The sequence below is a fragment of the Maylandia zebra genome, linkage group LG4, assembly GCF_041146795.1.
Source record: "Maylandia zebra isolate NMK-2024a linkage group LG4, Mzebra_GT3a, whole genome shotgun sequence".
Lineage (NCBI taxonomy): Eukaryota > Metazoa > Chordata > Actinopteri > Cichliformes > Cichlidae > Maylandia > Maylandia zebra.
The window spans coordinates 13,113,877-13,185,965 of record NC_135170.1 but is presented as its reverse complement, the minus strand read 5'-3'; the positions used below and the strand labels follow the sequence as shown (position 1 = coordinate 13,185,965).

The following is a 72,089-nucleotide window of genomic DNA, read 5'->3' as shown; positions in this document are numbered from 1 at the left end:
GATCCTTCCTTCCATCCTTCTTTCCTTTGTGACAAAGCTTGTGATCCTTCCTTCCATCCTTCTTTCCTTTGTGACAAAGCTTGTGATCCATCCTTCCATCCTTCTTTCCTTTGTGACAATGCATGTGATCCTTCCTTCCATCCTTCTTTCCTTTGTGACAATGCATGTGATTCTTCCTTCAATCCTTCTTTCCTTTGTTACATTGCATGTCATCCTGCCTTCCATCCTTCTTTCCTTTGTGACAATGCATGTGATCCTTCCTTCCATCCTTCTTTCCTTTGTGACAATGCATGTGATTCTTCCTTCCATCCTTCTTTTCTTTGTGACATTGCATGTCATCCTGCCTTCCATCGTTCTTTCCTTTGTGACAATGCATGTGATCCTGCCTTCCATCCTTCTTTCCTTTGTGACAATGCATGTGATTCTTCCTTCCATCCTTCTTTCCTTTGTGACATTGCATGTCATCCTGCCTTCCATCGTTCTTTCCTTTGTGACAATGCATGTGATCCTTCCTTCCATCCTTCTTTCCTTTGTGACAATGCTTGTGATCCTTCCTTCCATCCTTCTTTCCTTTGTGACAATGCTTGTGATCCTTCCTTCCTTCCATCCTTCTTTCCTTTGTGACACTGCATGTCATCCTGCCTTCCATCGTTCTTTCCTTTGTGACAATGCATGTGATCCTTCCTTCCATCCTTCTTTCCTTTGTGACAATGCTTGTGATCCTTCCTTCCATCCTTCTTTCCTTTGTGACAATGCTTGTGATCCTTCCTTCCATCCTTCTTTCCTTTGTGACAATGCATGTGATTCTTCCTTCCATCCTTCTTTCCTTTGTGACATTGCATGTCATCCTGCCTTCCATCGATCTTTCCTTTGTGACAATGCATGTGATCCTTCCTTCCATCCTTCTTTCCTTTGTGACAACGCATGTGATTCTTCCTTCCATCCTTCTTTCCTTTGTGACATTGCATGTCATCCTGCCTTCCATCGTTCTTTCCTTTGTGACAATGCTTGTGATCCTTCCTTCCTTCCATCCTTCTTTCCTTTGTGACACTGAATATAAATATAAATATATGTACATTAGTGATTAAATAAGAAAATCTTGAAAAGAAATATGACGGGAGGGCAGATGGGATATTGCACAGGAATGAGCAGCAGAAAATTAAAGTATTGCACTTGTGACAAAGCTTGTGATCTTTCCTTCCTTCCATCCTTCTTTCCTTTGTGACAAAGCTTGTGATCCTTCCTTCCATCCTTCTTTCCTTTGTGACAACGCATGTGATTCTTCCTTCCATCCTTCTTTCCTTTGTGACATTGCATGTCATCCTGCCTTCCATCGTTCTTTCCTTTGTGACAATGCATGTGATCCTTCCTTCCATCCTTCTTTCCTTTGTGACAATGCTTGTGATTCTTCCTTCCATCCTTCTTTCCTTTGTGACATTGCATGTCATCCTGCCTTCCATCGTTCTTTCCTTTGTGACAATGCATGTGATCCTTCCTTCCATCCTTCTTTCCTTTGTGACAATGCATGTGATTCTTCCTTCCATCCTTCTTTCCTTTGTGACATTGCATGTCATCCTGCCTTCCATCGTTCTTTCCTTTGTGACAATGCATGTGATCCTTCCTTCCATCCTTCTTTCCTTTGTGACAATGCATGTGATTCTTCCTTCCATCCTTCTTTCCTTTGTGACAATGCTTGTGATCCTTCCTTCCTTCCATCCTTCTTTCCTTTGTGACAATGCATGTGATCCTTCCATCCATCCTTCTTTCCTTTGTGACAATGCATGTGATCCTTCCTTCCACCCTTCTTTCCTTTGTGACAATGCATGTGATCCTTCCTTCCATCCTTCTTTCCTTTGTGACAAAGCTTGTGATCCTTCCTTCCATCCTTCTTTCCTTAGTTTAGTTTTAGTTTTCAGATTTATTTGTCATATACAAGTTAGCACAGGGTCAACATTGCAATTAAATGTGTTTGACGAGCAGCAGTCACTCAGCAGCATGCACAGTAGGAGAAAATATATTAAAATAAAATAAAATAATAAAGAAAATAGAAAAATAGCAAGGAGCAAAATATTAGAGAGACATGGTAAAAGTGAAAAGATGACTGAATATATATGTATCTATAAATATAAATATATGTACATTAGTGATTAAATAAGAAAATCTTGAAAAGAAATATGACGGGAGGGCAGATGGGATATTGCACAGGAATGAGCAGCAGAAAATTAAAGTATTGCACTTGTGACAAAGCTTGTGATCTTTCCTTCCTTCCATCCTTCTTTCCTTTGTGACAAAGCATGTGATCCTTCCTTCCATCCTTCTTTCCTTTGTGACAATGCATGTCATCCTTCCTTCCATCCTTCTTTCCTTTGTGACAAAGCTTGTGATCCTTCCTTCGATCCTTCTTTCCTTTGTGACAATGCATGTCATCCTTCCTTCCATCCTTCTTTCCTTTGTGACAAAGCTTGTGATCCTTCCTTCCATTCTTCTTTCCTTTGTGACAAAGCTTGTGATCCTTCCTTCCATCCTTCTTTCCTTTGTGACAAAGTTTGTGATCCTTCCTTCCATCCTTCTTTCCTTTGTGACAATGCTTGTGATCCTTCCTTCCATCCTTCTTTCCTTTGTGACAATGCTTGTGATCCTTCCTTCCATCCTTCTTTCCTTGGTGACAATGCATGTGATCCTTCCTTCCATCCTTCTTTCCTTTGTTTAGTTTTAGTGAGAAGGGTCTGGCTGCAGCCACTGTGGAGCTCCACAGTAGCCGGAAGCACGTGACCTCCACAGTAGCCGGAAGCACGTGACCTCCACAGTAGCCGTAAACACGCATGGATACCTTGGAAGTCTTGCAAGTTGATCGCAAAGGTTAGTTAAGTCTTTCTTATATAAATTTGCCGTTAGTGATTTCATAATTCTAGGAATCGTCTAGTTTTCTTACAATGATCATGTTGCCACTTTTTTTGCGTTACAACAACATTCCTCCTTATTTTAATGTTTTTTCATCGTGCTCCATGGCAGAGAAACACACAGATATGCTTTTTCCTGGGCCTGGTTTTAGTAAGAGAGCTGGATTAACGGCTTCTGTGGGCGAGAAGAAGCAAAAACCACATTTTGCATTAGAGTATGATTTATTGTTGGCGTCAGAGATGCAAAATAACGAATACTTCAATACTGTACTTAAGTAGAATTTTCTGGTATCTTTACTTTACTGCTGTACTTTTTTGTGCCTACTGTATACTTCTTTATACTTCTACTTCTCACATTTTAGCACGCGTATCTGTACTTTGTAATCCGTACATTTGTAAATCAGCACGCGTGCTTTGGACGCAAGATTACTTCAAAATTTTGTACATAAATTATATTTTAGACCCTGTACTTCTTACTTCGACTTGACTAAAAAGTCGAGCCAGTGCTTTCTAAACAGAGGTATCTAAACTGTAGTAAGGAACGTGTGTACTTGTGACACCTTTGGTTAGCGTCAACACTGCAAATTTCGTCACAAACAGATTTATATATTTATCAATACTTCTATTCGTCATTCTTTTCTGTACAGCTTTTTTATTGCCCAGATTTTAGTTAGCCTCTGTTCAATTGACTGTTATATGTCAATAGAAACATATCTCACAGATTAAAGTGTCTTTTAAAATATTTGGGTTTTTTTTTTCAAGAATTTTCTTCCCAAATCTATTACATGCCAAGTGTAAATTGTTATTTCTGCTAAAACCTTAACTTAAATGTGTATATGGTGTTTATCTGTTTCTCTCTGTGTTTTAGATGCACACATCAATCTGGAATTCAGGCTTAAAGCCAGAATTGCAGGAATGCAACACGTGTTGCAGAGGACTCTTTCACTGCCCTCTGTGCCCCACTTTCAGCCCTACTGTCAGGGCAAAGATTGAGGAGCATCTAAGTGTGCATATAAAAAATGCTTTGCCTTTAAAAGGTATGTTTGTATTAAATATACTTTATAGTTATAAATATGCACTTTTTTAAGCACTTCTGCAGTATCTTTGTTGACTTAAAAGTTGCTGTTGATATTGTACAGTTCAGTGCATTCATCTGCAACAAAAATAGTGTTTTTATAAAATATATTTTTATTTACTTTTCACCACTTTTCTTGACATAACTTTTGTGATCCATACCATTTTGCTTTCATTATTGAGGTTGGCTTGGATGTTTTTGTTAACATGTACAATCTGATTGTTAGACAAATTGATTGCATTCTATACAACTACATTTAAATTACATCTGTTTGTTTGTTTGTTTTTTTCTCTTACAGATAAAATGATATGCCGGTGCAGGCAGCCTTGTAGGACAACAGGACACTTTCACTGCCCTGTCTGTAAGATTACAATCATACGGCGTGGGGATATGGCAAGGCATTTATTGTCTTGTCAGCATTCTTCAATGCCAAGTCAGCCACCATTATCAGGACTGCTCCCCGCTGAACTCTTCGAGGAGACCCGTCTCCCCCCCCCCCAAGGTTTTGTCTTCGGTATCTGAACCATTTTCTGAGTCTTTGTTAGAACATTCATAAGCTCTACCCTCTGTGTTCAATAAAACTGCAGCTGATGGAAAGTCCATGAAAATGACATGCCCTCACTGTGGCCTTACTCTTCGTAGCTCTGGCAAGCTATTTGCACACTGGAGAGAGGAAGCCAAAGCTGTGCTTGAAGGACAACACGTGCCCATTTTCAGACTGAAAAAGCGCAAGTTCCAGGAAGTCAGTCAGGTCAGTATTCACTTTAAACAGTAGTGTAATTACATGGTTAGTGACATTTGAATAACTGTTAAAAAACTGTTCTGCAACAGAGAAATAACTATGTTTTCATCCCCATTTGCCTGACACAGGAGCCAGCAGTTGTTGAAGATCTGCGTCCTGCTGTGCAGTGGGCTGTCCAAAATAAGGCACATGTAACAATGCCCAAATATCTGTCCTTAAATCAAGGGGACCAGCAGAGGGTCTTAAGAGACATGTCAGAGGAAGAAGACACTGGAGCAAGGGACTTGTTCCTCTTTGTTTTTCAGTTTGCAAAGGACATGGAGCTCTTTTTGAAAGCATGTGCTGATGATCAGGGGCTAAGGGTCAGTGCTATGTTTGACATGTAATGGACAAATGAAGGCACTGGCTGTGTTTGTTTAATATGTTGTTGTTGTTGTTGTTGTTGTTGTTTTTGCATAGTACAAAATTCCAATTAAACTTATTTCAAAATGTTGTTCACTTGATTCTGTGTCCATACTTATAATAAATGATTCCAGTGAAACAGCATTAAATGTAAATGTAACAGCATTTTTTTAAACTTGTAATTTCAAAATAAAAAGCTTATTGTTGATATTAACAGTAAAGAATTGTAATCAATAATATTTTTATACATTTTAAACATTAACACTCTGGGCTCTATCCTGGCTATCTGTGGACACTTCACTTATTCTTTTTTTTGACTACTGCACTGCAGTGGACCAAAACAATGACACGGGTTTGATCTTAAGGATCTAATAGTTATGTGTGTTGTGCATGACATTGCCACACAAATATGTATTTGCAAGATAGAGTAGAATAAATTATGACGCATGAAATATTACATAGGCTGCAGTGAATTTCTGTTGATACAGCCAATTGAGCTTTGAGTTTCCCAGTCAAACTTAGCTTTGAAGCACCTGCTAAAAACACTTTTACTCTTTTACATTTCATAACAAGACACCATAGCCAAAATATTAACAAAATATATATTATTAAAAAATTCAAAGCTGCACATACAGCAACAAACACCGTTAGTAAATGTGTCCTGGAGTTTATGCAGGTGCAGAAAGTGCTGCTGCTGTAAGTCAGCCTAACAGCTTACAGATCACTTATTTTTCTGGAAAGATGGTAGGAAGGGCATCACTGCTCATTTCTACAGTCTCCCAGATCTTGGAATACAATCCCTTTGTACCATGAAACCACTTCGCAGTACTAGGAGTCCACTAAAACCTATAAAGAGAGTGATCCTGGAAGAAATGGGGCACACACTAGTGACCTCAACAATTGCAAGACGGCCTTTTCCCCGATGCTCAGATGGGGAAAAAAAGGAAGTTTCATGAAAACATTAGGACTTTATCACCGTTTTACCAGAAAAGTTAATGGTAATATATAACCTAACTGGCTATAAAGAGTAAAACATTTAGATACAATTTTGATTTTGATGAAAAGGACTGGTGCTATTTTAAAGAGTCACGTCGGTAAAAGTAGATAAATGTTTTAAGAAATATACATTTTATAGCATTTTGTGAACATACACAAAAAGTGGCCATTTTTGGCAACAAACAAGCTGAGAGAGAGTTGTATATTTTTGGCTCTCCTTGAACAAAAATAATAGTGCATAATAATCAATGTTGATGTTAATCAATTAGATGTCCCAGACACTACTATTAATAATACAGCGGTGCCTCGTTTATCGCTGGTGTTACGTTCAAAAAATAACCCGCGGTAGGTGAAATCCATAGCCAACTTTATTTTTTACAATTATTACAGATGTTAAGACTGTAAAACCCCTCACTACATGCTTTATACACTTTTCTCAGACAGGAATGAACATTTTCACACTTTTCTCTTTGTTTAAACACTCTTAGAGTTCAAACCTTTGTAGAAACACAAGTCCAGTATTATGGAATGAAACCTAAAGGTGCATTTGAGGGTGCAAAACGTTTCGTCGGCATTGTTGTGTTTGTTTGGGAGAAAACTTCCAAACGTACAGTACAGCACTTCAGAGTTACACTGCTAGCGATCGAAGATTTATGTAAATTCGACAAGCTAAACGCATTCTGTACTGTACAGCGGGAGTCCCCAACCTTTTTTGCACCACAGACCACTTTAATGTCAGACAATATTTTCAGGGAACTACCTTTAAGGTGTCGCGGATAAATACAACAAAAGAATAAAAAAAAGAAACTGTGGTATTTTGTAAATATAATAATAAACGTGACTTGAGCTGTGCGCCAACAACAATGACAGTGACATCCTCCTCTCTGCTTCTTAACGCTCTCTGGTCGCTATGGTAACGCGTAAATAGTTCTTTCAAAATAAGACACACAACTACAACCATACATTTCACACCGGAGGATCAACCCTCGCGGAACGGTACCAAAGGACTCACGGACCGGGACCGGTCCGTGGGCCTATTAGGGACCGCTCCTGTACAGGAGACACTGGACTAGATTGATTGACAATGGTCTACAGCAATCAGAACGCACAACACGATGTACTGTAAAAATAATAATAAATCAGCGAAACAGCAAGTGTCACTTTTGGCCACGAACAATTTAGGGGATGGTGAATTTTTTTTGAACAAACCCAGAGTGTTAAAAACCCCCCACTTAAAACCATTTTATAGTAACAAAAACGCAATTTAGTTTTCGCTGTCAAAGTCGATTTAACCGAAGTTACGTGTTTACGGCTAGTGTGGAGGTCACGTGTTTCCGGTTACTGTGGAGGTCACGTGTTTCCGGTTACTGTGGAGCTCCACAGTGGACAGTGGCTGCAGCCAGGTGCTCTTGGTTTTAGTTTTCAGATTTATTTGTCATATGCAAGTTAGCACATAAATGTGTTTGACGAGCAGCAGTCACTCAGCAGCATGCACAGTAGGAGAAAATATATTAAAATAAAATAAAATAATAAAGAAAATAGAAAAATAGCAAGGAGCAAAATATTAGAGAGACATGGTAAAAGAGAAAAGATGACTGAATATATATGTATCTATAAATATAAATATATGTACATTAGTGATTAAATAAGAAAATCTTGAAAAGAAATATGACGGGAGGGCAGATGGGATATTGCACAGGAATGAGCAGCAGAAAATTAAAGTATTGCACTTGTGACAAAGCTTGTGATCTTTCCTTCCTTCCATCCTTCTTTCCTTTGTGACAAAGCTTGTGAACCTTCCTTCCATCCTTCTTTCCTTTGTGACAATGCATGTGATCCTTCCTTCCATCCTTCTTTCCTTTGTGACAATGCATGTGATCCTTCCTTCCATCCTTCTTTCCTTTGTGACAATGCATGTAATCCTTCCTTCCATCCTTCTTTCCTTTGTGACAATGCTTGTGATCCTTCCTTCCTTCCTTCCATCCTTCTTTCCTTTGTGACAAAGCTTGTGATCCTTCCTTCCATCCTTCTTTCCTTTGTGACAAAGCTTGTGATCCTTCCTTCCATTCTTCTTTCCTTTGTGACAAAGCTTGTGATCCATCCTTCCATCCTTCTTTCCTTTGTGACAATGCATGTGATCCTTCCTTCCATCCTTCTTTCCTTTGTGACAATGCATGTGATTCTTCCTTCCATCCTTCTTTCCTTTGTGACATTGCATGTCATCCTGCCTTCCATCGTTCTTTCCTTTGTGACAATGCATGTGATCCTTCCTTCCATCCTTCTTTCCTTTGTGACAATGCATGTGATTCTTCCTTCCATCCTTCTTTTCTTTGTGACAATGCATGTCATCCTGCCTTCCATCGTTCTTTCCTTTGTGACAATGCATGTGATCCTGCCTTCCATCCTTCTTTCCTTTGTGACAATGCATGTGATCCTTCCTTCCATCGTTCTTTCCTTTGTGACAATGCTTGTGATCCTTCCTTCCATCCTTCTTTCCTTTGTGACAATTCTTGTGATCCTTCCTTCCTTCCATCCTTCTTTCCTTTGTGACAATGCTTGTGATCCTTCCTTCCATCCTTCTTTCCTTTGTGACAATGCTTGTGATCCTTCCTTCCATCCTTCTTTCCTTTGTGACAATGCATGTGATCCTTCCATCCATCCTTCTTTCCTTTGTGACAAAGCTTGTGATCTTTCCTCCCATCCTTCTTTCCTTTGTGACAAAGCTTGTGATCCTTCCTTCCATCCTTCTTTCCTTTGTGACAAAGCTTGTGATCTTTCCTTCCATCCTTCTTTCCTTTGTGACAAAGCTTGTGATCCTTCCTTCCATCCTTCTTTCCTTTGTGACAATGCTTGTGATCCTTCCTTCCATCCTTCTTTCCTTTGTGACAATTCTTGTGATCCTTCCTTCCTTCCATCCTTCTTTCCTTTGTGACAATGCTTGTGATCCTTCCTTCCATCCTTCTTTCCTTTGTGACAATGCTTGTGATCCTTCCTTCCATCCTTCTTTCCTTTGTGACAATGCATGTGATCCTTCCATCCATCCTTCTTTCCTTTGTGACAAAGCTTGTGATCTTTCCTCCCATCCTTCTTTCCTTTGTGACAAAGCTTGTGATCCTTCCTTCCATCCTTCTTTCCTTTGTGACAAAGCTTGTGATCTTTCCTTCCATCCTTCTTTCCTTTGTGACAAAGCTTGTGATCCTTCCTTCCATCCTTCTTTCCTTTGTGACAATGCTTGTGATCTTTCCTTCCATCCTTCTTTCCTTAGTTTAGTTTCAGTTTTCAGATTTATTTGTCATATGCAAGTTAGCACAGGGTCAACATTGCAATTAAATGTGTTTGACGAGCAGCAGTCACTCAGCAGCATGCACAGTAGGAGAAAATATATTCAAATAAAATAAAACAATAAAGAAAATAGAAAAATAGTAAGGAGCAAAATATTAGAGAGACATGGTAAAAGAGAAAAGATGACTGAATATATATGTATCTATAAATATAAATATATGTACATTAGTGATTAAATAAGAAAATCTTGAAAAGAAATATGACGGGAGGGCAGATGGGATATTGCACAGGAATGAGCAGCAGAAAATTAAAGTATTGCACTTGTGACAAAGCTTGTGATCTTTCCTTCCTTCCATCCTTCTTTCCTTTGTGACAAAGCTTGTGATCCTTCCTTCCATCCTTCTTTCCTTTGTGACAATGCATGTGATCCTTCCTTCCATCCTTCTTTCCTTTGTGACAATGCATGTGATTCTTCCTTCCATCCTTCTTTCCTTTGTGACATTGCATGTCATCCTGCCTTCCATCGTTCTTTCCTTTGTGACAATGCATGTGATCCTTCCTTCCATCCTTCTTTCCTTTGTGACAATGCATGTGATTCTTCCTTCCATCCTTCTTTCCTTTGTGACATTGCATGTCATCCTGCCTTCCATCGTTCTTTCCTTTGTGACAATGCATGTGATCCTTCCTTCCATCCTTCTTTCCTTTGTGACAATGCTTGTGATCCTTCCTTCCATCCTTCTTTCCTTTGTGACAATGCTTGTGATCCTTCCTTCCTTCCATCCTTCTTTCCTTTGTGACAATGCTTGTGATCCTTCCTTCCATCCTTCTTTCCTTTGTGACAATGCTTGTGATCCTTCCTTCCATCCTTCTTTCCTTTGTGACAATGCATGTGATCCTTCCATCCATCCTTCTTTCCTTTGTGAAAAAGCTTATGATCTTTCCTTCCATCCTTCTTTCCTTAGTTTAGTTTCAGTTTTCAGATTTATTTGTCATATGCAAGTTAGCAGAGGGTCAACATTGCAATTAAATGTGTTTGACGAGCAGCAGTCACTCAGCAGCATGCACAGTAGGAGAAAATATATTCAAATAAAATAAAACAATAAAGAAAATAGAAAAATAGTAAGGAGCAAAATATTAGAGAGACATGGTAAAAGAGAAAAGATGACTGAATATATATGTATCTATAAATATAAATATATGTACATTAGTGATTAAATAAGAAAATCTTGAAAAGAAATATGACGGGAGGGCTGATGGGATATTGCACAGGAATGAGCAGCAGAAAATTAAAGTATTGCACTTGTGACAAAGCTTGTGATCTTTCCTTCCTTCCATCCTTCTTTCCTTTGTGACAAAGCTTGTGATCCTTCCTTCCATCCTTCTTTCCTTTGTGACAATGCTTGTGATCCTTCCTTCCATCCTTCTTTCCTTTGTGACAATGCTTGTGATCCTTCCTTCCATCCTTCTTTCCTTTGTGACAATGCATGTGATCCTTCCTTCCATCCTTCTTTCCTTTGTGACAATGCATGTGATTCTTCCTTCCATCCTTCTTTCCTTTGTGACATTGCATGTCATCCTGCCTTCCATCGTTCTTTCCTTTGTGACAATGCATGTGATCCTTCCTTCCATCCTTCTTTCCTTTGTGACAATGCTTGTGATCCTTCCTTCCATCCTTCTTTCCTTTGTGACAATGCATGTGATTCTTCCTTCCATCCTTCTTTCCTTTGTGACATTGCATGTGATCCTTCCTTCCATCGTTCTTTCCTTTGTGACAATGCATGTGATCCTTCCTTCCATCCTTCTTTCCTTTGTGACAATGCTTGTGATCCTTCCTTCCATCCTTCTTTCCTTTGTGACAATGCATGTGATCCTTCCTTCCATCCTTCTTTCCTTTGTGACAATGCTTGTGATCCTTCCTTCCATCCTTCTTTCCTTTGTGACAATGCATGTGATCCTTCCTTCCATCCTTCTTTCCTTTGTGACAATGCTTGTGATCCTTCCTTCCATCCTTCTTTCCTTTGTGACAATGCATGTGATTCTTCCTTCCATCCTTCTTTCCTTTGTGACAATGCTTGTGATCCTTCCTTCCTTCCATCCTTCTTTCCTTTGTGACAATGCATGTGATCCTTCCATCCATCCTTCTTTCCTTTGTGACAAAGCTTTTGATCTTTCCTCCCATCCTTCTTTCCTTTGTGACAAAGCTTGTGATCCTTCCTTCCATCCTTCTTTCCTTTGTGACACTGAATATAAATATAAATATATGTACATTAGTGATTAAATAAGAAAATCTTGAAAAGAAATATGACGGGAGGGCAGATGGGATATTGCACAGGAATGAGCAGCAGAAAATTAAAGTATTGCACTTGTGACAAAGCTTGTGATCTTTCCTTCCTTCCATCCTTCTTTCCTTTGTGACAAAGCTTGTGATCCTTCCTTCCATCCTTCTTTCCTTAGTTTAGTTTCAGTTTTCAGATTTATTTGTCATATGCAAGTTAGCACAGGGTCAACATTGCAATTAAATGTGTTTGACGAGCAGCAGTCACTCAGCAGCATGCACAGTAGGAGAAAATATATTAAAATGAAATAAAATAATAAAGAAAATAGAAAAATAGCAAGGAGCAAAATATTAGAGAGACATGGTAAAAGAGAAAAGATGACTGAATATATATGTATCTATAAATATAAATATATGTATATTAGTGATTAAATAAGAAAATCTTGAAAAGAAATATGACGGGAGGGCAGATGGGATATTGCACAGGAATGAGCAGCAGAAAATTAAAGTATTGCACTTGTGACAAAGCTTGTGATCTTTCCTTCCTTCCATCCTTCTTTCCTTTGTGACAAAGCTTGTGATCCTTCCTTCCATCCTTCTTTCCTTTGTGACAATGCATGTGATCCTTCCTTCCATCCTTCTTTCCTTTGTGACAATGCATGTGATTCTTCCTTCCATCCTTCTTTCCTTTGTGACATTGCATGTCATCCTGCCTTCCATCGTTCTTTCCTTTGTGACATTGCATGTCATCCTTCCTTCCATCGTTCTTTCCTTTGTGACAATGCATGTGATCCTTCCTTCCATCCTTCTTTCCTTTGTGACAATGCATGTGATCCTTCCTTCCATCCTTCTTTCCTTTGTGACAATGCATGTGATTCTTCCTTCCATCCTTCTTTCCTTTGTGACATTGCATGTCATCCTGCCTTCCATCGTTCTTTCCTTTGTGACATTGCATGTCATCCTTCCTTCCATCATTCTTTCCTTTGTGACAATGCTTGTGATCCTTCCTTCCATCCTTCTTTCCTTTGTGACAATGCATGTGATTCTTCCTTCCATCCTTCTTTCCTTTGTGACATTGCATGTCATCCTGCCTTCCATCGTTCTTTCCTTTGTGACAATGCATGTGATCCTTCCTTCCATCCTTCTTTCCTTTGTGACAATGCTTGTGATCCTTCCTTCCATCCTTCTTTCCTTTGTGACAATGCATGTGATTCTTCCTTCCATCCTTCTTTCCTTTGTGACATTGCATGTCATCCTGCCTTCCATCGTTCTTTCCTTTGTGACAATGCATGTGATCCTTCCTTCCATCCTTCTTTCCTTTGTGACAATGCTTGTGATCCTTCCTTCCATCCTTCTTTCCTTTGTGACAATGCATGTGATCCTTCCTTCCATCCTTCTTTCCTTTGTGACAATGCTTGTGATCCTTCCTTCCATCCTTCTTTCCTTTGTGACAATGCATGTGATTCTTCCTTCCATCCTTCTTTCCTTTGTGACAATGCTTGTGATCCTTCCTTCCATCCTTCTTTCCTTTGTGACAATGCATGTGATCCTTCCATCCATCCTTCTTTCCTTTGTGACAAAGCTTTTGATCTTTCCTCCCATCCTTCTTTCCTTTGTGACAAAGCTTGTGATCCTTCCTTCCATCCTTCTTTCCTTTGTGACAAAGCTTGTGATCTTTCCTTCCATCCTTCTTTCCTTAGTTTAGTTTCAGTTTTCAGATTTATTTGTCATATGCAAGTTAGCACAGGGTCAACATTGCAATTAAATGTGTTTGACGAGCAGCAGTCACTCAGCAGCATGCACAGTAGGAGAAAATATATTAAAATGAAATAAAATAATAAAGAAAATAGAAAAATAGCAAGGAGCAAAATATTAGAGAGACATGGTAAAAGAGAAAAGATGACTGAATATATATGTATCTATAAATATAAATATATGTACATTAGTGATTAAATAAGAAAATCTTGAAAAGAAATATAACGGGAGGGCAGATGGGATATTGCACAGGAATGAGCAGCAGAAAATTAAAGTATTGCACTTGTGACAAAGCTTGTGATCTTTCCTTCCTTCCATCCTTCTTTCCTTTGTGACAAAGCTTGTGATCCTTCCTTCCATCCTTCTTTCCTTTGTGACAATGCTTGTGATCCTTCCTTCCATCCTTCTTTCCTTTGTGACAATGCATGTGATCCTTCCTTCCATCCTTCTTTCCTTTGTGACAATGCATGTGATCCTTCCTTCCATCCTTCTTTCCTTTGTGACAATGCATGTGATTCTTCCTTCCATCCTTCTTTCCTTTGTGACATTGCATGTCATCCTGCCTTCCATCGTTCTTTCCTTTGTGACAATGCATGTGATCCTTCCTTCCATCCTTCTTTCCTTTGTGACAATGCTTGTGATCCTTCCTTCCATCCTTCTTTCCTTTGTGACAATGCTTGTGATCCTTCCTTCCATCCTTCTTTCCTTTGTGACAATGCATGTGATCCTTCCATCCATCCTTCTTTCCTTTGTGACAATGCTTGTGATCCTTCCTTCCATCCTTCTTTCCTTTGTGACAATGCATGTGATTCTTCCTTCCATCCTTCTTTCCTTTGTGACAATGCATGTGATCCTTCCATCCATCCTTCTTTCCTTTGTGACAATGCTTGTGATCCTTCCTTCCTTCCATCCTTCTTTCCTTTGTGACAATGCTTGTGATCCTTCCTTCCATCCTTCTTTCCTTTGTGACAATGCTTGTGATCCTTCCTTCCATCCTTCTTTCCTTTGTGACAATGCATGTGATCCTTCCATCCATCCTTCTTTCCTTTGTGAAAAAGCTTATGATCTTTCCTTCCATCCTTCTTTCCTTAGTTTAGTTTCAGTTTTCAGATTTATTTGTCATATGCAAGTTAGCAGAGGGTCAACATTGCAATTAAATGTGTTTGACGAGCAGCAGTCACTCAGCAGCATGCACAGTAGGAGAAAATATATTCAAATAAAATAAAACAATAAAGAAAATAGAAAAATAGTAAGGAGCAAAATATTAGAGAGACATGGTAAAAGAGAAAAGATGACTGAATATATATGTATCTATAAATATAAATATATGTATATTAGTGATTAAATAAGAAAATCTTGAAAAGAAATATGACGGGAGGGCAGATGGGATATTGCACAGGAATGAGCAGCAGAAAATTAAAGTATTGCACTTGTGACAAAGCTTGTGATCTTTCCTTCCTTCCATCCTTCTTTCCTTTGTGACAAAGCTTGTGATCCTTCCTTCCATCCTTCTTTCCTTTGTGACAATGCATGTGATCCTTCCTTCCATCCTTCTTTCCTTTGTGACAATGCATGTGATTCTTCCTTCCATCCTTCTTTCCTTTGTGACATTGCATGTCATCCTGCCTTCCATCGTTCTTTCCTTTGTGACATTGCATGTCATCCTTCCTTCCATCGTTCTTTCCTTTGTGACAATGCATGTGATCCTTCCTTCCATCCTTCTTTCCTTTGTGACAATGCTTGTGATCCTTCCTTCCATCCTTCTTTCCTTTGTGACAATGCATGTGATTCTTCCTTCCATCCTTCTTTCCTTTGTGACATTGCATGTCATCCTGCCTTCCATCGTTCTTTCCTTTGTGACAATGCATGTGATCCTTCCTTCCATCCTTCTTTCCTTTGTGACAATGCTTGTGATCCTTCCTTCCATCCTTCTTTCCTTTGTGACAATGCATGTGATTCTTCCTTCCATCCTTCTTTCCTTTGTGACATTGCATGTCATCCTGCCTTCCATCGTTCTTTCCTTTGTGACAATGCATGTGATCCTTCCTTCCATCCTTCTTTCCTTTGTGACAATGCTTGTGATCCTTCCTTCCATCCTTCTTTCCTTTGTGACAATGCTTGTGATCCTTCCTTCCATCCTTCTTTCCTTTGTGACAATGCATGTGATTCTTCCTTCCATCCTTCTTTCCTTTGTGACAATGCTTGTGATCCTTCCTTCCATCCTTCTTTCCTTTGTGACAATGCATGTGATCCTTCCATCCATCCTTCTTTCCTTTGTGACAAAGCTTTTGATCTTTCCTCCCATCCTTCTTTCCTTTGTGACAAAGCTTGTGATCCTTCCTTCCATCCTTCTTTCCTTTGTGACAAAGCTTGTGATCTTTCCTTCCATCCTTCTTTCCTTAGTTTAGTTTCAGTTTTCAGATTTATTTGTCATATGCAAGTTAGCACAGGGTCAACATTGCAATTAAATGTGTTTGACGAGCAGCAGTCACTCAGCAGCATGCACAGTAGGAGAAAATATATTAAAATGAAATAAAATAATAAAGAAAATAGAAAAATAGCAAGGAGCAAAATATTAGAGAGACATGGTAAAAGAGAAAAGATGACTGAATATATATGTATCTATAAATATAAATATATGTATATTAGTGATTAAATAAGAAAATCTTGAAAAGAAATATGACGGGAGGGCAGATGGGATATTGCACAGGAATGAGCAGCAGAAAATTAAAGTATTGCACTTGTGACAAAGCTTGTGATCTTTCCTTCCTTCCATCCTTCTTTCCTTTGTGACAAAGCTTGTGATCCTTCCTTCCATCCTTCTTTCCTTTGTGACAATGCATGTGATCCTTCCTTCCATCCTTCTTTCCTTTGTGACAATGCATGTGATTCTTCCTTCCATCCTTCTTTCCTTTGTGACATTGCATGTCATCCTGCCTTCCATCGTTCTTTCCTTTGTGACAATGCATGTGATCCTTCCTTCCATCCTTCTTTCCTTTGTGACAATGCTTGTGATCCTTCCTTCCATCCTTCTTTCCTTTGTGACAATGCTTGTGATCCTTCCTTCCATCCTTCTTTCCTTTGTGACAATGCATGTGATCCTTCCATCCATCCTTCTTTCCTTTGTGACAATGCATGTGATCCTTCCATCCATCCTTCTTTCCTTTGTGAAAAAGCTTATGATCTTTCCTTCCATCCTTCTTTCCTTAGTTTAGTTTCAGTTTTCAGATTTATTTGTCATATGCAAGTTAGCAGAGGGTCAAAATTGCAATTAAATGTGTTTGACGAGCAGCAGTCACTCAGCAGCATGCACAGTAGGAGAAAATATATTCAAATAAAATAAAACAATAAAGAAAATAGAAAAATAGTAAGGAGCAAAATATTAGAGAGACATGGTAAAAGAGAAAAGATGACTGAATATATATGTATCTATAAATATAAATATATGTACATTAGTGATTAAATAAGAAAATCTTGAAAAGAAATATGACGGGAGGGCTGATGGGATATTGCACAGGAATGAGCAGCAGAAAATTAAAGTATTGCACTTGTGACAAAGCTTGTGATCTTTCCTTCCTTCCATCCTTCTTTCCTTTGTGACAAAGCTTGTGATCCTTCCTTCCATCCTTCTTTCCTTTGTGACAATGCTTGTGATCCTTCCTTCCATCCTTCTTTCCTTTGTGACAATGCTTGTGATCCTTCCTTCCATCCTTCTTTCCTTTGTGACAATGCATGTGATCCTTCCTTCCATCCTTCTTTCCTTTGTGACAATGCATGTGATTCTTCCTTCCATCCTTCTTTCCTTTGTGACATTGCATGTCATCCTGCCTTCCATCGTTCTTTCCTTTGTGACAATGCATGTGATCCTTCCTTCCATCCTTCTTTCCTTTGTGACAATGCTTGTGATCCTTCCTTCCATCCTTCTTTCCTTTGTGACAATGCATGTGATTCTTCCTTCCATCCTTCTTTCCTTTGTGACATTGCATGTCATCCTGCCTTCCATCGTTCTTTCCTTTGTGACAATGCATGTGATCCTTCCTTCCATCCTTCTTTCCTTTGTGACAATGCTTGTGATCCTTCCTTCCATCCTTCTTTCCTTTGTGACAATGCATGTGATCCTTCCTTCCATCCTTCTTTCCTTTGTGACAATGCTTGTGATCCTTCCTTCCATCCTTCTTTCCTTTGTGACAATGCATGTGATTCTTCCTTCCATCCTTCTTTCCTTTGTGACAATGCTTGTGATCCTTCCTTCCTTCCATCCTTCTTTCCTTTGTGACAATGCATGTGATCCTTCCATCCATCCTTCTTTCCTTTGTGACAAAGCTTTTGATCTTTCCTCCCATCCTTCTTTCCTTTGTGACAAAGCTTGTGATCCTTCCTTCCATCCTTCTTTCCTTTGTGACAAAGCTTGTGATCTTTCCTTCCATCCTTCTTTCCTTTGTGACAATGCATGTGATCCTTCCATCCATCCTTCTTTCCTTTGTGACAAAGCTTTTGATCTTTCCTCCCATCCTTCTTTCCTTTGTGACAATGCATGTGATCCTTCCATCCATCCTTCTTTCCTTTGTGACAAAGCTTTTGATCTTTCCTCCCATCCTTCTTTCCTTTGTGACAAAGCTTGTGATCCTTCCTTCCATCCTTCTTTCCTTTGTGACAAAGCTTGTGATCTTTCCTTCCATCCTTCTTTCCTTTGTGACAATGCATGTGATCCTTCCATCCATCCTTCTTTCCTTTGTGACAAAGCTTGTGATCTTTCCTTCCATCCTTCTTTCCTTTGTGACAATGCATGTGATCCTTCCATCCATCCTTCTTTCCTTTGTGACAAAGCTTTTGATCTTTCCTCCCATCCTTCTTTCCTTTGTGACAAAGCTTGTGATCCTTCCTTCCATCCTTCTTTCCTTTGTGACAAAGCTTGTGATCTTTCCTTCCATCCTTCTTTCCTTTGTGACAATGCATGTGATCCTTCCTTCCATCCTTCTTTCCTTTGTGACAATGCTTGTGATCCTTCCTTCCATCCTTCTTTCCTTTGTGACAATGCATGTGATCCTTCCTTCCATCCTTCTTTCCTTTGTGACAATGCTTGTGATCCTTCCTTCCATCCTTCTTTCCTTTGTGACAATGCATGTGATTCTTCCTTCCATCCTTCTTTCCTTTGTGACAATGCTTGTGATCCTTCCTTCCTTCCATCCTTCTTTCCTTTGTGACAATGCATGTGATCCTTCCATCCATCCTTCTTTCCTTTGTGACAAAGCTTTTGATCTTTCCTCCCATCCTTCTTTCCTTTGTGACAAAGCTTGTGATCCTTCCTTCCATCCTTCTTTCCTTTGTGACAAAGCTTGTGATCTTTCCTTCCATCCTTCTTTCCTTTGTGACAATGCTTGTGATCCTTCCTTCCTTCCATCCTTCTTTCCTTTGTGACAATGCATGTGATCCTTCCATCCATCCTTCTTTCCTTTGTGACAAAGCTTTTGATCTTTCCTCCCATCCTTCTTTCCTTTGTGACAAAGCTTGTGATCCTTCCTTCCATCCTTCTTTCCTTTGTGACAAAGCTTGTGATCCTTCCTTCCATCCTTCTTTCCTTTGTGACAAAGCTTATGATCTTTCCTTCCATCCTTCTTTCCTTAGTTTAGTTTCAGTTTTCAGATTTATTTGTCATATGCAAGTTAGCACAGGGTCAACATTGCAATTAAATGTGTTTGACGAGCAGCAGTCACTCAGCAGCATGCACAGTAGGAGAAAATATATTAAAATGAAATAAAATAATAAAGAAAATAGAAAAATAGCAAGGAGCAAAATATTAGAGAGACATGGTAAAAGAGAAAAGATGACTGAATATATATGTATCTATAAATATAAATATATGTATATTAGTGATTAAATAAGAAAATCTTGAAAAGAAATATGACGGGAGGGCAGATGGGATATTGCACAGGAATGAGCAGCAGAAAATTAAAGTATTGCACTTGTGACAAAGCTTGTGATCTTTCCTTCCTTCCATCCTTCTTTCCTTTGTGACAAAGCTTGTGATCCTTCCTTCCATCCTTCTTTCCTTTGTGACAATGCATGTGATCCTTCCTTCCATCCTTCTTTCCTTTGTGACAATGCATGTGATTCTTCCTTCCATCCTTCTTTCCTTTGTGACATTGCATGTCATCCTGCCTTCCATCGTTCTTTCCTTTGTGACAATGCATGTGATCCTTCCTTCCATCCTTCTTTCCTTTGTGACAATGCATGTGATTCTTCCTTCCATCCTTCTTTTCTTTGTGACATTGCATGTCATCCTGCCTTCCATCGTTGTTTCCTTTGTGACAATGCATGTGATCCTGCCTTCCATCCTTCTTTCCTTTGTGACAATGCATGTGATTCTTCCTTCCATCCTTCTTTCCTTTGAGACATTGCATGTCATCCTGCCTTCCATCGTTCTTTCCTTTGTGACAATGCATGTGATCCTTCCTTCCATCCTTCTTTCCTTTGTGACAATGCTTGTGATCCTTCCTTCCATCCTTCTTTCCTTTGTGACAATGCTTGTGATCCTTCCTTCCTTCCATCCTTCTTTCCTTTGTGACAATGCTTGTGATCCTTCCTTCCATCCTTCTTTCCTTTGTGACAATGCTTGTGATCCTTCCTTCCATCCTTCTTTCCTTTGTGACAATGCATGTGATCCTTCCATCCATCCTTCTTTCCTTTGTGACAAAGCTTGTGATCTTTCCTCCCATCCTTCTTTCCTTTGTGACAAAGCTTGTGATCCTTCCTTCCATCCTTCTTTCCTTTGTGAAAAAGCTTATGATCTTTCCTTCCATCCTTCTTTCCTTAGTTTAGTTTCAGTTTTCAGATTTATTTGTCATATGCAAGTTAGCAGAGGGTCAACATTGCAATTAAATGTGTTTGACGAGCAGCAGTCACTCAGCAGCATGCACAGTAGGAGAAAATATATTCAAATAAAATAAAACAATAAAGAAAATAGAAAAATAGTAAGGAGCAAAATATTAGAGAGACATGGTAAAAGAGAAAAGATGACTGAATATATATGTATCTATAAATATAAATATATGTACATTAGTGATTAAATAAGAAAATCTTGAAAAGAAATATGACGGGAGGGCTGATGGGATATTGCACAGGAATGAGCAGCAGAATATTAAAGTATTGCACTTGTGACAAAGCTTGTGATCTTTCCTTCCTTCCATCCTTCTTTCCTTTGTGACAAAGCTTGTGATCCTTCCTTCCATCCTTCTTTCCTTTGTGACAATGCTTGTGATCCTTCCTTCCATCCTTCTTTCCTTTGTGACAATGCATGTGATCCTTCCTTCCATCCTTCTTTCCTTTGTGACAATGCATGTGATTCTTCCTTCCATCCTTCTTTCCTTTGTGACATTGCATGTCATCCTGCCTTCCATCGTTCTTTCCTTTGTGACAATGCATGTGATCCTTCCTTCCATCCTTCTTTCCTTTGTGACAATGCTTGTGATCCTTCCTTCCATCCTTCTTTCCTTTGTGACAATGCATGTGATCCTTCCTTCCATCCTTCTTTCCTTTGTGACAATGCTTGTGATCCTTCCTTCCATCCTTCTTTCCTTTGTGACAATGCATGTGATTCTTCCTTCCATCCTTCTTTCCTTTGTGACAATGCTTGTGATCCTTCCTTCCTTCCATCCTTCTTTCCTTTGTGACAATGCATGTGATTCTTCCTTCCATCCTTCTTTCCTTTGTGACAATGCTTGTGATCCTTCCTTCCTTCCATCCTTCTTTCCTTTGTGACAATGCATGTGATCCTTCCATCCATCCTTCGTTCCTTTGTGACAAAGCTTTTGATCTTTCCTCCCATCCTTCTTTCCTTTGTGACAAAGCTTGTGATCCTTCCTTCCTTCCATCCTTCTTTCCTTTGTGACAAAGCTTGTGATCTTTCCTTCCATCCTTCTTTCCTTAGTTTAGTTTCAGTTTTCAGATTTATTTGTCATATGCAAGTTAGCAGAGGGTCAACATTGCAATTAAATGTGTTTGACGAGCAGCAGTCACTCAGCAGCATGAACAGTAGGAGAAAATATATTAAAATAAAATAAAATAATAAAGAAAATAGAAAAATAGCAAGGAGCAAAATATTAGAGAGACATGGTAAAAGAGAAAAGATGACTGAATATATATGTATCTATAAATATAAATATATGTACATTAGTGATTAAATAAGAAAATCTTGAAAAGAAATATGACGGGAGGGCAGATGGGATATTGCACAGGAATGAGCAGCAGAAAATTAAAGTATTGCACTTGTGACAAAGCTTGTGATCTTTCCTTCCTTCCATCCTTCTTTCCTTTGTGACAAAGCTTGTGATCCTTCCTTCCATCCTTCTTTCCTTTGTGACAATGCATGTGATCCTTCCTTCCATCCTTCTTTCCTTTGTGACAATGCATGTGATCCTTCCTTCCATCCTTCTTTCCTTTGTGACAATGCATGTAATCCTTCCTTCCATCCTTCTTTCCTTTGTGACAATGCTTATGATCCTTCCTTCCATCCTTCTTTCCTTTGTAACAATGCATGTGATCCTTCCTTCCATCCTTCTTTCCTTTGTGACAATGCATGTGATCCTTCCTTCCATCCTTCTTTCCTTTGTGACAATGCATGTGATCCTTCCTTCCACCCTTCTTTCCTTTGTGACAATGCATGTGATCCTTCCTTCCATCCTTCTTTCCTTTGTGACAAAGCTTGTGATCCTTCCTTCCATCCTTCTTTCCTTAGTTTAGTTTTAGTTTTCAGATTTATTTGTCATATGCAAGTTAGCACAGGGTCAACATTGCAATTAAATGTGTTTGACGAGCAGCAGTCACTCAGCAGCATGCACAGTAGGAGAAAATATATTAAAATAAAATCAAACAATAAAGAAAATAGAAAAATAGCAAGGAGCAAAATATTAGAGAGACATGGTAAAAGAGAAAAGATGACTGAATATATATGTATCTATAAATATAAATATATGTACATTAGTGATTAAATAAGAAAATCTTGAAAAGAAATATGACGGGAGGGCAGATGGGATATTGCACAGGAATGAGCAGCAGAAAATTAAAGTATTGCACTTGTGACAAAGCTTGTGATCTTTCCTTCCTTCCATCCTTCTTTCCTTTGTGACAAAGCTTGTGATCCTTCCTTCCTTCCATCCTTCTTTCCCTTGTGACAAAGCTTGTGATCCTTCCTTCCTTCCTTCCATCCTTCTTTCCTTTGTGACATTGCATGTGATCCTTCCTTCCATCCTTCTTTCCTTTGTGACAAAGCTTGTGATCCTTCCTTCCATCCTTCTTTCCTTTGTGACAAAGCTTGTGATCCATCCTTCCATCCTTCTTTCCTTTGTGACAATGCATGTGATCCTTCCTTCCATCCTTCTTTCCTTTGTGACAATGCATGTGATTCTTCCTTCCATCCTTCTTTCCTTTGTGACATTGCATGTCATCCTGCCTTCCATCGTTCTTTCCTTTGTGACAATGCATGTGATCCTTCCTTCCATCCTTCTTTCCTTTGTGACAATGCATGTGATTCTTCCTTCCATCCTTCTTTTCTTTGTGACATTGCATGTCATCCTGCCTTCCATCGTTCTTTCCTTTGTGACAATGCATGTGATCCTTCCTTCCATCCTTCTTTCCTTTGTGACAATGCATGTGATCCTTCCTTCCATCCTTCTTTCCTTTGTGACAATGCTTGTGATCCTTCCTTCCTTCCATCCTTCTTTCCTTTGTGACAATGCTTGTGATCCTTCCTTCCATCCTTCTTTCCTTTGTGACAATGCTTGTGATCCTTCCTTCCATCCTTCTTTCCTTTGTGACAATGTATGTGATCCTTCCATCCATCCTTCTTTCCTTTTTGACAAAGCTTGTGATCTTTCCTCCCATCCTTCTTTCCTTTGTGACAAAGCTTGTGATCCTTCCTTCCATCCTTCTTTCCTTTGTGACAAAGCTTGTGATCTTTCCTTCCATCCTTCTTTCCTTAGTTTAGTTTCAGTTTTCAGATTTATTTGTCATATGCAAGTTAGCACAGGGTCAACATTGCAATTAAATGTGTTTGACGAGCAGCAGTTGTTACACCCCTGAAAACAGGGGGAAAAGAATCACGAGAGTGATTATGACTTGCGTCTCTCATGCAGTAGTTTATTGCAGTGAAAATGAGCAGAAACGTTTCACATTCTGTACTGCTAAATGTCACATGGTGGAAGAAAAACACTAAATAATAAACCGAAATACTAAAGTGCTTACTATACATATACTTGAGCAGGTTTCCTGACAAAATGGCTGACAATCGCAGTGTTTTTAGCTCCTGCCGTTATCTTAATGGCCATTACACAGTACAAAACACAGCTCAAAACCGCCACGTATATGTGCAGAAAACTGCAATGTAATGCTTTTAACGCTTACAAAACAATGAAGGATTACCTCTTAAATATCTTAACAGTGTACACATTGGAAATATATCAACTTTTAAACACTTTTACCTGAAAACAGGGGGAAAAGAATCACGAGAGTGATTATGACTTGCGTCTCTCATGCAGTAGTTTATTGCAGTGAGGAGAACGCGCGAAAGCCCCCTAGTGGAGAATAGAGACACTACTAATCGATCCCAGAAAAGGCTTACTAGCCGATCACTGATGTATAGATTGCAGTTCTCTTAAGTAACATGAAAGCCATTAATATAACATGAAAAATAATAAACTCTTAACCATTTTCTTACCATATTTACATTATTTTCGTCCTTATATCAACTGATATGAATTAGTATTAACTGAACAGTTTTATATGCAATAGTCATTCAACCTGTCACACTCTCCCCCACTCAAAAAATGTCGTCCCGACATTATACCAACAAGATGCTTTTCAGTCTATATTCTCTTGTAGTCAGGACATCAACAGTAGAGTGAACCAATGTCCTTAATTCTGTGGGTTTAACACCTGTTTCACCACAGTCCATCACTGGTGACTGAAGACAAAGTCTATAACCAGTCCATATGTGAGTCTTCACAAAGTCTATTGTCTATGGTTATAATCCACAGATGGGGAAAAGTTCATGTCTTTTTCTTGATGACAGTCTTTAAGTACAGTTCTCAAGTCATCAGTGGAAAAGTGTCAACTTACATTTGCTGGAGTCCATACAAACCAATGGGCTGGGTGCAGTATGACTGCACAGCTGGAAACCATGGAACCAGGCCCGGGTACACAGGAAGCAGTTGCGGTGCTGGCTGAACACTGTAGCAAGATGGGGTGCCCAGTTGGTCATACGTCATCCGTCTTGGCGGGTGTCTCTCTCGCTGTGGCCGCTGAGGTGTCTCCTCCTCAAGTCTCTCGAGTACCACAGGTGGAGGAGGGGCAGGTATGTCACCTGCAGCGGGCTCTGCCTCCTCACAAGTTGTCTCCACGGCAGCTGGGTCAGGCGCCTCCAGATGGTCTCCAGCAAGAGGCTCTGGTGTTGGTGCAAGAGCAGGGACTGAAGCTGCGGGCTGAGACGTTGCTGTGAGAAGTTCTTGTTCTGATGGCTGGGACACAGGTTGAGGTGGTGTGTAATGACAGCGGTATTCATCAACACTGCCCTCATCATCAGAGTCTGGCACAACAGCGACAGGTTTATCAGTCTTTTTCTGTTCATGTCTTGTACGATTATCTTTTTCAGGCACTTTTTCAAAAGGTAAGTGGTCACATGACATAAGCAAGTTTCTGTGAAGCACTCTAGAGCGCCCTCTGCCTCTCTCCGGTCTTACCTCATAGATAGGGAGGTCAGGCCCCATTTGTCTGACTACTGTGTGAACAGTGTCCTCCCAATAGTCTCTCAGTTTCCCTGGGCCTCCTCTAGGTGTCAGGTTTTTGACCAGAACTCTCTCGCCAGGTTGTAACACAGAACTCCTTACTTTTGTGTCATAGTGTCTTTTGCCCTTTTCAGCAGCTTTCTTTGCATTCTCATTTGCTATAGAGTATGCTTGTTCCATGCCCTTTCTCCATTTTTCAACATAGTCTCTGTGGTCACTAAAATCTGTTTCTGAGTACAGTCCAAAGAGCATATCTACTGGTAGCCTGGGTGACCGTCCAAACAGTAGGTAAAATGGGGAGTAGCCAGTGACTTCACAACGTGTGCAATTATATGCATACATTAACTTGTTGATAGATTCCTTCCAGTTTGACTTTTGTGTTTCAGTTAGCGTTCTAAGCATTTGCAACAATGTCCTGTTCATACGTTCAACTTGACCGTTCCCCATTGGGTGATAGGGTGTTGTCCTAGAACCGGCCATGCCACACAGTTTCTTGAGCTGACTGAATAGCTGATTTTCAAATTCACCTCCTTGGTCATGGTGAATGCGACAGGGGAAGCCAAACTTTAGGGCATAGTCATTGAATATCAGGTTTGCAGCAGTTTTGCCTGACTTTGAGGTGGTGGCATAGGCTTGGGCAAAACGTGTGAAGTGGTCAGTTATCACTAGAATATATTCATAACCGCCTTTGCATTTTTCAAGATGGAGAAAGTCTATACACACCAGCTCAAAGGGCTGCGTAGTTACAATGTTTGTTAAAGGAGCTCTTGTTTCATGGCTGGGCTTTTTCTGCTTTACACAGGAACAAACGTTGGTCACATAATGCTCGATGTCTGCCTGCATGTGTGGCCAAAAGAAGCGTTCACGTATCAAAGACACTGTGCGATCAACACCTTGATGGCCCATATTATTGTGCAGCTCTTCAAGTACAGTCTTTTTGAACTGATCTGGCAGGACTAGCTGTTTCCGGGCAGAAGTGAGCCTGTACAAGATGCCATTGTTATCTAGTCTTAACTTGCCCCACTCTCTGAACAAGCATTTTGTCTTAGGGTCAAATGTTCTTAGCTCTTTGGGCAGTGGTTTTGAATCTGTCTGTTTACACTGTAATACAGGGCTTATAACAGGATCAGACTTTTGCGCTTCATTAAGCTGTTCTTTTGGTATGGGTGTGAATGTTGCTTCTGCTGGCTCACCGTCTGCTGTGACTGACATTGCTGCAGCTGAGAGTGTCCATGCGGCAGGTGTGTCTTTCTGTACCTCAATGGCCTGGATAGCAGCTGCAATAGTGTCCGGTGGCACTTCCTCAGAGCAGTCTCTCATCAAGGTTTCGACATCAAGTGGCATTCTTGATAAAGCATCTGCATCACTGTTTTCCTTCCCTGGTTTGTACTTAATGGTGAAGTGAAAATCAGCGAGCTCAGCGACCCATCTTGATGTGGTGGCATTCAGTTTGGCTGTTGACAGAATGTACGTTAGCGGGTTGTTATCGCTGTAGACAGTAAATGTTGGGGCATAGTACAAATAGTCTCTGAATTTGTCAGTGATAGCCCACTTCAATGCTAAAAATTCTAGTTTTCCTGCATGGAAGTGGTAGTTTTTTTCAGCCGCTGTTAGAGTACGGGAGCCATAAGCAATAACTCGCAGCTTACCATCTTGTCTCTGGTACAACACTGCGCCTAGCCCTTTGTGTGAGGCGTCTGTGTGTACGATGAACGGCTGTGTGAAATCTGGGAACCCCAGCACTGGTGGGTGGAGCAAACAGTCTATTAGTTCCTCAAGCGCACGTTGATGCTGGTCAGTCCACACGATTTGTTTTGAGGAGGGCACAACTTGACTGGCTCTCTTTGGTCTTGCCCTTGTCCCTTTTGTGGTGTCTGAGTTCTCTGTGGTTTTGTCAGCTTTTAACAGTTCATACAAACAACCTGCTTTTCTGGAGAAGTCTTTTATGTATTGTCTGTAGTAGGAGAGAAGGCCTAACATTTTTCTGAGCTGACCAACATTTTGTGGTTTTATACCTTTGAGTGCTTTGACTGCTTCAAAATCTGCAGGATCCACTTTACTGCCCTCTGCAGACACTATTCTGCCCAAATAGTGCACCTCAGACTTAAACATGTCACACTTACTTGGCTTAAGCTTTATACCAAAGCCTCTCAATCTCTGGAGCACTTTTCTCACGTCCTCCAAGTGATCTTTGAACGTTTTGCTGTAAACTAATGTGTCATCCAGATAGGGGATGCAGATGTTGTCGCGCAGCCCATCCAGGCACTCTTCCATACAGCGCTGAAATGCTGCAGGGGCATTCATAAGTCCAAAGGGGATGCGAATCCACTCATATAATCCCCAGGGGGTCACAAAAGCAGTGAGTGGACGACTTTCTTCTGACATGAACCCCTGGTGGTACGCTTTCCCCTGATCTAAAAGCGAAAACCAGGAGTTTCCACCCAAACTGTCCATAATGTCCTGGACGCGTGGGATGGGCTGGCGATCAGGATGGGTTTTCCGATTCAGGTCTCTGTAGTCTATGCACAGTCTTAAAGTACCATCTTTTTTTGTAACACAAACAACTGGTGAGGAGTATGACGAGTCTGACTTCCTGACCCAGCCTTGTGCTATTAAATCATGCAGGTAACTTTTCATCTCTTGGTAGAGCGGCCGTGGCACAGACAGGTATGTTCGTTTGACTGGTTCGTTGTCTTTGAGTGATATGGTCATTTTCAGTTTTTCAATACAGCCTATATCATTTTCTGTTTTAGAGAAAGACTGGCATTCCTCTCTGAGCATCTGTTTTGCTAATACTCTCTGCTCTTCACCCAGGTGGCTAAGATCTACAGGTGGGTCCCACTCTTCGCTAGCGCTACACTGGGCTTGTGTATTTGTCTGGTTAACAGTAGCTACAGATGTGGCTTTTTCAAACACCTGGGCAGGTAAAACAGCTGTAATAGTCTGAACCGAGCCAACTAATGTACGGCCTGGAATGACAATTTCATGGTCAGTTGGGTTAGAGACACCTAGTGTTATGACAGGTAAAGTACCCTTCTTAACTTTAACCAAAGTGTCAAAAAACTCAAGATTGTCTGGCCACTGGGGGTTTAAGTCTGGCTCAAATATCATGACCATATCTTGTTTAAATGGCCCTGCTGCTATATGACCCTCAACATGCATGTGGCTTTTTTTTGGTACAGTAATACAGTCTTTCTTTGTCATCACTTTGTACTCGTCAACTGCATCTGCACTAACAGCCTGTATAAAAGCTTTCACCTTGTGTCTTTTGAGGCTGGGAAATGCTTTTCTCACTGTGCTGTACAGTTTAGCTTGGTCAGTCTTATTCACAATGTATTCAATTACATTGTAGCCTATAATAGGGCATGTGAGCTGAAAGCCTTTCATTACCAACATGGGGATGGTCAATTTCTCAGTTTGTTCAGTTCCAGAAACAAGTTGGAAGGTTGTCTCAACCCACCCAAGATATGGCATGTTGGTCCCATTTGCTGCGGTCAGGGTGAGTTCAGATGTGTCCATGATATCTGCTACATCTCTCAGCTCTGTGTGTGGCAGATAGTCCTTTTTCCACTTCTCATCGATGATTGATACCTGTGAGCCTGAGTCCCATAGAGCTTGAAGCCTGTGGCCGTCCAGAAAACACTCAACCAGACATTGCCTGCCCACCAGAGATGTGACTTTGTGAGGGGAATTTACATAAGCTGGCGACAGTGGTACCTGGACAGTCTCATTTTCTTTCTTAGTCTTTAAGCCAGTGCATTGTCTCTTATGTTGTCTCCAGTGTTGTTTCTGGCATGTTCTTGAACAATAAAGTGCGTTTTTACATGCTGAACACTGTCTCATGCCTGACTTTTCTTGTTTACAGTTGGAGCAATGTTGGGACTTGTGGATGATGGGCATGGTTAACACTCGTCCCTCGGTGGTAACCATTGCTGGTTTAAATGTTTCTCTTTATATGGTCTCATACCTCTGCTTCTACATCCAGCCTGAAAGTGTTCTCTACTCCCACAGAGGTAGCAGTGGGTGCAGCGCTCATTGACTCCATTCTGCTGGCAGATGTGGCACCTCCTCTCACGGCGGGCTGGACTACCTGTGTAGTGCTGTACAGGATACTGAGGGGGTGGTGGCCTTTGACGGGGGCCCTGGAAGCTATAATACTGCTGGTCCCTATCATACTGCATAACTGGTGGTGGGGCATATGACTGAGGACCAGCCACCGGCTGCTGTAGAGTCTCTTTAATCTGAGCTATCTCTGCACTGAGACCTTTCAGGGAGGCTACACCTGTCTTAAGCTCCGCTAACTCAGTTAAAAGCTCGGGTGGTATCTTAGCTTTAACTTCTTTCACAGGGTTCTTAGCTGGTGACACATCATCTGACTGCACTGCACTCACACTTGTAGCAGTCTGTGATGCTAAACATCTCTTCTTGTTTTTCCTTTCTGCCTCATTGGCACAAGCCATATTTAACCTCTCTAACAGGAGTTCATCAGGTGTCTTAGAGTCTAACAGGAGTGGCTGCATATCTATCCTGACACTGTCACTCTGGAAGCCTGTGAGTATGGTGTGCAAACACATACGCTGAACTAAAGCTGGGTCGTATTTGAGTCCTGACTCAGATTCTTGGGAAGCAAATAAGACTTTCTGCTTTAGATCTAAAACTCTCATCAGGAAGCTTTGAGCAGTCTCTTTTGGGGTCTGTACCTCAGAGGCAAGTTGTTTATACAGTTCGGTGGCGCTCTTCTCCTGGAAATGGGAGCGCAGTATGCGGCGTAGAGTCGGAAGGGTGAGTTGAGCTTTTCCCTCCAAATAGCTGCGTAGTTGTAGACCTGGCAAGATAGCTCTGATGACAGCATCTACAATGTCAAGCTCTGAGTAACCTCTGCTCAGTCCATTTTCGATCTGGTGAGCAAGACTGGAAAATGTCAGTTTGTCTTTTTGACCTGGTTCGCCAATCTGGCCTGATATTTTGAAATCTTTCTGCCAGTAAGGGCTTGGTCGTTGGGGGGTACTTGACACAGATGAGTTAAGGACAAAGCGATTACCTTGGGAGTGAGAAATAATTGCTGTGTTAACTGCATTAGCTGTCTCTGTTACCAGTGAGGTTGCAGTATTTGGTTGCTCTCTGTGTCCTGAATCACCCTCTTCATTTGCATTTGGTTCAGTCTCAACAATTGTCTCTTTCATTATTTCAGCAATCTTATCATTAAGCAACAACAGTTCTGACATTCCTTCATCCTCAAGTACTGTTATACCTTCTCTCTCAATGTGTATTTGGATGTGTGTTAGCAGTGACAGTCGTGTTTTTCTGCTAACATCTATTTTCTCTGCAATGCCAAGGAACTCGCAGATTGACACTAGTTGGTCTTTGGACAGAGTGTGCATTTCACGCACAACCTCTTCTCGCAGCTCTTCCACCAAAGACATTGTGGCAGTAGGCTGGAAGAATTTTGCATGTATGGGTGACGCTGAGCTGAGTCGCTTTTGCAGCCCCTGATGATCTCTGGCTGGCCTCAGGAAACATGCGCTAAAACACAGCTACCAGTTCGCCTCGACAGCAACACTTTCCTCACTGAAGTCTGCCTGGGTTGTAGTGGGGGGGATTTAGCTGGCTTGGACTACGATGTGCAGATTGTGGACACCGGACATCTAAGCAGCTATCCCAGCGGTGCCTCCCTGGTGGTCTAGTGGTTAGGATTCGGCGCTCTCACCGCCGCGGCCCGGGTTCGATTCCCGGTCAGGGAAACAAAATGTTACACCCCTGAAAACAGGGGGAAAAGAATCACGAGAGTGATTATGACTTGCGTCTCTCATGCAGTAGTTTATTGCAGTGAAAATGAGCAGAAACGTTTCACATTCTGTACTGCTAAATGTCACATGGTGGAAGAAAAACACTAAATAATAAACCGAAATACTAAAGTGCTTACTATACATATACTTGAGCAGGTTTCCTGACAAAATGGCTGACAATCGCAGTGTTTTTAGCTCCTGCCGTTATCTTAATGGCCATTACACAGTACAAAACACAGCTCAAAACCGCCACGTATATGTGCACAAAACTGCAATGTAATGCTTTTAACGCTTACAAAACAATGAAGGATTACCTCTTAAATATCTTAACAGTGTACACATTGGAAATATATCAACTTTTAAACACTTTTACCTGAAAACAGGGGGAAAAGAATCACGAGAGTGATTATGACTTGCGTCTCTCATGCAGTAGTTTATTGCAGTGAGGAGAACGCGCGAAAGCCCCCTAGTGGAGAATAGAGACACTACTAATCGATCCCAGAAAAGGCTTACTAGCCGATCACTGATGTATAGATTGCAGTTCTCTTAAGTAACATGAAAGCCATTAATATAACATGAAAAATAATAAACTCTTAACCATTTTCTTACCATATTTACATTATTTTCGTCCTTATATCAACTGATATGAATTAGTATTAACTGAACAGTTTTATATGCAATAGTCATTCAACCTGTCACACAGTCACTCAGCAGCATGCACAGTAGGAGAAAATATATTAAAATAAAATAAAACAATAAAGAAAATAGAAAAATAGTAAGGAGCAAAATATTAGAGAGACATGGTAAAAGAGAAAAGATGACTGAATATATATGTATCTATAAATATAAATATATGTACATTAGTGATTAAATAAGAAAATCTTGAAAAGAAATATGACGGGAGGGCAGATGGGATATTGCACAGGAATGAGCAGCAGAAAATTAAAGTATTGCACTTGTGACAAAGCTTGTGATCTTTCCTTCCTTCCATCCTTCTTTCCTTTGTGACAAAGCTTGTGATCCTTCCTTCCATCCTTCTTTCCTTTGTGACAAAGCTTGTGATCCATCCTTCCATCCTTCTTTCCTTTGTGACAATGCATGTGATCCTTCCTTCCATCCTTCTTTCCTTTGTGACAAAGCTTGTGATCCTTCCTTCCATCCTTCTTTCCTTTGTGACAAAGCTTGTGATCCATCCTTCCATCCTTCTTTCCTTTGTGACAATGCATGTCATCCTGCCTTCCATCGTTCTTTCCTTTGTGACAATGCATGTGATCCTTCCTTCCATCCTTCTTTCCTTTGTGACAATGCATGTGATTCTTCCTTCCATCCTTCTTTCCTTTGTGACACTGCATGTCATCCTGCCTTCCATCGTTCTTTCCTTTGTGACAATGCATGTGATCCTTCCTTCCATCCTTCTTTCCTTTGTGACAATGCTTGTGATCCTTCCTTCCATCCTTCTTTCCTTTGTGACAATGCTTGTGATCCTTCCTTCCATCCTTCTTTCCTTTGTGACAATGCATGTGATTCTTCCTTCCATCCTTCTTTCCTTTGTGACATTGCATGTCATCCTGCCTTCCATCGTTCTTTCCTTTGTGACAATGCATGTGATCCTTCCTTCCATCCTTCTTTCCTTTGTGACAACGCATGTGATTCTTCCTTCCATCCTTCTTTCCTTTGTGACATTGCATGTCATCCTGCCTTCCATCGTTCTTTCCTTTGTGACAATGCTTGTGATCCTTCCTTCCTTCCATCCTTCTTTCCTTTGTGACACTGAATATAAATATAAATATATGTACATTAGTGATTAAATAAGAAAATCTTGAAAAGAAATATGACGGGAGGGCAGATGGGATATTGCACAGGAATGAGCAGCAGAAAATTAAAGTATTGCACTTGTGACAAAGCTTGTGATCTTTCCTTCCTTCCATCCTTCTTTCCTTTGTGACAAAGCTTGTGATCCTTCCTTCCATCCTTCTTTCCTTTGTGACAATGCATGTGATCCTTCCTTCCATCCTTCTTTCCTTTGTGACAACGCATGTGATTCTTCCTTCTATCCTTCTTTCCTTTGTGACATTGCATGTCATCCTGCCTTCCATCGTTCTTTCCTTTGTGACAAAGCTTGTGATCCTTCCTTCCATCCTTCTTTCCTTTGTGACAATGCATGTGATCCTTCCTTCCATCCTTCTTTCCTTTGTGACATTGCATGTCATCCTGCCTTCCATCGTTCTTTCCTTTGTGACAATGCATGTGATCCTTCCTTCCATCCTTCTTTCCTTTGTGACAACGCATGTGAGTCTTCCTTCCATCCTTCTTTCCTTTGTGACATTGCATGTCATCCTGCCTTCCATCGTTCTTTCCTTTGTGACAATGCATGTGATCCTTCCTTCCATCCTTCTTTCCTTTGTGACAATGCTTGTGATCCTTCCTTCCATCCTTCTTTCCTTTGTGACAAAGCTTGTGATCCATCCTTCCATCCTTCTTTCCTTTGTGACAATGCATGTCATCCTGCCTTCCATCGTTCTTTCCTTTGTGACAATGCATGTGATCCTTCCTTCCATCCTTCTTTCCTTTGTGACAATGCTTGTGATCCCTCCTTCCATCCTTCTTTCCTTTGTGACAAAGCTTGTGATCCTTCCTTCCATCCTTCTTTCCTTTGTGACAATGCTTGTGATCTTTCCTTCCTTACATCCTTCTTTCCTTTGTGACAAAGCTTGTGATCCTTCCTTCCATCCTTCTTTCCTTTGTGACAATGCTTGTGATCCTTCCTTCCATCCTTCTTTCCTTTGTGACAATGCATGTGATCCTTCCTTCCATCCTTCTTTCCTTTGTGACAATGCATGTGATCCTTCCTTCCATCCTTCTTTCCTTTGTGACAATGCATGTGATCCTTCCCTCCTTCTTTCCTTTGTGACAAAGCTTGTGATCCTTCCTTCCATCCTTCTTTCCTTTGTGACAATGCTTGTGATCCTTCCTTCCATCCTTCTTTCCTTTGTAACAATGCATGTGATCCTTCCCTCCTTCTTTCCTTTGTGACAAAGCTTGTGATCCTTCCTTCCATCCTTCTTTCCTTTGTGACAATGCTTGTGATCCTTCCTTCCATCCTTCTTTCCTTTGTAACAATGCATGTGATCCTTCCTTCCATCCTTCTTTCCTTTGTGACAATGCATGTGATCCTTCCTTCCATCCTTCTTTCCTTTGTGACAAAGCTTGTGATCCTTCCTTCCATCCTTCTTTCCTTTGTGACAATGCTTGTGATCTTTCCTTCCATCCTTCTTTCCTTTGTGACAATGCTTGTGATCCTTCCTTCCATCCTTCTTTCCTTTGTGACAATACATGTGATCCTTCCTTCCATCCTTCTTTCCTTTGTGACAAAGCTTGTGATCCTTCCTTCCATCCTTCTTTCCTTTGTGACAATGCTTGTGATCTTTCCTTCCATCCTTCTTTCCTTTGTTTAGTTTTAGTTTTCAGATTTATTTGTCATATGCAAGTTAGCACAGGGTCAACATTGCAATTAAATGTGTTTGACGAGCAGCAGTCACTCAGCAGCATGCACAGTAGGAGAAAATAAATTAAAATAAAATAAAATAATAAAGAAAATAGAAAAATAGCAAGGAGCAAAATATTAGAGAGACATGGTAAAAGAGAAAAGATGACTGAATATATATGTATCTATAAATATAAATATATGTACATTAGTGATTAAATAAGAAAATCTTGAAAAGAAATATGACGGGAGGGCAGATGGGATATTGCACAGGAATGAGCAGCAGAAAATTAAAGTATTGCACTTGTGACAAAGCTTGTGATCTTTCCTTCCTTCCATCCTTCTTTCCTTTGTGACAAAGCTTGTGATCCTTCCTTCCATCCTTCTTTCCTTTGTGACAATGCATGTGATCCTTCCTTCCATCCTTCTTTCCTTTGTGACAATGCATGTGATCCTTCCTTCCATCCTTCTTTCCTTTGTGACAATGCATGTGATCCTTCCTTCCATCCTTCTTTCCTTTGTGACAATGCATGTGATCCTTCCATCCATCCTTCTTTCCTTTGTGACAAAGCTTGTGATCTTTCCTACCATCCTTCTTTCCTTTGTGACAAAGCTTGTGATCCTTCCTTCCATCCTTCTTTCCTTTGTGACAAAGCTTGTGATCCATCCTTCCATCCTTCTTTCCTTTGTGACAATGCATGTGATCCTTCCTTCCATCCTTCTTTCCTTTGTGACAATGCATGTGATCCTTCCTTCCATCCTTCTTTCCTTTGTGACAAAGCTTGTGATCCATCCTTCCATCCTTCTTTCCTTTGTGACAATGCATGTCATCCTGCCTTCCATCGTTCTTTCCTTTGTGACAATGCATGTGATCCTTCCTTCCATCCTTCTTTCCTTTGTGACAATGCTTGTGATCCTTCCTTCCATCCTTCTTTCCTTTGTGACAATGCATGTCATCCTTCCTTCCATCCTTCTTTCCTTTGTGACAATGCATGTGATTCTTCCTTCCATCCTTCTTTCCTTTGTGACATTGCATGTCATCCTGCCTTCCATCGTTCTTTCCTTTGTGACAATGCATGTGATTCTTCCTTCCATCCTTCTTTCCTTTGTGACAATGCTTGTGATCCTTCCTTCCATCCTTCTTTCCTTTGTGACAATGCTTGTGATCCTTCCTTCCATCCTTCTTTCCTTTGTGACAATGCATGTGATTCTTCCTTCCATCCTTCTTTCCTTTGTGACATTGCATATCATCCTGCCTTCCATCGTTCTTTCCTTTGTGACAATGCATGTGATTCTTCCTTCCATCCTTCTTTCCTTTGTGACATTGCATGTCATCCTGCCTTCCATCGTTCTTTCCTTTGTGACAATGCATGTGATCCTTCCTTCCATCCTTCTTTCCTTTGTGACATTGCATGTCATCCTGCCTTCCATCGTTCTTTCCTTTGTGACAATGCATGTGATCCTTCCTTCCATCCTTCTTTCCTTTGTGACAATGCATGTGATTCTTCCTTCCATCCTTCTTTCCTTTGTGACAATGCTTGTGATCCTTCCTTCCTTCCATCCTTCTTTCCTTTGTGACAAAGCTTGTGATCTTTCCTTCCATCCTTCTTTCCTTAGTTTAGTTTCAGTTTTCAGATTTATTTGTCATATGCAAGTTAGCACAGGGTCAACATTGCAATTAAATGTGTTTGACGAGCAGCAGTCACTCAGCAGCATGCACAGTAGGAGAAAATATATTAAAATAAAATAAAACAATAAAGAAAATAGAAAAATAGTAAGGAGCAAAATATTAGAGAGACATGGTAAAAGAGAAAAGATGACTGAATATATATGTATCTATAAATATAAATATATGTACATTAGTGATTAAATAAGAAAATCTTGAAAAGAAATATGACGGGAGGGCAGATGGGATATTGCACAGGAATGAGCAGCAGAAAATTAAAGTATGGCACTTGTGACAAAGCTTGTGATCTTTCCTTCCTTCCATCCTTCTTTCCTTTGTGACAAAGCTTGTGATCTTTCCTTCCTTCCATCCTTCTTTCCTTTGTGACAAAGCTTGTGATCCTTCCTTCCATCCTTCTTTCCTTTGTGACAATGCTTGTGATCCTTCCTTCCATCCTTCTTTCCTTTGTGACAAAGCTTGTGATCCTTCCTTCCATCCTTCTTTCCTTTGTGACAATGCTTGTGATCCTTCCTTCCATCCTTCTTTCCTTTGTGACAAAGCTTGTGATCCTTCCTTCCATCCTTCTTTCCTTTGTGACAATGCTTGTGATCCTTCCTTCCATCCTTCTTTCCTTTGTGACAAAGCTTGTGATCCTTCCTTCCATCCTTCTTTCCTTTGTGACAATGCTTGTGATCCTTCCTTCCATCCTTCTTTCCTTTGTGACAATGCATGTGATCCTTCCTTCGATCCTTCTTTCCTTTGTGACAATGCATGTGATCCTTCCTTCCATCCTTCTTTCCTTTGTGACAATGCATGTGATCCTTCCTTCCATCCTTCTTTCCTTTGTAACAATGCATGTGATCCTTCCCTCCTTCTTTCCTTTGTGACAAAGCTTGTGATCCTTCCTTCCATCCTTCTTTCCTTTGTGACAATGCTTGTGATCCTTCCTTCGATCCTTCTTTCCTTTGTAACAATGCATGTGATCCTTCCCTCCTTCTTTCCTTTGTGACAAAGCTTGTGATCCTTCCTTCCATCCTTCTTTCCTTTGTGACAATGCTTGTGATCCTTCCTTCCATCCTTCTTTCCTTTGTGACAATGCTTGTGATCTTTCCTTCCATCCTTCTTTCCTTTGTGACAATGCATGTGATCCTTCCTTCCATCCTTCTTTCCTTTGTGACAATGCATGTGATCCTTCCATCCATCCTTCTTTCCTTTGTGACAAAGCTTGTGATCCTTCCTTCCATCCTTCTTTCCTTTGTGACAATGCTTGTGATCTTTCCTTCCATCCTTCTTTCCTTTGTTTAGTTTTAGTTTTCAGATTTATTTGTCATATGCAAGTTAGCACAGGGTCAACATTGCAATTAAATGTGTTTGACGAGCAGCAGTCACTCAGCAGCATGCACAGTAGGAGAAAATATATTAAAATAAAATAAAATAATAAAGAAAATAGAAAAATAGCAAGGAGCAAAATATTAGAGAGACATGGTAAAAGAGAAAAGATGACTGAATATATATGTATCTATAAATATAAATATATGTACATTAGTGATTAAATAAGAAAATCTTGAAAAGAAATATGACGGGAGGGCAGATGGGATATTGCACAGGAATGAACAGCAGAAAATTAAAGTATTGCACTTGTGACAAAGCTTGTGATCTTTCCTTCCTTCCATCCTTCTTTCCTTTGTGACAAAGCTTGTGATCCTTCCTTCCATCCTTCTTTCCTTTGTGACAATGCATGTGATTCTTCCTTCCATCCTTCTTTCCTTTGTGACAAAGCTTGTGATCCTTCCTTCCATCCTTCTTTCCTTTGTGACAATGCATGTGATTCTTCCTTCCATCCTTCTTTCCTTTGTGACAATGCTTGTGATCCTTCCTTCCATCCTTCTTTCCTTTGTGACAATGCATGTGATCCTTCCTTCCATCCTTCTTTCCTTTGTGACAATGCATATAATCCTTCCTTCCATCATTCTTTCCTTTGTGAAAATGCATGTGATTCTTCCTTCCATCCTTCTTTCCTTTGTGACAATGCTTGTGATCCTTCCTTCCATCCTTCTTTCCTTTGTGACAAAGCTTGTGATCCTTCCTTCCATCCTTCTTTCCTTTGTGACAAAGCTTGTGATCCTTCCTTCCATCCTTCTTTCCTTTGTGACAAAACTTGTGATCCATCCTTCCATCCTTCTTTCCTTTGTGACAATGCATGTGATCCTTCCTTCCATCCTTCTTTCCTTTGTGACAAAGCTTGTGATCCTTCCTTCCATCCTTCTTTCCTTTGTGACAAAGCTTGTGATCCATCCTTCCATCCTTCTTTCCTTTGTGACAATGCATGTCATCCTGCACTGTAAAAAAAATCTGTCAAATTTACGGTAAAATACCGGCAGCTGTGGTTGCCAGGAATATACCGTGTAAAAAATGTGGAATCTGTAAAAGACAATACGGTATACTGGTTTTGTAACCCTAATTTTTAAGGTAGACAACGTATTATTTTACCAAAATCATGATAGAAAAAAACCAAATATATTTGTCAATTATACAGCAATTTAATGTAAAAAATGCAACTTTCCATAGCTTTTTACAGATATTTGCAGTAAAAAAAAAGTAATAATATAATAATATTTACAGTAATTTGTTGTTAATTTAACAGTAATAGGATAGACCCTATTATTGTAAATAACTGTAAAAATAACAGAAATATGTTAAACCTTATTAAAACCTTCTCTCCTCTTTGGGTCTGTTTGCATCCGTTGTTGCAGCTGCCTGCATCTTCTCCTTGTAACTTGACCCTTTTGCTTCTGTAGCTCTTTCAGGGTTTACTCCTGCTGTTGGAACTTTGCGTCAAGTCTGACGACCTCCTGCTCCAGCAAGCTTCCGCCTGATTTCAAGTCCTGTACGTGAAACTCCACGTCTGACTGATGAGTTCAACTAGCAACCAGCTCCTCCGGAGCCGTGCTCAGTTTCTGTCAAAGACCTCAGAGTCTTTTCCTTCCACGTCAGATCAGAGTCTATTTATGTTGTCCTTACTCTGCTCCACGGCCTTCTGCAGCTCTGCTGTTCGGCTCTTCTCAGAGGTCAGCATTCTTTTGCTCACCCTCCCTTTTCCTCCGGGCTTAATGCGCGTCTCGTCACAGCTCTGTCAGCTGACGCAGCCTGGGAATTTCCCCCGTGTAGTGAAACGGGCTTTAGGTTTAGTGCTCTCCGTCTCTGCTGCATGAGATCGCTTTTGTTTTTGCAGCACTGTTGACATCCTCAAGTTGTTGTTGTGAGTCCAGCTGCTGTGGCCTTCAGGGGTCAAAGGGTCAAAGATAGTCGCGGAGAGGGCAACGATGGTAGAGGGGAGGGTAGGAGTCCAGGTCAGCTTCGGCTTTCAGAAAAAACAAAAACAAAACAAAACAGGCGAACAGGAAAATGATGTTGTGTTGGCTGTGCTGTGTTGGCTGTGTTATCCCGAGAGGGGAGAAACAACGAGATCTCCCTTCCCCCCTTTTTTTTTTTTTTTGTTTTTTCTCACCACATAATCGACTCATAACCCCCCAAGTTGACAGGACAACACAGGTACGTGTTAAAATTCTTAAGATCCTGTTTAGAAACCTAAAAAGGAATTTTCTACCATTCAGTAGTCCTTTGTCTCAAACAATCAACAAAACATGTCCCAATTCGACCCTTTTAACCACTAAATTTGTCGTGTCCTCACTTAATCATCAGACCAGTGTCTTTGTCTTTTGACGTTAAGTTGTTGTCTTGCAACCCAGAGAGTTTATTTGTCAGTAATGTATAAACTATATCATTTAAAAACAGGTGTATGTTAAGTGTCGCTACTTTAACCTTGCATGTACGTGCACATGTATGTAAGCTGTTTCTTCATTGCATGTATGGGTGCGTCTGTATATAGAATAGAATAGAATAGAATAGAATAGAATTCAACTTTATTGTCATTGCACATGCACAGGTACAGGGCAACGAAATGCAGTGTATGGGTTAATTTAACTTTTTCTCAAATGAGGCATTCCTCTAACATGCACATGTGTCTGTTCCTCACACTTCTCATACCTGTCTCTGGTTGTGTGTGGTTTTATTTGTTTCAGTCATTTACCAGGAACATCTTTTCCTTTTTTCCATGTCTTCCGCCAGAGGTTAACACTGGTGAGATTCAGGGACACAGCACCCAGAGCAGTTCTGCGAGAAAAACCTGCCTAAAACTTCATTCTCTCTTTCTTTCCCGGGAGGGGTGGGGACAACTCTGGTGTCCAGCCGTGAATTTTTAGCTAAAGCTTGGCCTGTCTTCTGCTTCCGTACTCAGGTTTCCAGGTTAAGAAAAAACACCTGTATGAAGACACTAAACATACATTTAGTATCTGTATAAACATAACTGCCTAAATTATTGAAGTCTTGAGGAGGGTTGATTTAACTCTTTACTAACTTTAAACCCCACAAGTAAAAATTTCATATGTTCTTGACTGCAAACACAAAAACTGCTTGATGTTATTACTAATCATTTTCCTCCACAACACTCCAAATCCTGTTCTCTCTTGTGTCCAGCAGGGGAATAAGGTGACCTCTACTCTCACTGCTTCCCCAGTCAGAGACAATATCTCACTCACACTTCCACACTTTATTGTTTTCCCTTTTTCTTGACTATTATTATTTCACAGAAAATCAACTGACCTACTTCTCCTTCCTCTTCTGTCATGCAGAAAGTCACACACACACAGCACTCGGCCCCCACCTTGTCTTTCTCTCACAGACACACCTACACACACACACACTCTAATCATCCTTTCACAACAAAACTTCACAAACGTCTACTGCAACAGTTTTAAGCACGCAAAGCCAGCGAAAATTCACTCTCACATTCACTTCCCTAACAACTACAACGTTTTCACATACAAAAATAATCTAGACAATCTACCATGCACCGTTTTCCCTCCTCATACGAGAGACTCAACCAACTTTTAAAAGCTTTATTTACACAACATCAAATAAAGCACAGATCTCTGCCTTTTCCAGGTAGAGAAGGAAATACGACCCAACTAAAAATCTCCCAGCAATCACACAAAGTTCTCAAATTTTGTCAAGATATTTATCCCCGCACTCCTACCTTACGGGAGTTTTACACAAGGGATCATTACTCCTTGAATTCTATTAAACCATAGTCACATTAGGAAATCACAAACACAAGACTACAAGGTTTAGTTTATTTAATATACTGAAATCTCTTAACCACACTTCTGAGACCCCCTTTCACCTAACGAAAAGAAGCTCAGAAGGACAAATATGGAGAAATAGAGAGATGAAACCAAGGGCCGCAGCTGTACACACACACACTCCGCTCGTACTCGCGCGTGTGCCCGCTACTGCGCAGCACCACACAACCCCTCCTTTCTCCTAAGGAGAAATACACACACACACTCTGGATCCACACAGAAGAAATTCAACAACACAAGACAGTTTATACAATTTACACTTTTAAATGCACAGACACACACGGGTAATTTATATACAATATACACACGGGCCCGCATAGACGTCATATGCTAGAAGAGGTTACACCTAACTTTTTGACTAATTTAAAAGCACCTATAGCCCAGGCCTAGCCTTGCTGGTCAATACACACCTCGGGAACGCCCTCCCGATAGCGCTCGAATTCCTAAGAAAACACCATATGCCAGAACAACTTTATCTCACTTCTCTATTTCTCTGCTGGTGTTGCTAAATTTTTGACTAATTTAAAAGCATCTTTCAGCCCAGAGCCTCGCTCTTGCTGATCAATTACACGTCTCAAGTACGCCGCCTTGAAAAACGGTCAAATTACTAAATTCTACTTAATTTATAACCGTTTCCCGCAGCTGAAAAGGAGCTCCACCTCTGGCGCTGGTATCAAACCCACGCCTTCAGCTTTACTTAAAACTCTCAGACCAACGACGTTGTGTGGTCCCGGCCGGTCCCAGACCTGTCGATCAAAAAATGCAGTATAAGACAATCACCCATTGATTGTCTAGCCTTTTTGACGGGAGTCCGAATCCCCGCGGAAGGCCAACTCCGGGCTAAAACCTAACCACGCGTCCGCGATTAGGGGTCAGTGCCACCTGCTGGACGAACTGCATTCCTAGGAGACCGCGTCTCCAGTCCTAAATAAATATACTTGTTTTAAAAGCCTCACGGTGAGCTCTCAGCCCCCCCGTTTAATTATCTGAAGCCCAAAACCGCGTTTTTGCTACCCAATTAAAACCAAATGCCCTACACTACCGATTGACTGGCTGGCATTCCCAGTCAACCCACATTTAAACCTCTTAAACCGTATTTATTTGTTTCCACACACCTTAAACCGTATTAACTTAAACACATAACCTCTTAACTCAACAGTTCACTCTCAAAATAAACAGCAATACATTTACTCAGTTCACTATTCCCTACCTTTAACACTAATTACCCCAAGATCACCATGGACCAACGCCAGAAGCCCATACTGAGTGAATATTATTTAATTAATTTTAGTTTTAACTTCCAATATAGCGCCTTTGGATAAAAATCAACAGGTGGCACTCACCTTTCCTTTTCTTATTCCGCCTGGCGTCACTCAGATAAGCTGCTGGCCTCCGCCCCTGTTTGTCACCCACACGATAGCTGCAAGCTCCCCTCCTCCCCAACCGGAGTTTCGGCACCAAGTTGTTACGTCTGGTTCAGTTTGGGTAAGAAGGAAAAACAGCCGAGTCCGTGTAGGTGACAAACATAGTGATTTTATTACATGCTTCTAAGACAGAAGCATGGGAAGACAAGCGTACAGCCACAGATCTCCAAAGAGTGGACAGCTCCCCATCCTTATGTAACCCATGATGACATCACACAGTTAGACCTTACTGGAAATGATAACAGTCTCCCCATAGTCCAAAGTTCTCCTTATACAAACATCAGATGATACTTTAGAGAAAACCAAGTGTGTGACATGTCATGTTGTGCAGTTCGGTGAGCCTGTGTGTCCAACTAGAGAATGTCCTGACATGACCTCCCTGTGTAAATAAGGGTGAACGTGCGTGTTTACATAACTCTCTATGTGCATGTTCTGATGTAGGCCTGCAAATGAATTAGAACAAGGTCCTGCTAGACCCTCCAGTTATGGACGGTGAATACAATGCTGTGGATACCATTTGAGACTTGAGTACAATGATGATAACCTGCATACATTAATCTTTACTCAGATTACCATAGATATAAAACAAAGATTATACTGTCATCAGATTCCACAATGGTAAATGATTAATGATTGATACTTCTAATTATAACTGTGATCATAAGAATACAAAATAAAATATCTCCTGGTCACACTTTGACAGTAAAAAACACAGTGAAATTGTATAACAAATTACAGCATTTTATTTTGACCAGATACATTTTACGGTAAATTCCTGGCAACCACAGCTGCCGGTATTTTACCGCTAAAAATACAGTACAATATGAGGAACATAAATGGTTTACCGTACATTTTACATTTGCAACCGCTAAATATAGAAAAATCTAAAGATGCTCATATACAACCAAGGTAGAGAATATTACTGATAAACAATGAGAAAATTTGACATACCATTTGAAAACAGACTAAACATATTATTTTCTCTATTCCTACAAAACAGCATAGATCTTGAGAATACAGCATGTGTCCATATATATGGCTGGTAATCCATGGAGGAATGAATAAACATGAAACAAAATATTACCTGCCCCTGACCTATCAACAGTAATGAGTCACTGGGTCCTGCCTTGGTGAAGGAAAGGACTCGGTGGAGTTTCTAATGCGCATGGTGTTGAAGATACAAGCTCTGCAGGAGTACTTCAATGTCCATCAGGAGTTCACTTTGGACTGGCAGGATCCCCTCTGCAGCAAAAAAAATGGACAAAGTTTGATCAGTGCTTGAGCAAAATGCACAGAAATGAACAAAACGTGCTGCCAAAACCAGATCTAATGATAAATGATTTCTTAAGTGTAAAATATACAGTTCTTAAAGGATAGCTATTGTCAAAATGCAACCTGGGCTGTTTTTTTCAGTTTTTTTTTTTTTTACTGTAAACGAGACAAACATATATCTAAAAGCATAATTACGACAAACAAGCCGTTTTTGAGATTGACCGTGATTTTGTTTTGTGGTCAATAGCCAGTGAATGGGAATACTAGGGGGCCGGGGCATAAATTTGAGCACATCAAAATCGATACAGTAAAAAAAAACAAAAAAAAAAAAACAGCCCAGGTTGCGTTTTGGCAATAGTTATACTTTAAATCTACTTATGTAAAAGTTATACATAGACAACGCAGCCCTAATCACAATCATAATTTGTTGGAAAACGTATTTAAGTTTCGTATTGATTTATCATAGAACTTGAAGTTAATGGCTGAATGCATGGTGATGAGACCTATCATTCAATCTACATTTTATAGCGTATGAAACTGCTCACCTGGACATGAACCTGAGCTCGGCTGATTAAGATTAGTGTCTCCTGTCCATCTTTCTTTAGCAAAACTTGAATAATACCACTGCTTACCTCTTATTGAATCTTTGGGTGCAGACTTAATTGAAGAGCCTCGTATAAACAGGCAGGGTGTGATGTTTAGGGAAGCCAAAGAATACAGCCGCCATCATTTCTGCCAGAAGACTCATTGGGTGCAACGAAGCTTTCATTGTGGACTGGCTAGATACCTTCTGCATTCAGAAGGAAAACAAGAAGGGCATACACCATAAACAATAATAACTGACAAAAATAATGAGACAAGAAATTAAAGTAACAAAATAAGTGCAAATCAAGTTTCCCTGTGTTACAGTGTAGCTGAATGTTTTTCAACAATTTGATTTACGGTAAAACACATACCAAATATTTCCAGCCAAGGTTTGTTTCAATCTTCAGCATTTTTTTCCTGCCATTGTCTTGAAACTGTTTCATCTGTCTCTCTCATTTGATGCTGTTTACAAAAACAAAACAGCAATATTGTAAAGGGAAAAAGGAAAATTAATTTAATGGAAAAAAAAAGGTTAGGACCTGAAATCTCACCATTTCCTGAGAGTCACAGGTCCTTTGAGTATCCTTATGGTTTCTGCTCAAATTCAGTGTCTGAAAAGGGCAGGAACAAAACAAACCTTTTTAATCATAATAAAGACAAAATAAGATTTAGAGACAGACGACAAAGAAATGTGTAAAATATCTTCTTGAATCTGTTTACTTTACTAACCTTGAAAGAGACTCTTGGGTCTTAGCTGTGCCACCACCCTTAAACCTTAAAACAGATGGAGATGATATGCTGGCCTGGCTTGAAATTTCCATATTTGGTGCTGTAAAACAATATCACAAACAATAGATTAATTGTACTTTTTGGACCTTGGCCAAAGCATAATAGAAAAAACAGAAAGTCCTTCATGGCTATTGTGCAATGAAATCATAATACTTACTGGTTTGTTTCTCAGATGTCTCCACTCCTAATGATTGTAGTGCCTCCAGTACAATTTCAAGGATTGAGGCAGACAGGTCCGGCAGCACCTTAGTAATGGAACTCCTTATGCTGCCCCCCATTTCCAAGATGTCTGATAAAAGAATGTGAATAAAGGTCAATTTACACCAAGTGGTACCTTTGGTCTTAAAATATGAAGCTGATCTTGCTTGATACTACACTTTTATACAGTGTTTCGTAAGTACCAAACTAACAGCACCATTATTGTGACAGCACACTGTGTTTCAGTGGAACCATTTGGTACCCATACTTCATGTAAGATGTTAATGGATAGAAATCAATTAAGTCAATGGGTTTTGACCAAAAAAATCATTTTATTTAAAACAGCTTACTATCACTTATGTCACACAGAACATCAGCAGGAGGCTCAGTAGAGGGCTCTTCTGATTTCTGCCACAGATCAGACTCTAGCAGACATCTCAAAGTCTCTCTTAAAGGCACATAATAGGCAAACCTATCTTTTCTGTTTTCATCTCTCCCTAAAAATATTTTCTTTGGTTCCGCATAGTTGAAGGCTTTTTTAAAGATCTGAGCTCTGGAGTGCACTGTCCTCAATGGCCCGGTATGACATGCAGAAAAAAGATCATAGCTTTTGACAGACTCACAGACTTTGTTGATGTCCTCCTCTGATAATGATGTGTCATCTTTTAACAGTGATGCAAGTTTACCCAAACTGTATGTCTGTCCCAACTCATGCATGTTCTGCATTTCCTCTACAATGTTCTGTATGGTTGAAGCAGGCAGTAGAAACTGACCCTGCAATTTTAAGTAGAATAGTGAAACGTTTCTCAGAAAAAGATCACAGAATTCAGGGGGCATTTCCATGTTATCTTCATGTGTAATAGACTGTGCAGCAGGCTCGGAAATCAAGGGTACAAAGTCATCTGATGTGGTTGGAACAGATGATGATTGACATGCAGACTCTCTATATAAATCACCAATGCTGCTGTCTGAAAACTCTGTGTTTACGTGACATGTGAGCAGTAAAAGATGATTTAACTCTAAAGGTATTTGTGCATCCTCTTACTGGACAAGTGACCACGTGTCCTTCCACAATATGGCTCTTCAGATGAGCTATTAACTCTTTAGAGTTCTGACACTGACGTTCACACATCGCCATTGCACATGTAAACGAAGAAACCACCACCACACCAGTGACATGGGTGGGGGCAGTGTCTTCGGTAAAAATGAGCCTTAAACGCGCCATACCTGGTGTATGTCTGCTTGCAGCCTTCTTCAATACACCGAAAGAAACAACGTGGCTCATTCCGATGCAGTTTACAATGAAGCACGTAGCCCCTTGATGACTGAACTACCTTACCACAGAAATTACACGTTAACATAACTCCATGTACTTTGGTAATTCCTCCCTAGCGAATTAAGCACGCCATATACAGAAACTAATCCAGAGCAATGCTTCCCTCGCAACAGTAATGCTAACTCAACTCACAAATGCTAACTAAATTCACAACCTCACTCATAAAAAACGAACTGCTAAAATCATCTATAAACGCTGGGCTGGTGGATTTTTATAACAGAGATAACTTGAAGTTGCATGTACTCACCTCACCTCGAACTAATTGTAAGCTGCCAGGATGTCTACAAATTCCGAAGATGCTGTGGTCCAAGCAGCAATAAATGGCGCTAATATACGAGTTCAAAACTGTGTCCGTTAGCGAAGCCAACTTGAGTCTCCTGCATGAAAAAAAGAGCGGTTGGCACACAGCTCAGCAGCGCGCCGCGCTATTGGTCATTTTCAGGTGACGTCATCCCGCAATGTAACGTCGCTCTTTGTTTCTTTAGGAGGTTCGAATTTGATCAGAAGTCACGTCTGCAGACCGCTGCAGCCACGTCTTACCTTGCTTCCCCTTTTTTTGGTGAAATGGTTCGCTCATACTGCACAATGTTGCTACCAGATTTTTTTTCTCTGCAATTCGAACGTAAAACGTCTGTACACAGTTTACCAGCAGTTTAGCTACCAATCAACAGCGATCACACAAATTCAAAATTTAAGGCCGACCCACTTAAGGTGGTCTGATAATATGGCGTGAAACACAACAACATAAAGTTGTTTTAAAATAATAATTAAAAAAGATTATTGAAATCAATTTTATTCACAACCATAAACTTTATTTTTAACATCTTCTTTTGCTGTTGATTTTTTTATCAGAAGGTTAACAATGATATACTGCAGGCCTAACTTTTAATCTGTATATCAGTATCTGAATTTTAAAATAAAAAAATACTATCAGTTTTATTATCTTTCACTGCTGATATTTGCTTTTTTTTTAATGGTATGTACTGGTTGTATTATTATGGTGGACCCTATTTTTTAACATCTTGTTTCTGTAAAAATGAATGTTTTTGTTTGCTTAAAAATCTACAGCTTTATACTGTGAATTCCAATGTGCACAACCCCAAAAGATGTAGTTTTACTCAAATAATACCGTAAAATCTAAGTTTTTCAGACATTTTCAACATTACAATATGTAATTGTAAAATGTATGCATATTTATTTGTTTTCACAGAAAATATTTATAATTTCAACATTTTATTACAGTAAAAAACAAAGTTTTATCCAGTCTCACAATTAACGGTTATTCAATCTATTTAATACAGTAAAAGGAAGTTTTTGGTTTTACGCTCCATTACCGTTGGAATTTGACGGTGTTTTGCTGTATATTTTACTGACTTTTTTTACAGTGTGCCTTCCATCGTTCTTTCCTTTGTGACAATGCATGTGATCCTTCCTTCCATCCTTCTTTCCTTTGTGACAATGCTTGTGATCCTTCCTTCCATCCTTCTTTCCTTTGTGACAATGCATGTGATCCTTCCTTCCATCCTTCTTTCCTTTGTAACAATGCATGTGATCCTTCCCTCCTTCTTTCCTTTGTGACAAAGCTTGTGATCCTTCCTTCCATCCTTCTTTCCTTTGTGACAATGCTTGTGATCCTTCCTTCGATCCTTCTTTCCTTTGTAACAATGCATGTGATCCTTCCTTCCTTCTTTCCTTTGTGACAAAGCTTGTGATCCTTCCTTCCATCCTTCTTTCCTTTGTGACAATGCTTGTGATCCTTCCTTCCATCCTTCTTTCCTTTGTGACAATGCTTGTGATCTTTCCTTCCATCCTTCTTTCCTTTGTGACAATGCATGTGATCCTTCCTTCCATCCTTCTTTCCTTTGTGACAATGCATGTGATCCTTCCATCCATCCTTCTTTCCTTTGTGACAAAGCTTGTGATCCTTCCTTCCATCCTTCTTTCCTTTGTGACAATGCTTGTGATCTTTCCTTCCATCCTTCTTTCCTTTGTTTAGTTTTAGTTTTCAGATTTATTTGTCATATGCAAGTTAGCACAGGGTCAACATTGCAATTAAATGTGTTTGACGAGCAGCAGTCACTCAGCAGCATGCACAGTAGGAGAAAATATATTAAAATAAAATAAAATAATAAAGAAATTAGAAAAATAGCAAGGAGCAAAATATTAGAGAGACATGGTAAAAGAGAAAAGATGACTGAATATATATGTATCTATAAATATAAATATATGTACATTAGTGATTAAATAAGAAAATCTTGAAAAGAAATATGACGGGAGGGCAGATGGGATATTGCACAGGAATGAGCAGCAGAAAATTAAAGTATTGCACTTGTGACAATGCTTGTGATCTTTCCTTCCTTCCATCCTTCTTTCCTTTGTGACAAAGCTTGTGATCCTTCCTTCCATCCTTCTTTCCTTTGTGACAATGCATGTGATCCTTCCTTCCATCCTTCTTTCCTTTGTAACAATGCATGTGATCCTTCCTTCCATCCTTCTTTCCTTTGTGACAATGCATGTGATCCTTCCTTCCATCCTTCTTTCCTTTGTGACAATGCATGTGATCCTTCCTTCCACCCTTCTTTCCTTTGTGACAATGCATGTGATCCTTCCTTCCATCCTTCTTTCCTTTGTGACAAAGCTTGTGATCCTTCCTTCCATCCTTCTTTCCTTAGTTTAGTTTTAGTTTTCAGATTTATTTGTCATATGCAAGTTAGCACAGGGTCAACAGTGCAATTAAATGTGTTTGACGAGCAGCAGTCACTCAGCAGCATGCACAGTAGGAGAAAATATATTAAAATAAAATAAAATAATAAAGAAAATAGAAAAATAGCAAGGAGCAAAATATTAGAGAGACATGGTAAAAGAGAAAAGATGACTGAATATAGATGTATCTATAAATATAAATATATGTACATTAGTGATTAAATAAGAAAATCTTCAAAAGAAATATGACGGGAGGGCAGATGGGATATTGCACAGGAATGAGCAGCAGAAAATTAAAGTATTGCACTTGTGACAAAGCTTGTGATCTTTCCTTCCTTCCATCCTTCTTTCCTTTGTGACAAAGCTTGTGATCCTTCCTTCCTTCCTTCCATCCTTCTTTCCTTTGTGACATTGCATGTGATCCTTCCTTCCATCCTTCTTTCCTTTGTGACAAAGCTTGTGATCCTTCCTTCCATCCTTCTTTCCTTTGTGACAAAGCTTGTGATCCATCCTTCCATCCTTCTTTCCTTTGTGACAATGCATGTGATCCTTCCTTCCATCCTTCTTTCCTTTGTGACAATGCATGTGATTCTTCCTTCCATCCTTCTTTCCTTTGTGACATTGCATGTCATCCTGCCTTCCATCGTTCTTTCCTTTGTGACAATGCATGTGATCCTTCCTTCCATCCTTCTTTCCTTTGTGACAATGCATGTGATTCTTCCTTCCATCCTTCTTTCCTTTGGGACATTGCATGTCATCCTGCCTTCCATCGTTCTTTCCTTTGTGACAATGCATGTGATCCTTCCTTCCATCCTTCTTTCCTTTGTGACAATGCTTGTGATCCTTCCTTCCATCCTTCTTTCCTTTGTGACAATGCATGTGATCCTTCCTTCCATCCTTCTTTCCTTTGTGACAATGCATGTGATTCTTCCTTCCATCCTTCTTTCCTTTGTGACATTGCATGTCATCCTTCCTTCCATCCTTCTTTCCTTTGTGACAATGCTTGTGATCCTTCCTTCCATCCTTCTTTCCTTTGTGACAATGCTTGTGATCCTTCCTTCCATCCTTCTTTCCTTTGTGACAATGCATGTGATTCTTCCTTCCATCCTTCTTTCCTTTGTGACATTGCATGTCATCCTGCCTTCCATCGTTCTTTCCTTTGTGACAATGCATGTGATCCTTCCTTCCATCCTTCTTTCCTTTCTGACAATGCATGTGATTCTTCCTTCCATCCTTCTTTCCTTTGTGACAATGCTTGTGATCCTTCCTTCGATCCTTCTTTCCTTTGTAACAATGCATGTGATCCTTCCTTCCTTCTTTCCTTTGTGACAAAGCTTGTGATCCTTCCTTCCATCCTTCTTTCCTTTGTGACAATGCTTGTGATCCTTCCTTCCATCCTTCTTTCCTTTGTGACAATGCTTGTGATCTTTCCTTCCATCCTTCTTTCCTTTGTGACAATGCATGTGATCCTTCCTTCCATCCTTCTTTCCTTTGTGACAATGCATGTGATCCTTCCATCCATCCTTCTTTCCTTTGTGACAAAGCTTGTGATCCTTCCTTCCATCCTTCTTTCCTTTGTGACAATGCTTGTGATCTTTCCTTCCATCCTTCTTTCCTTTGTTTAGTTTTAGTTTTCAGATTTATTTGTCATATGCAAGTTAGCACAGGGTCAACATTGCAATTAAATGTGTTTGACGAGCAGCAGTCACTCAGCAGCATGCACAGTAGGAGAAAATATATTAAAATAAAATAAAATAATAAAGAAATTAGAAAAATAGCAAGGAGCAAAATATTAGAGAGACATGGTAAAAGAGAAAAGATGACTGAATATATATGTATCTATAAATATAAATATATGTACATTAGTGATTAAATAAGAAAATCTTGAAAAGAAATATGACGGGAGGGCAGATGGGATATTGCACAGGAATGAGCAGCAGAAAATTAAAGTATTGCACTTGTGACAATGCTTGTGATCTTTCCTTCCTTCCATCCTTCTTTCCTTTGTGACAAAGCTTGTGATCCTTCCTTCCATCCTTCTTTCCTTTGTGACAATGCATGTGATCCTTCCTTCCATCCTTCTTTCCTTTGTAACAATGCATGTGATCCTTCCTTCCATCCTTCTTTCCTTTGTGACAATGCATGTGATCCTTCCTTCCATCCTTCTTTCCTTTGTGACAATGCATGTGATCCTTCCTTCCACCCTTCTTTCCTTTGTGACAATGCATGTGATCCTTCCTTCCATCCTTCTTTCCTTTGTGACAAAGCTTGTGATCCTTCCTTCCATCCTTCTTTCCTTAGTTTAGTTTTAGTTTTCAGATTTATTTGTCATATGCAAGTTAGCACAGGGTCAACAGTGCAATTAAATGTGTTTGACGAGCAGCAGTCACTCAGCAGCATGCACAGTAGGAGAAAATATATTAAAATAAAATAAAATAATAAAGAAAATAGAAAAATAGCAAGGAGCAAAATATTAGAGAGACATGGTAAAAGAGAAAAGATGACTGAATATAGATGTATCTATAAATATAAATATATGTACATTAGTGATTAAATAAGAAAATCTTCAAAAGAAATATGACGGGAGGGCAGATGGGATATTGCACAGGAATGAGCAGCAGAAAATTAAAGTATTGCACTTGTGACAAAGCTTGTGATCTTTCCTTCCTTCCATCCTTCTTTCCTTTGTGACAAAGCTTGTGATCCTTCCTTCCTTCCTTCCATCCTTCTTTCCTTTGTGACATTGCATGTGATCCTTCCTTCCATCCTTCTTTCCTTTGTGACAAAGCTTGTGATCCTTCCTTCCATCCTTCTTTCCTTTGTGACAAAGCTTGTGATCCATCCTTCCATCCTTCTTTCCTTTGTGACAATGCATGTGATCCTTCCTTCCATCCTTCTTTCCTTTGTGACAATGCATGTGATTCTTCCTTCCATCCTTCTTTCCTTTGTGACATTGCATGTCATCCTGCCTTCCATCGTTCTTTCCTTTGTGACAATGCATGTGATCCTTCCTTCCATCCTTCTTTCCTTTGTGACAATGCATGTGATTCTTCCTTCCATCCTTCTTTCCTTTGGGACATTGCATGTCATCCTGCCTTCCATCGTTCTTTCCTTTGTGACAATGCATGTGATCCTTCCTTCCATCCTTCTTTCCTTTGTGACAATGCTTGTGATCCTTCCTTCCATCCTTCTTTCCTTTGTGACAATGCATGTGATCCTTCCTTCCATCCTTCTTTCCTTTGTGACAATGCATGTGATTCTTCCTTCCATCCTTCTTTCCTTTGTGACATTGCATGTCATCCTTCCTTCCATCCTTCTTTCCTTTGTGACAATGCTTGTGATCCTTCCTTCCATCCTTCTTTCCTTTGTGACAATGCTTGTGATCCTTCCTTCCATCCTTCTTTCCTTTGTGACAATGCATGTGATTCTTCCTTCCATCCTTCTTTCCTTTGTGACATTGCATGTCATCCTGCCTTCCATCGTTCTTTCCTTTGTGACAATGCATGTGATCCTTCCTTCCATCCTTCTTTCCTTTCTGACAATGCATGTGATTCTTCCTTCCATCCTTCTTTCCTTTGTGACATTGCATGTCATCCTGCCTTCCATCGTTCTTTCCTTTGTGACAATGCATGTGATCCTTCCTTCCATCCTTCTTTCCTTTGTGACAATGCATGTGATTCTTCCTTCCATCCTTCTTTCCTTTGTGACAATGCTTGTGATCCTTCCTTCCTTCCATCCTTCTTTCCTTTGTGACAATGCATGTGATCCTTCCATCCATCCTTCTTTCCTTTGTGACAAAGCTTGTGATCTTTCCTCCCATCCTTCTTTCCTTTGTGACAAAGCTTGTGATCCTTCCTTCCATCCTTCTTTCCTTTGTGACAAAGCTTGTGATCTTTCCTTCCATCCTTCTTTCCTTAGTTTAGTTTCAGTTTTCAGATTTATTTGTCATATGCAAGTTAGCACAGGGTCAACATTGCAATTAAATATGTTTGACGAGCAGCAGTCACTCAGCAGCATGCACAGTAGGAGAAAATATATTAAAATAAAATAAAACAATAAAGAAAATAGAAAAATAGTAAGGAGCAAAATATTAGAGAGACATGGTAAAAGAGAAAAGATGACTGAATATATATGTATCTATAAATATAAATATATGTACATTAGTGATTAAATAAGAAAATCTTGAAAAGAAATATGACGGGAGGGCAGATGGGATATTGCACAGGAATGAGCAGCAGAAAATTAAAGTATTGCACTTGTGACAAAGCTTGTGATCTTTCCTTCCTTCCATCCTTCTTTCCTTTGTGACAAAGCTTGTGATCCTTCCTTCCATCCTTCTTTCCTTTGTGACAATGCTTGTGATCCTTCCTTCCATCCTTCTTTCCTTTGTGACAATGCTTGTGATCCTTCCTTCCATGCTTCTTTCCTTTGTGACAATGCATGTGATCCTTCCTTCCATCCTTCTTTCCTTTGTGACAATGCATGTGATCCTTCCTTCCATCCTTCTTTCCTTTGTGACAATGCATGTGATTCTTCCTTCCATCCTTCTTTCCTTTGTGACAATGCTTGTGATCCTTCCTTCCATCCTTCTTTCCTTTGTGACAAAGCTTGTGATCCTTCCTTCCATCCTTCTTTCCTTTGTGACAAAGCTTGTGATCCTTCCTTCCATCCTTCTTTCCTTTGTGACAATGCATGTGATCCTTCCTTCCATCCTTCTTTCCTTTGTGACAAAGCTTGTGATCCATCCTTCCATCCTTCTTTCCTTTGTGACAATGCATGTAATCCTTCCTTCCATCCTTCTTTCCTTTGTGACAATGCTTGTGATCCTTCCTTCCATCCTTCTTTCCTTTGTAACAATGCATGTGATCCTTCCTTCCATCCTTCTTTCCTTTGTGACAATGCATGTGATCCTTCCTTCCATCCTTCTTTCCTTTGTGACAATGCATGTGATCCTTCCTTCCACCCTTCTTTCCTTTGTGACAATGCATGTGATCCTTCCTTCCATCCTTCTTTCCTTTGTGACAAAGCTTGTGATCCTTCCTTCCATCCTTCTTTCCTTAGTTTAGTTTTAGTTTTCAGATTTATTTGTCATATGCAAGTTAGCACAGGGTCAACATTGCAATTAAATGTGTTTGACGAGCAGCAGTCACTCAGCAGCATGCACAGTAGGAGAAAATATATTAAAATAAAATAAGATAATAAAGAAAATAGAAAAATAGCAAGGAACAAAATATTAGAGAGACATGGTAAAAGAGAAAAGATGACTGAATATATATGTACCTATAAATATAAATATATGTACATTAGTGATTAAATAAGAAAATCTTGAAAAGAAATATGACGGGAGGGCAGATGGGATATTGCACAGGAATGAGCAGCAGAAAATTAAAGTATTGCACTTGTGACAAAGCTTGTGATCTTTCCTTCCTTCCATCCTTCTTTCCTTTGTGACAAAGCTTGTGATCCTTACTTCCTTCCTTCCATCCTTCTTTCCTTTGTGACAAAGCTTGTGATCCTTCCTTCCTTCCTTCCATCCATCCTTCTTTCCTTTGTGACATTGCATGTGATCCTTCCTTCCATCCTTCTTTCCTTTGTGACAAAGCTTGTGATCCTTCCTTCCATCCTTCTTTCCTTTGTGACAAAGCTTGTGATCCATCCTTCCATCCTTCTTTCCTTTGTGACAATGCATGTGATCCTTCCTTCCATCCTTCTTTCCTTTGTGACAATGCATGTGATTCTTCCTTCCATCCTTCTTTCCTTTATGACATTGCATGTCATCCTGCCTTCCATCGTTCTTTCCTTTGTGACAATGCATGTGATCCTTCCTTCCATCCTTCTTTCCTTTGTGACAATGCATGTGATTCTTCCTTCCATCCTTCTTTCCTTTGTGACATTGCATGTCATCCTGCCTTCCATCGTTCTTTCCTTTGTGACAATGCATGTGATCCTTCCTTCCATCCTTCTTTCCTTTGTGACAATGCATGTGATCCTTCCTTCCATCCTTCTTTCCTTTGTGACAATGCATGTGATTCTTCCTTCCATCCTTCTTTCCTTTGTGACATTGCATGTCATCCTGCCTTCCATCGTTCTTTCCTTTGTGACAATGCATGTGATCCTTCCTTCCATCCTTCTTTCCTTTGTGACAATGCTTGTGATCCTTCCTTCCATCCTTCTTTCCTTTGTGACAATGCTTGTGATCCTTCCTTCCGTCCTTCTTTCCTTTGTGACAATGCATGTGATTCTTCCTTCCATCCTTCTTTCCTTTGTGACAATGAATGTGATCCTTCCTTCCATCCTTCTTTCCTTTGTGACAATGCATGTGATTCTTCCTTCCATCCTTCTTTCCTTTGTGACATTGCATGTCATCCTGCCTTCCATCGTTCTTTCCTTTGTGACAATGCATGTGATCCTTCCTTCCATCCTTCTTTCCTTTGTGACAATGCATGTGATTCTTCATTCTATCCTTCTTTCCTTTGTGACAATGCTTGTGATCCTTCCTTCCTTCCATCCTTCTTTCCTTTGTGACAATGCATGTGATCCTTCCATCCATCCTTCTTTCCTTTGTGACAAAGCTTGTGATCTTTCCTCCCATCCTTCTTTCCTTTGTGACAAAGCTTGTGATCCTTCCTTCCATCCTTCTTTCCTTTGTGACAAAGCTTGTGATCTTTCCTTCCATCCTTCTTTCCTTAGTTTAGTTTCAGTTTTCAGATTTATTTGTCATATGCAAGTTAGCACAGGGTCAACATTGCAATTAAATGTGTTTGACGAGCAGCAGTCACTCAGCAGCATGCACAGTAGGAGAAAATATAATAAAATAAAATAAAACAATAAAGAAAATAGAAAAATAGTAAGGAGCAAAATATTAGAGAGACATGGTAAAAGAGAAAAGATGACTGAATATATATGTATCTATAAATATAAATATATGTACATTAGTGATTAAATAAGAAAATCTTGAAAAGAAATATGACGGGAGGGCAGATGGGATATTGCACAGGAATGAGCAGCAGAAAATTAAAGTATTGCACTTGTGACAAAGCTTGTGATCTTTCCTTCCTTCCATCCTTCTTTCCTTTGTGACAAAGCTTGTGATCCTTCCTTCCATCCTTCTTTCCTTTGTGACAATGCTTGTGATCCTTCCTTCCATCCTTCTTTCCTTTGTGACAATGCTTGTGATCCTTCCTTCCATCCTTCTTTCCTTTGTGACAATGCATGTGATCCTTCCTTCCATCCTTCTTTCCTTTGTGACAATGCATGTGATCCTTCCTTCCATCCTTCTTTCCTTTGTGACAATGCATGTGATTCTTCCTTCCATCCTTCTTTCCTTTGTGACAATGCTTGTGATCCTTCCTTCCATCCTTCTTTCCTTTGTGACAAAGCCTGTGATCCTTCCTTCCATCCTTCTTTCCTTTGTGACAAAGCTTGTGATCCTTCCTTCCATCCTTCTTTCCTTTGTGACAAAGCTTGTGATCCATCCTTCCATCCTTCTTTCCTTTGTGACAATGCATGTGATCCTTCCTTCCATCCTTCTTTCCTTAGTTTAGTTTCAGTTTTCAGATTTATTTGTCATATGCAAGTTAGCACAGGGTCAACATTGCAATTAAATGTGTTTGACGAGCAGCAGTCACTCAGCAGCATGCACAGTAGGAGAAAATATAATAAAATAAAATAAAACAATAAAGAAAATAGAAAAATAGTAAGGAGCAAAATATTAGAGAGACATGGTAAAAGAGAAAAGATGACTGAATATATATGTATCTATAAATATAAATATATGTACATTAGTGATTAAATAAGAAAATCTTGAAAAGAAATATGACGGGAGGGCAGATGGGATATTGCACAGGAATGAGCAGCAGAAAATTAAAGTATTGCACTTGTGACAAAGCTTGTGATCTTTCCTTCCTTCCATCCTTCTTTCCTTTGTGACAAAGCTTGTGATCCTTCCTTCCATCCTTCTTTCCTTTGTGACAATGCTTGTGATCCTTCCTTCCATCCTTCTTTCCTTTGTGACAATGCTTGTGATCCTTCCTTCCATCCTTCTTTCCTTTGTGACAATGCATGTGATCCTTCCTTCCATCCTTCTTTCCTTTGTGACAATGCATGTGATACTTCCTTCCATCCTTCTTTCCTTTGTGACAATGCATGTGATTCTTCCTTCCATCCTTCTTTCCTTTGTGACAATGCTTGTGATCCTTCCTTCCATCCTTCTTTCCTTTGTGACAAAGCCTGTGATCCTTCCTTCCATCCTTCTTTCCTTTGTGACAAAGCTTGTGATCCTTCCTTCCATCCTTCTTTCCTTTGTGACAAAGCTTGTGATCCATCCTTCCATCCTTCTTTCCTTTGTGACAATGCATGTGATCCTTCCTTCCATCCTTCTTTCCTTTGTGACAAAGCTTGTGATCCTTCCTTCCATCCTTCTTTCCTTTGTGACAAAGCTTGTGATCCATCCTTCCATCCTTCTTTCCTTTGTGACAATGCATGTGATCCTTCCTTCCATCCTTCTTTCCTTTGTGACAATGCATGTGATCCTTCCTTCCATCCTTCTTTCCTTTGTGACAATGCATGTGATTCTTCCTTCCATCCTTCTTTCCTTTGTGACATTGCATGTCATCCTGCCTTCCATCGTTCTTTCCTTTGTGACAATGCAAGTGATCCTTCTTTCCATCCTTCTTTCCTTTGTGACAATGCTTGTGATCCTTCCTTCCATCCTTCTTTCCTTTGTGAAAATGCATGTGATCCTTCCTTCCATCCTTCTTTCCTTTGTGACAATGCATGTGATTCTTCCTTCCATCCTTCTTACCTTTGTGACATTGCATGTCATCCTGCCTTCCATCATTCTTTCCTTTGTGACAATGCATGTGATCCTTCCTTCCATCCTTCTTTCCTTTGTGACAATGCTTGTGATCCTTCCTTCCATCCTTCTTTCCTTTGTGACAATGCATGTGATTCTTCCTTCCATCCTTCTTTCCTTTGTGACATTGCATGTCATCCTGCCTTCCATCGTTCTTTCCTTTGTGACAATGCATGTGATCCTTCCTTCCATCCTTCTTTCCTTTGTGACAATGCATGTGATTGTTCCTTCCATCGTTCTTTCCTTTGTGACATTGCATGTCATCCTGCCTTCCATCCTTCTTTCCTTTGCTACAATGCATGTGATCCTTCCTTCCTTCCATCCTTCTTTCCTTTGTGACAAAGCTTGTGATCCTTCCTTCCTTCCTTCCATCCTTCTTTCCTTTGTGACATTGCATGTGATCCTTCCTTCCATCCTTCTTTCCTTTGTGACAAAGCTTGTGATCCTTCCTTCCATCCTTCTTTCCTTTGTGACAAAGCTTGTGATCCATCCTTCCATCCTTCTTTCCTTTGTGACAATGCATGTGATCCTTCCTTCCATCCTTCTTTCCTTTGTGACAATGCATGTGATTCTTCCTTCCATCCTTCTTTCCTTTGTGACATTGCTTGTGATCCTTCCTTCCATCCTTCTTTCCTTTGTGACATTGCATGTGATCCTTCCTTCCATCCTTCTTTCCTTTGTGACATTGCTTGTGATCCTTCCTTCCATCCTTCTTTCCTTTGTGACAATGCATGTGATCCTTCCTTCCATCCTTCTTTCCTTTGTGACAATGCTTGTGATTCTTCCTTCCATCCTTCTTTCCTTTGTGACATTGCATGTCATCCTGCCTTCCATCGTTCTTTCCTTTGTGACAATGCATGTGATCCTTCCTTCCATCCTTCTTTCCTTTGTGACAATACTTGTGATCCTTCCTTCCATCCTTCTTTCCTTTGTGACAATGCTTGTTATCCTTCCTTCCATCCTTCTTTCCTTTGTGACAATGCATGTGATTCTTCCTTCCATCCTTCTTTCCTTTGTGACATTGCATGTGATCCTTCCTTCCATCCTTCTTTCCTTTGTGACAATGCTTGTGATCCTTCCTTCCATCCTTCTTTCCTTTGTGACAATGCTTGTGATCCTTCCTTCCTTCCATCGTTCTTTCCTTTGTGACAATGCATGTGATCCTTCCATCCATCCTTCTTTCCTTTGTGACAAAGCTTGTGATCTTTCCTTCCATCCTTCTTTCCTTAGTTTAGTTTCAGTTTTCAGATTTATTTGTCATATGCAAGTTAGCACAGGGTCAACATTGCAATTAAATGTGTTTGACGAGCAGCAGTCACTCAGCAGCATGCACAGTAGGAGAAAATATATTAAAATAAAATAAAACAATAAAGAAAATAGAAAAATAGTAAGGAGCAAAATATTAGAGAGACATGGTAAAAGAGAAAAGATGACTGAATATATATGTATCTATACATATAAATCTATGTACATTAGTGAGTAAATAAGAAAATCTTGAAAAGAAATATGACGGGAGGGCAGATGGGATATTGCACAGGAATGAGCAGCAGAAAATTAAAGTATTGCACTTGTGACAAAGCTTGTGATCTTTCCTTCCTTCCATCCTTCTTTCCTTTGTGACAAAGCTTGTGATCCTTCCTTCCTTCCTTCCATCCTTCTTTCCTTTGTGACAAAGCTTGTGATCCTTCCTTCCTTCCTTCCATCCTTCTTTCCTTTGTGACATTGCATGTGATCCTTCCTTCCATCCTTCTTTCCTTTGTGACAAAGCTTGTGATCCTTCCTTCCATCCTTCTTTCCTTTGTGACAATGCTTGTGATCCTTCCTTCCATCCTTCTTTCCTTTGTGACAATGCTTGTGATCCTTCCTTCCATCCTTCTTTCCTTTGTGACAATGCTTGTGATCCTTCCTTCCATCCTTCTTTCCTTTGTGACAATGCATGTGATCCTTCCTTCCATCCTTCTTTCCTTTGTGACAATGCATGTGATTCTTCCTTCCATCCTTCTTTCCTTTGTGACATTGCATGTCATCCTGCCTTCCATCGTTCTTTCCTTTGTGACAATGCATGTGATCCTTCCTTCCATCCTTCTTTCCTTTGTGACAATGCTTGTGATCCTTCCTTCCATCCTTCTTTCCTTTGTGACAATTTATGTGATCCTTCCTTCCATCCTTCTTTCCTTTGTGACAATGCATGTGATTCTTCCTTCCATCCTTCTTTCCTTTGTGACATTGCATGTCATCCTGCCTTCCATCGTTCTTTCCTTTGTGACAATGCATGTGATTCTTCCTTCCATCCTTCTTTCCTTTGTGACATTGCATGTCATCCTGCCTTCCATCCTTCTTTCCTTTGTGACAATGCTTGTGATCCTTCCTCCATCCTTCTTTCCTTTGTGACAATGCTTGTGATCCTTCCTTCCATCCTTCTTTCCTTTGTGACAATGCATGTGATTCTTCCTTCCATCCTTCTTTCCTTTGTGACATTGCATGTCATCCTGCCTTCCATCGTTCTTTCCTTTGTGACAATGCATGTGATCCTTCCTTCCATCCTTCTTTCCTTTGTGACAATGCATGTGATTCTTCCTTCCATCCTTCTTTCCTTTGTGACATTGCATGTCATCCTGCCTTCCATCGTTCTTTCCTTTGTGACAATGCATGTGATCCTTCCTTCCATCCTTCTTTCCTTTGTGACAATGCTTGTGATCCTTCCTTCCTTCCATCCTTCTTTCCTTTGTGACAATGCATGTGATCCTTCCATCCATCCTTCTTTCCTTTGTGACAAAGCTTGTGATCTTTCCTCCCATCCTTCTTTCCTTTGTGACAAAGCTTGTGATCCTTCCTTCCATCCTTCTTTCCTTTGTGACAAAGCTTGTGATCTTTCCTTCCATCCTTCTTTCCTTAGTTTAGTTTCAGTTTTCAGATTTATTTGTCATATGCAAGTTAGCACAGGGTCAACATTGCAATTAAATGTGTTTGACGAGCAGCAGTCACTCAGCAGCATGCACAGTAGGAGAAAATATATTAAAATAAAATAAAATAATAAAGAAAATAGAAAAATAGTAAGGAGCAAAATATTAGAGAGACATGGTAAAAGAGAAAATATGACTGAATATATATGTATCTATAAATATAAATATATGTACATTAGTGATTAAATAAGAAAATCTTGAAAAGAAATATGAATGGAGGGCAGATGGGATATTGCACAGGAATGAGCAGCAGAAAATTAAAGTATTGCACTTGTGACAAAGCTTGTGATCTTTCCTTCCTTCCATCCTTCTTTCCTTTGTGACAAAGCTTGTGATCCTTCCTTCCATCCTTCTTTCCTTTGTGACAATGCATGTCATCCTTCCTTCCATCCTTCTTTCCTTTGTGACAATGCATGTGATCCTTCCTTCCACCCTTCTTTCCTTTGTGACAATGCATGTGATCCTTCCTTCCATCCTTCTTTCCTTTGTGACAATGCATGTGATCCTTCCTTCCATCCTTCTTTCTTTTGTAACAATGCATGTGATCCTTCCTTCCATCCTTCTTTCCTTTGTGACAATGCATGTGATCCTTCCTTCCATCCTTCTTTCCTTTGTGACAATGCATGTGATCCTTCCTTCCACCCTTCTTTCCTTTGTGACAATGCATGTGATCCTTCCTTCCATCCTTCTTTCCTTTGTGACAATGCTTGTGATCCTTCCTTCCATCCTTCTTTCCTTAGTTTAGTTTTAGTTTTCAGATTTATTTGTCATATGCAAGTTAGCACAGGGTCAACATTGCAATTAAATGTGTTTGACGAGAAGCAGTCACTCAGCAGCATGCACAGTAGGAGAAAATATATTAAAATAAAATAAAATAATAAAGAAAATAGAAAAATAGCAAGGAGCAAAATATTAGAGAGACATGGTAAAAGAGAAAAGATGACTGAATATATATGTATCTATAAATATAAATATATGTACATTAGTGATTAAATAAGAAAATCTTGAAAAGAAATATGACGGGAGGGCAGATGGGATATTGCACAGGAATGAGCAGCAGAAAATTAAAGTATTGCACTTGTGACAAAGCTTGTGATCTTTCCTTCCTTCCATCCTTTTTTCCTTTGTGACAAAGCTTGTGATCCTTCTTTCCATCCTTCTTTCCTTTGTGACAATGCTTGTGATCCTTCCTTCCATCCTTCTTTCCTTTGTGACAATGCATGTCATCCTTCCTTCCATCATTCTTTCCTTTGTGACAATGCATGTAATCCTTCCTTCCATCCTTCTTTCCTTTGTGACAATGCTTGTGATCCTTCCTTCCATCCTTCTTTCTTTTGTAACAATGCATGTGATCCTTCCTTCCATCCTTCTTTCCTTTGTGACAATGCATGTGATCCTTCCTTCCATCCTTCTTTCCTTTGTGACAATGCATGTGATCCTTCCTTCCATCCTTCTTTCCTTTGTGACAATGCTTGTGATCCTTCCTTCCATCCTTCTTTCCTTTGTGACAATTTATGTGATCCTTCCTTCCATCCTTCTTTCCTTTGTGACAATGCATGTGATTCTTCCTTCCATCCTTCTTTCCTTTGTGACATTGCATGTCATCCTGCCTTCCATCGTTCTTTCCTTTGTGACAATGCATGTGATTCTTCCTTCCATCCTTCTTTCCTTTGTGACATTGCATGTCATCCTGCCTTCCATCCTTCTTTCCTTTGTGACAATGCTTGTGATCCTTCCTCCATCCTTCTTTCCTTTGTGACAATGCTTGTGATCCTTCCTTCCATCCTTCTTTCCTTTGTGACAATGCATGTGATTCTTCCTTCCATCCTTCTTTCCTTTGTGACATTGCATGTCATCCTGCCTTCCATCGTTCTTTCCTTTGTGACAATGCATGTGATCCTTCCTTCCATCCTTCTTTCCTTTGTGACAATGCATGTGATTCTTCCTTCCATCCTTCTTTCCTTTGTGACATTGCATGTCATCCTGCCTTCCATCGTTCTTTCCTTTGTGACAATGCATGTGATCCTTCCTTCCATCCTTCTTTCCTTTGTGACAATGCTTGTGATCCTTCCTTCCTTCCATCCTTCTTTCCTTTGTGACAATGCATGTGATCCTTCCATCCATCCTTCTTTCCTTTGTGACAAAGCTTGTGATCTTTCCTCCCATCCTTCTTTCCTTTGTGACAAAGCTTGTGATCCTTCCTTCCATCCTTCTTTCCTTTGTGACAAAGCTTGTGATCTTTCCTTCCATCCTTCTTTCCTTAGTTTAGTTTCAGTTTTCAGATTTATTTGTCATATGCAAGTTAGCACAGGGTCAACATTGCAATTAAATGTGTTTGACGAGCAGCAGTCACTCAGCAGCATGCACAGTAGGAGAAAATATATTAAAATAAAATAAAATAATAAAGAAAATAGAAAAATAGTAAGGAGCAAAATATTAGAGAGACATGGTAAAAGAGAAAATATGACTGAATATATATGTATCTATAAATATAAATATATGTACATTAGTGATTAAATAAGAAAATCTTGAAAAGAAATATGAATGGAGGGCAGATGGGATATTGCACAGGAATGAGCAGCAGAAAATTAAAGTATTGCACTTGTGACAAAGCTTGTGATCTTTCCTTCCTTCCATCCTTCTTTCCTTTGTGACAAAGCTTGTGATCCTTCCTTCCATCCTTCTTTCCTTTGTGACAATGCATGTCATCCTTCCTTCCATCCTTCTTTCCTTTGTGACAATGCATGTCATCCTTCCTTCCATCCTTCTTTCCTTTGTGACAAAGCTTGTGATCCTTCCTTCCATCCTTCTTTCCTTTGTGACAAAGCTTGTGATCCTTCCTTCCATCCTTCTTTCCTTTGTGACAATGCATGTCATCCTTCCTTCCATCGTTCTTTCCTTTGTGACAATGCATGTGATCCTTCCTTCCATCCTTCTTTCCTTTGTGACAATGCATGTGATTCTTCCTTCCATCCTTCTTTCCTTTGTGACATTGCATGTCATCCTGCCTTCCATCGTTCTTTCCTTTGTGACAATGCATGTGATCCTTCCTTCCATCCTTCTTTCCTTTGTGACAATGCATGTGATTCTTCCTTCCATCCTTCTTTCCTTTGTGACATTGCATGTCATCCTGCCTTCCATCGTTCTTTCGTTTGTGACAATGCTTGTGATCCTTCCTTCCTTCCATCCTTCTTTCCTTTGTGACAATGCATGTGATCCTTCCATCCATCCTTCTTTCCTTTGTGACAAAGCTTGTGATCTTTCCTCCCATCCTTCTTTCCTTTGTGACAAAGCTTGTGATCCTTCCTTCCATCCTTCTTTCCTTTGTGACAAAGCTTGTGATCTTTCCTTCCATCCTTCTTTCCTTAGTTTAGTTTCAGTTTTCAGATTTATTTGTCATATGCAAGTTAGCACAGGGTCAACATTGCAATTAAATGTGTTTGACGAGCAGCAGTCACTCAGCAGCATGCACAGTAGGAGAAAATATATTAAAATAAAATAAAATAATAAAGAAAATAGAAAAATAGCAAGGAGCAAAATATTAGAGAGACATGGTAAAAGAGAAAAGATGACTGAATATATATGTATCTATAAATATAAATATATGTACATTAGTGATTAAATAAGAAAATCTTGAAAAGAAATATGACGGGAGGGCAGATGGGATATTGCACAGGAATGAGCAGCAGAAAATTAAAGTATTGCACTTGTGACAATGCTTGTGATCTTTCCTTCCTTCCATCCTTCTTTCCTTTGTGACAAAGCTTGTGATCCTTCCTTCCATCCTTCTTTCCTTTGTGACAATGCTTGTGATCCTTCCTTCCATCCTTCTTTCCTTTGTGACAATGCATGTGATCCTTCCTTCGATCCTTCTTTCCTTTGTGACAATGCATGTGATCCTTCCTTCCATCCTTCTTTCCTTTGTGACAATGCATGTAATCCTTCCTTCCATCCTTCTTTCCTTTGTGACAATGCTTGTGATCCTTCCTTCCATCCTTCTTTCTTTTGTAACAATGCATGTGATCCTTCCTTCCATCCTTCTTTCCTTTGTGACAATGCATGTGATCCTTCCTTCCATCCTTCTTTCCTTTGTGACAATGGATGTGATCCTTCCTTCCACCCTTCTTTCCTTTGTGACAATGCATGTGATCCTTCCTTCCATCCTTCTTTCCTTTGTGACAATGCATGTGATCCTTCCTTCCATCCTTCTTTCTTTTGTAACAATGCATGTGATCCTTCCTTCCATCCTTCTTTCCTTTGTGACAATGCATGTGATCCTTCCTTCCATCCTTCTTTCCTTTGTGACAATGCATGTGATCCTTCCTTCCACCCTTCTTTCCTTTGTGACAATGCATGTGATCCTTCCTTCCATCCTTCTTTCCTTTGTGACAATGCTTGTGATCCTTCCTTCCATCCTTCTTTCCTTAGTTTAGTTTTAGTTTTCAGATTTATTTGTCATATGCAAGTTAGCACAGGGTCAACATTGCAATTAAATGTGTTTGACGAGAAGCAGTCACTCAGCAGCATGCACAGTAGGAGAAAATATATTAAAATAAAATAAAATAATAAAGAAAATAGAAAAATAGCAAGGAGCAAAATATTAGAGAGACATGGTAAAAGAGAAAAGATGACTGAATATATATGTATCTATAAATATAAATATATGTACATTAGTGATTAAATAAGAAAATCTTGAAAAGAAATATGACGGGAGGGCAGATGGGATATTGCACAGGAATGAGCAGCAGAAAATTAAAGTATTGCACTTGTGACAAAGCTTGTGATCTTTCCTTCCTTCCATCCTTCTTTCCTTTGTGACAAAGCTTGTGATCCTTCCTTCCATCCTTCTTTCCTTTGTGACAATGCATGTCATCCTTCCTTCCATCCTTCTTTCCTTTGTGACAATGCATGTGATCCTTCCTTCCATCCTTCTTTCCTTTGTGACAAAGCTTGTGATCCTTCCTTCCATCCTTCTTTCCTTTGTCACAAAGCTTGTGATCCTTCCTTCCATCCTTCTTTCCTTTGTGACAATGCATGTCATCCTTCCTTCCATCCTTCTTTCCTTTGTGACAATGCATGTCATCCTTCCTTCCATCCTTCTTTCCTTTGTGACAAAGCTTGTGATCCTTCCTTCGATCCTTCTTTCCTTTGTGACAAAGCTTGTGATCCTTCCTTCCATCCTTCTTTCCTTTGTGACAATGCATGTGATCCTTCCTTCGATCCTTCTTTCCTTTGTGACAATGCATGTCATCCTTCCTTCCATCCTTCTTTCCTTTGTGACAATGCATGTGATCCTTCCTTCCATCCTTCTTTCCTTTGTGACAAAGCTTGTGATCCTTCCTTCCATTCTTCTTTCCTTTGTGACAAAGCTTGTGATCCTTCCTTCCATCCTTCTTTCCTTTGTGACAATGCATGTGATCCTTCCTTCCATCCTTCTTTCCTTTGTGACAAAGTTTGTGATCCTTCCTTCCATCCTTCTTTCCTTTGTGACAATGCTTGTGATCCTTCCTTCCATCCTTCTTTCCTTGGTGACAATGCATGTGATCCTTCCTTCCATCCTTCTTTCCTTTGTTTAGTTTTAGTGAGAAGGGTCTGGCTGCAGCCACTGTGGAGCTCCACAGTAGCCGGAAGCACGTGACCTCCACAGTAGCCGGAAGCACCTGACCTCCACAGTAGCCGTAAACACATGGATACCGTGGAAGTCTTGCAAGTTGATCGCAAAGGTTAGTTAAGTCTTTCTTATATAAATTTGCCGTTAGTGATTTCATAATTCTAGGAATTGTCTAGTTTTCTTACAATGATCATGTTGCCACTTTTTTTGCGTTACAACAACATTCCTCCTTATTTTAATGTTTTTTCATCGTGCTCCATGGCAGAGAAACACACAGATATGCTTTTTCCTGGGCCTGGTTTTAGTAAGAGAGCTGGATTAACGGCTTCTGTGGGCGAGAAGAAGCAAAAACCACATTTTGCATTAGAGTATGATTTATTGTTGGCGTCAGAGATGCAAAATAACGAATACTTCAATACTGTACTTAAGTAGAATTTTCTGGTATCTTTACTTTACTGCTGTACTTTTTTGTGCCTACTGTATACTTCTTTATACTTCTACTTCTCACATTTTAGCACGCGTATCTGTACTTTGTAATCCGTACATTTGTAAATCAGCACGCGTGCTTTGGACGCAAGATTACTTCAAAATTTTGTACATAAATTATATTTTAGACCCTGTACTTCTTACTTCGACTTGACTAAAAAGTCGAGCCAGTGCTTTCTAAACAGAGGTATCTAAACTGTAGTAAGGAACGTGTGTACTTGTGACACCTTTGGTTAGCGTCAACACTGCAAATTTCGTCACAAACAGATTTATATATTTATCAATACTTCTATTCGTCATTCTTTTCTGTACAGCTTTTTTATTGCCCAGATTTTAGTTAGCCTCTGTTCAATTGACTGTTATATGTCAATAGAAACATATCTCACAGATTAAAGTGTCTTTTAAAATATTTGGGTTTTTTTTTTCAAGAATTTTCTTCCCAAATCTATTACATGCCAAGTATAAATTGTTATTTCTGCTAAAACCTTAACTTAAATGTGTATATGGTGTTTATCTGTTTCTCTCTGTGTTTTAGATGCACACATCAATCTGGAATTCAGGCTTAAAGCCAGAATTGCAGGAATGCAACACGTGTTGCAGAGGACTCTTTCACTGCCCTCTGTGCCCCACTTTCAGCCCTACTGTCAGGGCAAAGATTGAGGAGCATCTAAGTGTGCATATAAAAAATGCTTTGCCTTTAAAAGGTATGTTTGTATTAAATATACTTTATAGTTATAAATATGCACTTTTTTAAGCACTTCTGCAGTATCTTTGTTGACTTAAAAGTTGCTGTTGATATTGTACAGTTCAGTGCATTCATCTGCAACAAAAATAGTGTTTTTATAAAATATATTTTTATTTACTTTTCACCACTTTTCTTGACATAACTTTTGTGATCCATACCATTTTGCTTTCATTATTGAGGTTGGCTTGGATGTTTTTGTTAACATGTACAATCTGATTGTTAGACAAATTGATTGCATTCTATACAACTACATTTAAATTACATCTGTTTGTTTGTTTGTTTTTTTCTCTTACAGATAAAATGATATGCCGGTGCAGGCAGCCTTGTAGGACAACAGGACACTTTCACTGCCCTGTCTGTAAGATTACAATCATACGGCGTGGGGATATGGCAAGGCATTTATTGTCTTGTCAGCATTCTTCAATGCCAAGTCAGCCACCATTATCAGGACTGCTCCCCGCTGAACTCTTCGAGGAGACCCGTCTCCCCCCCCCAAGGTTTTGTCTTCGGTATCTGAACCATTTTCTGAGTCTTTGTTAGAACATTCATAAGCTCTACCCTCTGTGTTCAATAAAACTGCAGCTGATGGAAAGTCCATGAAAATGACATGCCCTCACTGTGGCCTTACTCTTCGTAGCTCTGGCAAGCTATTTGCACACTGGAGAGAGGAAGCCAAAGCTGTGCTTGAAGGACAACACGTGCCCATTTTCAGACTGAAAAAGCGCAAGTTCCAGGAAGTCAGTCAGGTCAGTATTCACTTTAAACAGTAGTGTAATTACATGGTTAGTGACATTTGAATAACTGTTAAAAAACTGTTCTGCAACAGAGAAATAACTATGTTTTCATCCCCATTTGCCTGACACAGGAGCCAGCAGTTGTTGAAGATCTGCGTCCTGCTGTGCAGTGGGCTGTCCAAAATAAGGCACATGTAACAATGCCCAAATATCTGTCCTTAAATCAAGGGGACCAGCAGAGGGTCTTAAGAGACATGTCAGAGGAAGAAGACACTGGAGCAAGGGACTTGTTCCTCTTTGTTTTTCAGTTTGCAAAGGACATGGAGCTCTTTTTGAAAGCATGTGCTGATGATCAGGGGCTAAGGGTCAGTGCTATGTTTGACATGTAATGGACAAATGAAGGCACTGGCTGTGTTTGTTTAATATGTTGTTGTTGTTGTTGTTGTTGTTTTGTTTTTGCATAGTACAAAATTCCAATTAAACTTATTTCAAAATGTTGTTCACTTGATTCTGTGTCCATACTTATAATAAATGATTACAGTGAAACAGCATTAAATGTAAATGTAACAGCATTTTTTTAAACTTATAATTTCAAAATAAAAAGCTTATTGTTGATATTAACAGTAAAGAATTGTAATCAATAATATTTTTATACATTTTAAACATTAACACTCTGGGCTCTATCCTGGCTATCTGTGGACACTTCACTTATTCTTTTTTTTGACTACTGCACTGCAGTGGACCAAAACAATGACACGGGTTTGATCTTAAGGATCTAATAGTTATGTGTGTTGTGCATGACATTGCCACACAAATATGTATTTGCAAGATAGAGTAGAATAAATTATGACGCATGAAATATTACATAGGCTGCAGTGAATTTCTGTTGATACAGCCAATTGAGCTTTGAGTTTCCCAGTCAAACTTAGCTTTGAAGCACCTGCTAAAAACACTTTTACTCTTTTACATTTCATAACAAGACACCATAGCCAAAATATTAACAAAATATATATTATTAAAAAATTCAAAGCTGCACATACAGCAACAAACACCGTTAGTAAATGTGTCCTGGAGTTTATGCAGGTGCAGAAAGTGCTGCTGCTGTAAGTCAGCCTAACAGCTTACAGATCACTTATTTTTCTGGAAAGATGGTAGGAAGGGCATCACTGCTCATTTCTACAGTCTCCCAGATCTTGGAATACAATCCCTTTGTACCATGAAACCACTTCACAGTACTAGGAGTCCACTAAAACCTATAAAGAGAGTGATCCTGGAAGAAATGGGGCACACACTAGTGACCTCAACAATTGCAAGACGGCCTTTTCCCCGATGCTCAGATGGGGAAAAAAAGGAAGTTTCATGAAAACATTAGGACTTTATCACCGTTTTACCAGAAAAGTTAATGGTAATATATAACCTAACTGGCTATAAAGAGTAAAACATTTAGATACAATTTTGATTTTGATGAAAAGGACTGGTGCTATTTTAAAGAGTCAAGTCGGTAAAAGTAGATAAATGTTTTAAGAAATATACATTTTATAGCATTTTGTGAACATACACAAAACGTGGCCATTTTTGGCAACAAACAAGCTGAGAGAGAGTTGTATATTTTTGGCTCTCCTTGAACAAAAATAATAGTGCATAATAATCAATGTTGATGTTAATCAATTAGATGTCCCAGACACTACTATTAATAATACAGCGGTGCCTCGTTTATCGCTGGTGTTATGTTCAAAAAATAACCCGCGGTAGGTGAAATCCATAGCCAACTTTATTTTTTACAATTATTACAGATGTTAAGACTGTAAAACCCCTCACTACATGCTTTATACACTTTTCTCAGACAGGAATGAACATTTTCACACTTTTCTCTTTGTTTAAACACTCTTAGAGTTCAAACCTTTGTAGAAACACAAGTCCAGTATTATGGAATGAAACCTAAAGGTGCATTTGAGGGTGCAAAACGTTTCGTCGGCATTGTTGTGTTTGTTTGGGAGAAAACTTCCAAACGTACAGTACAGCACTTCAGAGTTACACTGCTAGCGATCGAAGATTTATGTAAATTCGACAAGCTAAACGCATTCTGTACTGTACAGCGGGAGTCCCCAACCTTTTTTGCACCACAGACCACTTTAATGTCAGACAATATTTTCAGGGAACTACCTTTAAGGTGTCGCGGATAAATACAACAAAAGAATAAAAAAAAGAAACTGTGGTATTTTGTAAATACAGTGGGGCAAAAAAGTATTTAGTCAGCCACCGATTGTGCAAGTTCCCCCACTTAAAATGATGACAGAGGTCAGTAATTTGCACCAGAGGTACACTTCAACTGTGAGAGACAGAATGTGAAAGAAAAATCCATGAATCCACATGGTAGGATTTGTAAAGAATTTATTCGTAAATCAGGGTGGAAAATAAGTATTTGGTCAATAACAAAAATACAACTCAATACTTTGTAACATAACCTTTGTTGGCAATAACAGAGGTCAAACGTTTACTATAGGTCTTTACCAGGTTTGCACACACAGTAGCTGGTATTTTGGCCCATTCCTCCATGCAGATCTTCTCGAGAGCAGTGATGTTTTGGGGCTGTCGCCGAGCAACACGGACTTTCAACTCCCGCCACAGATTTTCTATGGGGTTGAGGTCTGGAGACTGGCTAGGCCACTCCAGGACTTTCAAATGCTTCTTACGGAGCCACTCCTTTGTTGCCCGGGCGGTGTGTTTTGGATCATTGTCATGTTGGAAGACCCAGCCTCGTTTCATCTTCAAAGTTCTCACTGATGGAAGGAGGTTTTGGCTCAAAATCTCACGATACATGGCCCCATTCATTCTGTCCTTAACACGGATCAGTCGTCCTGTCCCCTTGGCAGAAAAACAGCCCCATAGCATGATGTTTCCACCCCCATGCTTCACAGTAGGTATGGTGTTCTTGGGATGCAACTCAGTATTCTTCTTCCTCCAAACACAACGAGTTGAGTTTATACCAAAAAGTTCTACTTTGGTTTCATCTGACCACATGACATTCTCCCAATCCTCTGCTGTATC

General features: G+C 39.8%; 3 long non-coding RNA genes and 1 other non-coding gene across 5 annotated transcripts; 3 read left to right on the top strand and 1 right to left on the bottom strand.

The window, feature by feature from the left end:
- Positions 1-4,471: 4,471 nt before the first annotated feature.
- LOC143418490 (uncharacterized) lies at positions 4,472-5,138 on the top strand. The gene is made up of 3 exons (XR_013098482.1): positions 4,472-4,489; positions 4,618-4,726; positions 4,846-5,138. It is a non-coding gene; the product is annotated as an uncharacterized LOC143418490 (long non-coding RNA).
- A 25,735-nt stretch (positions 5,139-30,873) lies between these two features.
- On the top strand, positions 30,874-30,945 carry trnae-cuc (transfer RNA glutamic acid (anticodon CUC)). The gene has a single exon. It is a non-coding gene; the product is annotated as a tRNA-Glu (tRNA).
- Positions 30,946-43,465: 12,520 nt separating this feature from the next.
- Positions 43,466-47,839, bottom strand: LOC112431791 (uncharacterized). Of its 2 annotated transcripts, XR_013098294.1 has the most exons (8): positions 47,486-47,839; positions 47,193-47,322; positions 45,569-45,700; positions 45,352-45,451; positions 45,174-45,233; positions 44,994-45,084; positions 44,670-44,827; positions 43,466-44,007 (listed from the first exon to the last, which is right to left on the bottom strand). It is a non-coding gene; the product is annotated as an uncharacterized LOC112431791 (long non-coding RNA). The 2 variants fall into 2 exon arrangements; XR_003022657.2 differs by having other exon boundaries at positions 47,193-47,839.
- A 20,300-nt stretch (positions 47,840-68,139) lies between these two features.
- LOC143418489 (uncharacterized) lies at positions 68,140-69,508 on the top strand. Its single transcript, XR_013098481.1, has 4 exons — positions 68,140-68,266; positions 68,603-68,816; positions 68,945-69,053; positions 69,173-69,508. It is a non-coding gene; the product is annotated as an uncharacterized LOC143418489 (long non-coding RNA).
- Positions 69,509-72,089: the final 2,581 nt, after the last annotated feature.